The sequence below is a fragment of the Vitis vinifera genome, chromosome 7 (genome assembly GCF_030704535.1).
Source record: "Vitis vinifera cultivar Pinot Noir 40024 chromosome 7, ASM3070453v1".
NCBI classification, from domain to species: domain Eukaryota; kingdom Viridiplantae; phylum Streptophyta; class Magnoliopsida; order Vitales; family Vitaceae; genus Vitis; species Vitis vinifera.
The window spans coordinates 6,032,775-6,101,669 of NC_081811.1; the positions used below are offsets into that span (position 1 = coordinate 6,032,775).

Sequence of the window (68,895 nt, forward strand, 5' to 3'; positions counted from 1 at the left end):
GGAGTGAGACCAATTTGAGAGGTTGATGAGGCTGGTGCACGTGGCCCTTGATAATTCACATCAAATCTGTGATAACAAGAGAGGACCATGTGCCCAAACTTGCCACATAACTGACACTGTGGTCGGTTATTTGTCCGGGATCGATTATTGTTGAATCGGTTAGGGCGATATCCTTGAGGATATTGCTGCCGTGAATCTGGAAGAGTGTCAGGTCGTATGGTTGGCATGAACGATTGAGGTGGTTTCCCTTGAGAGGGTTTGTTGGACTGTGACCTTCGTGGTCTGTTATGAGTTGCAAAATTGGCAATGAGGAGGTCTTCTTCAGTAGCCGTGGTTTGAAGATGCAGCCTCTGTTCATGAGTCAAAAGGATACTATGTACTGCATGAAGCTAAATGTCATCATCTCTAGCAGTGAGAGAAGCCACAATGGGGTTGTATTCAGCTCCTAGTCCACTCAGTAATTGAAGGATTTGATCCTTTTCTGGCACTGGTTCTCCAATAGCTGCCAGACTATCAGAGATGTGTTTGAGTTTTTGGATGTATTCCATCATGGTGAGAGAGCCTTTTTTGGTTGTTTGAAAAGCAAGTCTCAACTGCATTGTTCTTGCTTTGGTGGAAGCAGAAAAGCTTCGTTGGAGGGCTGTCCATGCTTCATGGGATGTTTGTAGCCCAACAATTTGACCCATAACCTCTGGGGTGAGAGAGGAGTAGATCCAACTCAGGATCATACGGTCATATCTCCTCCAAACCAGAAAATCTGGGTTCACTTCACCGGTGGATATTGTTTTTGGAGGACATGGTCTCAGACCTTCAATATGGTCCTCAAATCCATTGGCATATATCACATTTTCCATTTGTGTATGCCAAAGGATATGATTATCTCTATCTAGTTTGATAGGAAGAGGATGATTCAGCATGCTCATGTTCAGGGTAGGGGTTACCTGAGAAGAGACAATCTCCGGCATGGTCTGTGTTGATGAAGCCATCAAAGTAGGTACAGAATGTTCTTGAAGTGAGTAAGCAAAGATCAGAAGAAAGTTGCAGCAGAAAGTGTTGCTGGAGATTTCTTAATTGTCTTGCTGGGAGAGAAATCAGAGAAAAAAAAAATTCAGGAGCCTATGGCTCTGATACCATGAAAGGGCTCAGGCACGGATTTAACAAGAATAAGGAGTTTATTCTATTCACTGCATGAATGTACAGTACATCAATAGCTATATATATATATATATTACAACATCTAACTAATCTAACCATCTAACTAATCTAACAACTTTCTAACTCAGCACAACAGCATCTGTTAGAGAAAACTCAGCATAACCGCATCTGTTATGGAGGAGAAGCATCAGCTACTGACGTGGGTGTTTGTCTATCAGTGACAGCCAAAACAAAGTTGAGAAATCTCATGATGATCTTGGTTGGGTTAAGCAAAGAGGAGATGATCAGCTAGAGCAATATTTTTGTGTGGCAATATGGAGATAGATGGAGGAGAACGATCACCAGTTATTTATATGCATGCAGCCAATGGCATGACCAGAGTTTTTGGTAGTTTGGCTTAATTGAAGAGTTTTTTTTACTCTTGACTAATAGAATTTTACTGTAGGAATTTAGAAATTGAATAGGTCATAAAGGAAGAAAATACCTAGAATTACCCAAATGGCTAGTTTTCTTGTGTAGTTAATTTAATTCCACATATGCGTGCATCTTAAATCAATTACAAAGAAAATATATGATATTTTCTCCAAGCTTTTTCAAAAATAGAGACGAGAAATTAATCAATTCTCATTACCTTTAACTAATAGTAAAGTATGTAATTTGGTTTGACTAAATATCCCCAGTTATCATTTCCGCAAGAAAGTTAGACAATTATCATTTTGGAGACCAAGTTCTACCATATAATTACATTTTTTTTCTCCAAATTAAGCAATGTTCGTAAAGCTTATTTGCATTATTGATTTGTAATTAACCTGTATTGGACAATGAAGAATGAAGAATCAATTTATGTGCTACTAGTGCAAGTGATATATATGGCCTTTCCTGTGGCATATTACTTGCATAAGGGGCTGCTAAAACTTATTTCATAAAAATTAATCATTTCAAAATTGTTAGCATTAATCTATAGCAAAGTATTTCAAATTTTCAGAGTTGTAAAGCACTTAGTAGGCAGGTATGGTCTACGAAGACTTTTGTCTTATATACAGTACCCTTTACTTCATCTAAAGGCACTAATTTTGAACAAAGAATAAATTAAGTTATGGTAGGAACACGTTTCCTTGAATTGGGGCGTGAATGTTTGGGGTTCGGATGACATACGCCTAGCAGATTCAAGTCATTGAACGTAACTCTACTAACACGCATCAGCTTTTCCACCCTCAAGAGCCATGATACAAAGACCCATTCTATGTATATGTCCATGCACACGTACCAACCCTCTTTATTATGACTTCACCCCATGTTGACATAGTTTAACACTTTTTTGAGCCCAAATTAGTAACTTAATTAAGATGATATTCACCATCTTGATCATTTAAGGGAGGTCACATTTGCAAGACCAAAATATTTGTCAATTACACTATTCTCATACCATTAATTGGAAGGTTCTTCTTATCCTCTGCCGAAAATATTTGGGATTTTTTATTTAAATAATAATGATATTATTATTTAAAAATATATATTAAAAAAACAGTATTTTGTAACACATTTGCAAAAATATGACATTTTTAAAAATTGTCTTTTTAAAAAACAATTTCTCTTTTCAAAAAATAAAAAAATAAAAAATAAAAAATAAAAAAGATTTTCTTGTTGATGGATATCTTGTATTTCATCTCTTTTCTTTTTTCTTATTTATGATAAAATCATTATTTAAAAATGGGACATTGATATGAATATAATTTATAAATTTATATCAAGATCATTTCAATGGGCAATTTTAATATTAGGAGTAATCTTTTAAATATATATATATATATAGTTATTTTCAAATCTATAATAAGAAGTTATCCTTTCAAGAAACAAGTATTAAGTTTTAAAATTATTTTTTTAAAAATAACTTTTAAGTTTAAAACTTACATTGAAATTATTGTTTCAAAAAATAAATTCCATAAATATAATAGAGTGAGATTGTTGCTTCAAGGTATAAAAGTGCAATTGGTATTTCATAAATTATCAAAGTTTCAAAATATTTTTTTCAATTGCTACCAATAAATATTTATCAAAGAGAGTAGTATAAATTATGAGTGACAAAGTTTGATATCTACAATTCTCAAACTTGGACATGATATATTTTTCACGGGATTATATTGAGTATAATCATATTATGATTTGATAAAATTCGCATCAATTTATAACTCATTTAATAAATAGATTCTTTTTTGGTTATTCCGCATAAGAAGAATTTGATCTGACTTAATCTGTTTAATAATTATATTGATTAATATGATTATAATCAAAATCGATTTGTATTTGATTCGTATTAAATTTAATGTTAAAATAAATTAATAAATCACTTTAGTTATAAACATAAGGAGAGTTGGGAGATATTCATTTTGATTTAATCAAGACCAAATTATTAAATGAATCATACAACGTGTTATTCATTCAACAATTACTTCATATTTGGGTTCATATTTTTAATAGGATTGCTTTTCGCGTTGTATTTAGGTTAACTTAATACGTCAAGTATTTGAATTTTGAAATAACATGAAGACACCACCAACACAAATTGCAAATATCAAAAATCATATTTATGATAATCTTACCCTATAAATCATATATAATTCACAAAATTTTGAAACTTCAATCCATTCTTTATATTTAATATAAATTGCTTCGTGATATATCAATTTCCAACATAGCAAGGACAGCACCAAAATCAATAATCTAACTTATTTAAAACAAAAGTGATGAAAAAATTATTCATACCATTTGCAACACTTGAAAATTATTTCAAGAATTATCATATTATATTTCATAAATCCTCTAAAAAAATAAAATAAAAAAAAAAAACATTTGTTCTTAGAGTGAAAGGTAGTCAGGAGACCAAATTTGAGTTGATGAAGTCATGAAGAGGATGAATCATTACCGACGACAAGGTTTTCAAAGTTCTGGCAAATGTCAAACCATATTACTTGAATGTTGATAACCTTAAAGCTTATACGTTCAAGCATTTGAATAGGGTCTGAACCAATTTCACAGTGTTCTATACGTTCAAACCATGCTTTTTTCCTTATTTAAATCGAGCAATGTTTTCCATAACAATGGAAAACAAAGAAAGTTTGTTGTTGATCTAGTAGTCAAACCAGCGTGCATGAGAGCAGATTCATGGGAAGCTGCCCAAAAATTAAGTATTCCAGAAGAATTTTTGTTCCTTTTCCACACTGTTGAGCCTCATTTTCTGTCTCATCAACTCTGGCAGGAATTGAAATTGATCAGAAAAATAGGTAATCTCTCTCTCTCTCTCTCTCTCTCTACAAAACATCTCTAGTAATTTTTGAGAAAAATTTTAATGATATTTCTTCATCTATCTTAGATCCTTCACTATAATTTTTTATATTGGAAGAGACTGAAAAGAAAATTGTATATAAACTCAAGTACTTTGCTAAATACACCTTTTTTTTTTTTTTTCCTTTTTGCTTCTTTGGTTCATAAGAAAATTTTCTCAAATTGTCAAATTCTTAAATGAATATTAAAACCATATTATTTGGTAAAAAAAATAATAAATGATAACATTTTAAGTACTTTAAAAATGGATTATAATATTTTTAAAATAATGTTTAATTTAATTTAAAATAGATATTAAAATATAAAAAAAAATAGACATAAAAGGAATGGATAATAATTTTTTAAATCAACGATGCAATGATAAATTTTCAAAATAGTTATATTGATAATAAAAAACACAAATCAAGTATTTAAAATAAAAATAATAATAATAATATTTTAATAGAAACTATAAATTTTATTTTGCTATTAAAATAAATAATAATATTTTACAAACTGATAATGGGTAGTAAATTCTTCATTTAAAATGAATTTTTTACAATTCATTTTTTTTAAATATGTACTTATTTTGAGTTTTAAACTATTTTTAAAAATTACTAGGTTTATTAATTGAAGAAAATAAAGGTAGTAGTTTTTTTCTTGATTTAGAATCTATTTTCCTTAAAAAAAAAATTATAATTATGTGCGAAGGAGAAATTAGCATACTCATTTTGGACTAGTTTTGGTCCAAAAAATTATGATATTAATTAGTTAGCTTAGTTTTTTCATTCTAGACTATTTTAAAAAATTATTAACTTGGTTAATGAATCAAATACATTAAGTTTTGCTTGAATTTGAGTTGGTTTACCTCAAGAAAACATTTTTAAAAATATTATTATATGGAGAAGAAAACCAAAATTGTCATTCTTGACTAATTTTGATATTAATTCACTCAAATTTTTATTTCCAACCCATTTTTAAAAGTTATTAGACATGTTGAACCTAAGCATTAATTAAGTATCGTTTGATTCGAAGTTTATTATCGATTCATGCATGAACAAAAAGTATATAATCCATACTTGTTTGCATTTACTCGTATCCAAATACAATTTTTGCACAAGAGTGGGTGATGTGAGGAAATATAAGCTTAATACAAATGCAATGCAATAATTTTAAATAAATAGAAAGTAGAAAAAGAGGGGGAAAAGGTACAAATAGTAATTTTATCATAATTTGATTGTCTCTTACATCCACTCCTAACTTTTTCCTTACCTTGAAAGTATTTCCATTAATTCAAAAGTCCCTTCAACAGAAGCTCTTCTACATCCTTATATACACTTAAGACTCAAGATTCTAGTAAACCATTACAACACACAAAGTGTTCTTCCAACATTGTAGATCACTCTCACTAGGAAATGAGGAAAGGACATATAGGTGATAAATTCAAGAGGTAACTATAATCAATTGAAGTGTAAAAATAAAATTGTTGAGTTCTAGTAGTGAAATCAATGAAGTATGCAAATAATGGAATAATTGCAGTTTGAAGTTAAAGCTCTCTCACAATAATTGCAAATGAATAAATAAAACTTAAAAACCATTTATATCATGTTTGGGTAAAAACTAAGGGCGTTACTAGGCGGATTCAACCCAACCCAACTTGATTTTAGGCAGGCTTGAGTGGCCTCTTTTGGAATTTGATTTCAGCTTGGGCGAGGACATCAAGCAACCCAAATCCAACTTCATCCTGAATTGAGTTTTTAATAGTTTTAATTAAATATTTATAACATATTGTATGATATTATATAGTGGTGAAAGGTACACCAAGGCGCTAGGTGACACAGGCTGGTGTGTGCCTTGCCTATAGTCAGGTGTAGCTCATTCACAAAGGTGAGGCTTAGGCGCAAAAGGTGCGCACCTCGAGCCAAACACAAGGCACTTCCAAGGTGTGCACCAACTTTTTTTTTTTTTTTTTTTTCTCCTTCTTTGGCCAAAAGGGCATCGTTCTGAACTAGTTTTAAAAAAATCAAGGCAAAACAACATTGTTTTGAGTCCATATTTTTCTTTTAAACAACCCAAAATGACATCAATTTAACGAGGCTTTAAAAAAATGCTCAAAATAAGTGCTTGATAGAGAGTAGAGACAAAGAAGAGGAGTGGCGTGTACCTAGTGCACTCACGATGTCTTTTAGACATTTAAATTTTTATTTTCATATTTTTATTCATTTATTATGATGATGAATTGTGAAAGATGAAAAATACTTATTTATATAATTAATTTTTTTTTACTTTTTAATTCATGATGAATTATATATATTTATGATAATGAATTATCTATTTATTTATGATAATCTATTTATTATGGTAATTAAGTGAATACATTAGTAAAAAAAATATTTATCTATTTATTGTGATATATTTATCTACCTATTATTATGATAACTAATTAATGACAATGAAGATAATAATTTTATAGATTTGGAGAGTGAGTGAGGATTGATATATTTATCTACCTATTATTAGCAACTAGGCAAATTTTATAAACAGATGTTTTTGAATTTTGGATTGTAAACAAACATTTGCATATTCACAATTTCATATATTTATATTATAATTTTTTGCGAAAACTAGGAATTTGGAAATAGACCATGAATTCTTAGTTCACATGATTGGAGGTTTTTTATGTTTTTTTGGTTGATTAAATAAAATTTTGGATAACATTTGATCATATGAACGTCTAGGACAAATTTTTTTTCCATGTTATAATTTATTATATTGTATATGTGATTTAAGATGCGCTTCACCAAGGCGCCTGCCTTGGGATATGCCTCGCGCCTAGGTCCTTAGAATGACTTCGTGCCTTAAATTTTATATTTTATTACATAATTTGTAATATTTAAACTTTAATTAATTGTATGAATTTAATTAATACTTAAAAAAATTTATCTTATATAAAAAAAGATAGATAAATTTCTTAAGTACTAGAATTAAGCAGTTTATTTATGGGCAAGCTTTCTTTTGGCTTACTAATATATTATACAATTTTTTGTATTTTTTATCTTAGTGTGACTTGACTAACCCACATCACCTGTCCAATCTGACCAACCTGAACTTGGGAAAAAGGTTTAAATTAAGATTAGGTTGGACAACTCAAGTTACAAATCAGGTTGAGTTGGGCTTCAAATAGATTTGATTTATTCTTAAGTTACAACCTAACTTGGCAAAGTTGCACCTATATCATAAACTAGCCATTAGGTAGCAACACTTAATGAATCAATTAAGTACCCGATTAACCACCAAACTAACCATTAGTATTAATGCATTTTATAGGTGACTGTTGCAAGCTAAACAACCTGACCAATCAGCCACCCGATCGACTAATCATTTGATTAGTCATTATCAAGAGAGCATTTTAGAGGCTTTAGGAAAATGGGTTATTAATTGACTCCCTAATCAATCGCTCAAGCAACTTTGATCAAAATATGACAAGCTTGAGTGTCCCAAGCAATTTGCATTTCTTGTACTTATGTGTAGCATTTTTAGAAAACCCTTAAGTTAAAATATATATATATATATATTTAGAGAAAGTTCTAGTTTTCAAAAATTTGTAAGATAGGCTTGGAGAAATATAGAATTTCATTAGCTTGCAAAAAATATTATACTTATTCATTCAACTCTTCATTTATATTTTTGAAAGATCAATGTCTAATAAGATAAAGTCAGAGGGTGAATGGGTGTGTTTATAAATTAATATAAAAAGTGAAATTTATTAACCCATTTTTAAACCTACGAGATATTAGGGATAATTGATATAACTAAAATACTTAAATGATCAAACAAATATGCAAAGGAAACAAGAATTTTTTTTAAGTGGAAAACTTCTACACTAACTGTGAAGATAAAAAATCACAAAGTCTAAGACTTCAAATCTAAATCTATTATATGAAATCAAGTCATACAAACTTATCTTATTGTTTTACCCTAAAGATTTACTCTTCAACACTTATAACTTGATCCGCATTCGCGACGTGACAATCTCTAATTATTCTAGTGAATTCATCTTAACCTCACTAAAAGGATACAAGTCTTCAAACAACCCAAGATTCAGCATTATGAATCTTTCTTAAAAGATTGGGAATGGTAAGACAAGTGAAGTTGAATCTCTGTTGGTGTGTTCCAAAAAAAACACATTTAGGTAGGGTCTATGTAGTAAAAAACATAATGGAATTGGAATCAAATTAAAAATCATATTTTATTATTCGAAAATATTTTTCTTTTTAAATTCTTAATTTAAAATTCATTCCAAATCATTTTAATTCAATTAAAACTTCCAATTCAACTCTACCTTATCAAAAAACTAACTTGTCTTTACTCAACCCTTTTTAAACTTTCCAATTGAATGAACAACAACCTTGAATTTTTAATGAAAAGCAAGTCACTATCTAAAAAGTTTTTTAAGCCAAAAAATAATTTAAACAAAATTGCCAACATGCAATGTAGACTCATTGTCCTTACAACTTTCATTAATGATTTTCTTTAAGCTCTTCCTTTTTCATTATGATCCATCTTACCTACACACTTAGTAAAAATCAGCAAATTCTAATCCTTTATTTTGTCAACATCAAAATTCAATTGGTTAATTTCAAAAAAAAAAAAAAAAAACTCTTGGGCTAATGACTAATGAGATTTTGAGTTTTAAAATTACTAGATCCAATATAAAATCCAACACATCAAGTTTGGTCTGATTTGTAATCCGTTTATCTAATTAGAAATTTTAATTAGGATTAAGGAAAACTTATTAGAATTTAGGTATGACCAATAAATGCACATAAGTAATAGAATTTAGGTTTGATCATGTTTGGTCTGATTTGTAATCCGTTCACCTAATCAAAAAATTTAAGGATTAAGAAAAACTTATTAGAATTTAGGAATGATCAGTAAATGTACATAAATATGTGTTATTTTTTGTTTATGTATGTACTAATGTAGACCCTCAATTTTGTCCTCCTAGCACATGTCCTATTAGGTGTTTGTTCGATACTTTACAGAAATTCTCTAGTGGCCCATTACTACTCATGTACTTATCTTTTCTGAGCCATCTCGGAAACTCTGGTTGAAGGATTTATCTAACCCCTTATTGTGACCCTTGGCAGCCCTAATTTAGACTTAGGCTTTTCCTTTCTTTTTAGGATAGCTTTTAGGTGCACTTTTAGGATAGCATACTTAGGCATGTTTAGGTCGCTTAGACAATTTCCCAATCACTTTAGGTCACTTAGGCACTATCCTAACCACTCTAAGTCCACTTAGGCACTCTTGGCTCATTAGGCACCAGCTTAGGCCCATCTAGGTTTACTTAGGCCCACTCAGACACACTTGGCCCAGTAGGCACCACCTTTAGGCCCATCTAGGTTCACTAAAGCCCACTTAGGCACACTTGACCCACCTAGGCCCACCTTAAGTACACTTGGGTCGCCCTGTAAGCATTCTTTGCCTAACTTGTATGGCTTACATAGTTCGCATGATTTGCATTTTTAACACTTGCATGTGCTTGATTTATTATTTATTTATCTATTTATTTATTTAATTATTTGTTTAGCTATTTGTTTACTTTTATCTATTTATTTATTTTCAAAAAATTGCATGTGATCAATTATCTTGTCTCTTTTTATGATTATTATTATTATTACTATTAAATGTTTTTAGTAAGTTATTTTTTATTTTTTATTTTTTATTTTTTATTTAATTGTGATGTATATAAAATAGAAAACCACTTTCCATGAAAATTAAAATACCACTTTCCAATAAAACAACACTTTCCGTTACAAAAGAAAAAGGACTTTGTATATAAAAATAACACGTTGCCATATTGAAGGGGTTCGGGTTACTCATAGCTGCATTGGGAAAATTCTCTCTAAGGAATCACATCCGAGAGCATATGAAAGAAATATTAAAGGGGATTTTGGAAGGGGGGCATCTGGGTGGATATGTGGACTGGATGTGATAACCCAACTCTTGGTAGCTTGGCATGTAAGGGTATCAACAAAATTTATACCTAACGTCCTTACACTAAAGTAGCAAAGCTACTATAGCATAGTGGCTCTAGGATCGAACACTGGGAAGGGTTTTTACTTTAACTGGTGAAGTTCGGAGGATGGAGTGAACTTTTCTTAATAAAAATTAGGTTAAGATGAAAACATAAAAAGATGAAGGTGTTGTAAACTAAACTAACATGAAAATAGGTTAAAAGATGGAAAAAGAAGTTTCTCAAAGCTTTGGATAGCCATGCTTAACTCACTGTGTAAAAATGGAGATTTTGGAACTTTTCACCTCGAGTTGGGGAAGCAACTAAGGTGATGCTTACTTCCCGAACCGGTATGTGTTTAACAACTGAGTTTTAGTCCTTCAAAACTTACAAAAAGGGTAGCTGAACCTCATAAATGCTCTTTTAATGATATAGGTCATCTCCTCGACTTGCAATACAATGGCTCGTAGGAGATAACTAATGAACGTCAGTGGATCTAACAATAAGAATCCACTGAGACCAAAAGGTTATCAAGTATTGGCCATTCAAAGCAAGTCAGAGGGATTAAAAGCTTTACTTTGAATGAAAACATTTATGATGCTCAGCTACTTACATTCATGGCTTGGAAATCTCCATCCTGACACGGGAGCTTCACATGGCATCCATTACTTCAAGAAACTAAAATGTTTTAGCCTCTCATCCTTGGGGATTTCATCCTCCAAGGATGTTTGGCTACTAAGAAAATAGAAAATAGTAGAGAGAAAAAGAAAGCAAAAGATACTCTGTATTTCACTAAGTGTAAACTTTACAAAAGTTGGTCCCTTGGAGAAAATTCCCCGACGGCCGACAAAATGAAAATTACAAAACAATATATAACAGGTTGTTTACCCCTGTATCCTTGCTTAACAACTAAGGAATCATCTAATTGGTGGATTACAAGGAGAGAATTGGGATTTAGACAACAAATATCTGAGGCAAAATAACAAAAAACGTTGGTCACAAATATCTGGAAGCACTCAGGAGAATTTCGCAGGCGCACAAAATGGCTGTGAAATTTCGCAGACGAACAAGATGGCTGCGAAAACATTTCGCAGCCAAAGGCTGATTTCGCAACCAAAGGCTGATTTCGCAGCCCTGCGAAATTGGCCTTCAACTTGGAGTGATCTGCTTCCATTGGCTCTAACTTCTTCATTTCAACTCTGATTTATGAACCGTTTGAAGCATTGGATTGTTGACTTCCCGATCTTCGAAACGACATAAAGTATGCATAAATTGGACTTCAGGAAGTACTCCAAAAGTGGCTGAAATGACTATCATCAAGAATGCTTCAAGGTGGATTCTCTCTTTACTTCTCCTCCTTGCAATCCGGATTGGTTATGGCAAAGGACTTTAAGGCTTCAAAGCTCTGATTCTTCATGTTCCTGAACTTTCCATTGCTTTACCATGGATTCCATATAACTCTCCTCCACCTTGGATTGCTTTGGTGATCAAATTACTAACAAAAACACCAAAACTTACACAAAATGATTAGAAGTGATTACAAAGGTCCTCAATATGTTAATTGGGTTAAAAGGCAATAACTACTACTCAAAATTGTTTAAAAGAGTTAATTACAAGCTATCAAATAGCCCTTTTTGAGTAGTAATCAAGATGCATTAGGAGAGCATCAGGCATCACCGAGGTTGCAGATTTTTTGGGATGGCTGCCACTCATGCAAAAAAAAGAAAAAAAAAATGTTTGATTCTTCAAGAGAGAGGATACACATGCGCATGGAGGATCACTTGCTACCATGAATATTAGTGGCTCATCCACAGCCTCACACACAGCCGCACATATTGGAGAAGAAATAGCAAGCTGCTACTTCAAGATTTACCATGGGCAGCCCGCGCACACCGTTTGGAGAAGATTTTTGGAAAGAGGATCACCAAGATTTTTTGACAAAGGAAAGTCTCTGCATTTGGGCTGCCATCTCTGGAAAGAAGATCATGCTCTAAGGAAGAAAATCCATAGGCTACCATATGGAGACACAAACGACCCTCTACATAAGGATGATTTGGCGGTGGATCTTGGACTTTAGGTGGGGTATCTTAAAAAAAGAAACGCACCGCAACAATTCTGGATTCTTATAATGGGTTTCTATGTGTAGTTGATTTCTTTTATGGGTTTTATTCCCTCAAGCCCCCTCAAGAAACTAATCCTTTGGAACCCATCTACCTGACAATGCAACCATATTCCATGCCTTAGTTTTGCTGGTTACCAAAATTGTATGTATAGCTTTTTCTATGATCTTGATAGTGATGACTACAAGATTGTAAGGATTTTCACCTTTCTTGGTATGGACAGAACCGGAATCAATATTTTCACGCTGAAAACTAACAAATGGAGAACAGTTGAGGAGACTTATTCAAGTGTAATTGGATATTGGTCCGTAACTTATTTTAACAGGAATCTCCATTGGCTAGCATTCAGGTATGGAGAAGATGAACATAGTTCAATGGTTGCTTTTTCGTCTCAGAAATGAGAATTTCCAGGAGATGGAATTGCCAAGTCAACGTGTTGTCTTTGGTTTGAGGGTTTTAAGAAGACGCCTCTACGTGAATGGTTCACATACTAATGAACGAGTGGGGTGATGGGGTTGAGATGCCTCTTGGTGTTTACAGTGATATATATCATCATGGTTTTGGTTATCCATATAGAACTTATCCCCCACCAGGTTCACCTGTTCCCACCATGGGACACGATGGTCAGTTGTATGGACTACAACATTACCAGTATTCTACTCCTTATTACCAACCTCAAGCTCCAAATGGTGGGCCTTATGCTCTCAACCAAGCCACTGCTTCCTAGGGGAACGTCTCTACTTCAGTTACAACCGACCAAGTTCCTTTATCTGTTGAAGCGGCTAAAAAGAGTACAAACAATCTAGTAAATGATGGGAATGTGAATGGAAATAATGGCGCAAAAGCACTTAGATCGAGCCACCAAAACTCATCTTTAAGTTCAAATGGTTCCTATGGAAGGGCATCGCTGCCAACAGGTGTTCCATCTTCAGGTTATCAGGATCCAAGGTTTGGGTTTGATGGAACTAGATCATTGATCCCTTTGGCATATATGTTTTTCGATGGTCAGTCCAAATATTTAGCGAGTGTGGGTTTCTTATCACCAATTTCTCATGCCAACAACTTTCCATCTGGAATGAATCAAAATTTTCGCCCTATTCCGCAATTGATGCATGCAAGGCCGGCATCTAGCTTGGGCCAGGCTTTTAGATTCATGAGTCGCATGTACCCAAACAAGAAGATGTATGACCAGTATAGGAATGCATTTCAGACAAGTTTTGGGTTTGGATCTAATAGCTATGATTCAAGAACAAGTGGGTGTGGTTGGTTGACCGTTGATAGAAAGTACAGAAACAAGAGTCGAGCCAATAGTGTCCTTGGCTATGGGAATAATTTATTTGGGAAAATACCCGATTTAATTAGGAACTGGACCAAACTTGACAAACTGTATCTTCAAGGCACATCAATGGAGGACAACCAGATTCACGCACAAACGAGATCCTATTCAAGGGGAGCACACATTGTAAAACGAAAAGGAGACACAACCACGTACTAAGGGAGACAACAGTCATGGTTATAGAGATTTCTTCAACTGGGTTTGTTGATAGCAAGCCTTGGCAATTGAATGGGCTGACTGGTTGAATCAAATCGGCTCAAATTAGGAAACAAATAGAGAAGACTTTATTTGGGTTCTGCTTATTTAGTACAATTTCTTTTGGATTTTCATGGTTATGACAACTTTAAATTATCAGTTCAATGGATCTAAATTAGGGACCGTCAATATTGCTTTATATAAGGAACTTTGGCATGCCTGTGCCGGCCTCTGGTTAATGTACCTCTTGAACAGGAACGTGTTTATTACTTTCCTCAAGGCCATATGAAACAGCTTGAAGCATCGATGCATCAACGGCTGGACCAAAAGATGCCTTCATTCAATCTACCATCTAAGATCCTATGCAGAGTAGTTAACATTCACATTCGGGTTGAACCTGAAACTGATGAAGTTTATGCACAAGTTATATTATTGTTTGAACAAGACCAAAGCGAGAAAACTTTTCCAGATCCTCCACTTCCTGAACCTCAAAGTTGCACTGTCCATTCATTTTGTTAGACACTTACTACTTCCAACACAAGCACTCATGGGGGATTCTGAAATGGCTACAAATGTGACTAAAAAATTTCTATCAGTGATCCAAAAAATGAATGAGGTGTGAAAAACTACAGTCATGAGATCTATACTCCATTTATAACAAAATATCCCTAATTCACTTTCAACCCGAGCTCCATAAAGAAAAATGATAAGGTGATAAAGGCGAACCTCTCAAAAATGGTGTGAATATGAAAACATGTCTTTCACCTTTTTGTAAAGAAAATATCGGGTTGAAAATATATATAAGCAAATCAACCAAAGAATGAAATACCGAGCCCATGATAGGTGAAGAATGTAAAGAAATTAGCTTAATCAATGAGCATATCCCAAAATGTCAAGCACGGTGACAATCAACCGAAAGAATGTGTCAACTAAAGAAAAAAAGACTATTTGAAACCATAGAGAGAAAGTGTGTTAGACTCAACGAGCAATAAGAATAAACCAAAAGCATACAACAAGGGGTAGTGCAACTGATACTCAAACTCGCACCGATATCTAAGCATTCTCGATCAGAGACCAAAAGATAGTGTATTGGATCCAAAGTGACTAAAGCGACCTTGAAGGCTCTTAGATGCACCCACATGTAGAAAGGGAAATCCTAATCAAAAGATCTAAGGCTCAACCTACAAGGTCAAGACGGCTCTAAAAAGAAAAATGAGTGGACTTTAAAGGATCTCTAGCAGAAGCGATCATATCCTCCGACGATCCGCAACCTCCTACACTCCTCCGAAGAGACGGGGCGCTTCCATGCAAGGTGGTCATCACCTCCAAACATGCACTACCTCAACATCCTAGAGGGTTTCCTATGGTGAAAGCTTTCACAACTCTCAGCACTCAGTTGTCAACTAAAGTGCATAGTGAGTGGTGTTGGTGCATTTGAAAATCCTATGAAGCTAAAGCAAAAAAAAAAAAAAAACACACTAGTCACACAAATATCCATGAAACCTAGCTCTGGGCTATATAAGTCTTCAAATATCGGACTCCAATCAGCATCAGTATGTCCACCTCCTCCAGAATGCTCCCAAACATTGATATAGCCCGTCGTTAGACCCTACTCCTAACCACTAGCTCGGTCAAAGAAACAAGTACACACAAAGCCTCACATTTGCAAATGTAAGAACCGAAAGGAATGAAATGACCAAAACCAGAGGGTTGGAGGTAAGGGAATAGATGTGTGACCCATATAGACAAACAACATCACATAGAAGAAGACCAATCATGCACCAAGCAATCATGCAAAGAAAAGGTATATCACTCATATCTACACACAAGCTAGGTAGAGATAAGATAAGCAAAATTGGTATATAGCATAATGGAAAATATGTTGAGACAAACAAAATAATATACAACAAAGATAATCAATCATGCCAAGATGAATGAGACATACAAAAATGAGAATATACATGTCAAGGAAAGCAAGATAATCATACAATAAGAAGAGTCTCTAAGCAAAAGCAGGTAAGAGAATCAATCGATATAATCAACATGTGAACATCTCTAAAGAACAATAATAACCAAACATACATCATAAAGAAGAAAATGGTAATCATGCAACACGCAGTTATACGAAACAGATACATACAAACATTAGCAAATATATACGAACACACATGATAACAAGATTCAATGTATAATAAGGCACATGTAATATATATACAAAATAATCATCATGTCAACACTCATATACCTTAAAACATGCAAATATACAATAAAGGCACAATGAGGGGGTATCCACTAATCGATTAATCAAATGCCACATTTTCCTCAACTCAAGTTCAAGTTTGACCCTCTAAAATTCCCCAGTGGAGTCGCCATTTTGTGGACCTGCATTTTTCAAGTGCGTTCTCACTCGACGGCGAGGCTCGTTTTTTATTTATTTGGTGAAAATTTGATTTTTTGAAAAAATATTAGGAGTCGCCGCTTATTTTTGTTTTATTTTTTTTAAGGGGAAAACAAAATAAGAAAAAAAAAACCCTAAGTCTGACTCCTTATTTGGAAAAGACAATCTATGGAAAACCAAAGTCGGGTATGGGGGTCAGGTTACCTATTGGGAATGTACGGTGGTGAGTCATAGCACCTCTCTAAGCCCGTATACGTACGGCATCTACTAAACGAATTAAATGAATTATGACAATTAATTAATTAATTATGGATACCAACAAAAATAATCAATGTACAAGTCATAGTGAAAATCAATATACACAAAAATAATGATGAAATCTAATTATCAGAATACACAAAATAAATAACAAAAGAATTGTGCAAAATGATTTATTGAATTAAAAAAAATATTGAAAAAAAAAAGTTTTCAAGAAATTTCATAGGATTTTATTAAAAAACATTTTGAATTAATGATTTTTATTTATTTATTTACAAAAAAAAGTCGATTTATTTTCTCAATTTCATTTGAATTTAATTTTCAAAAAAAGTTATTTACACATATCGTATCAAAAGAATTTATTACAAAATTTCAATTTAGGCATAAAAATTATTTTTTGTTGTTTTTGTAAGAAAATAATGAATTTTTATAATTTTATTTACAGAAGTATTTCAATTTGTTTTCATTTAAGAAAAGTGACTTATACAAATTATTAAAAATATATATATAACTTTATTTGCAAAAGAATTTTTAATTAAAAATTAATTTTTGGGACAATTTTATTTACAAAACAAATTTTGGACAATTTTTATTAAACAAAGAAATTTTTGGACAATTATTATTAAAAAAAATTCAAATTCTATTAAAAACAATTTTTTTTATTTTTCTAAAAGCATTTTTCTGAATTTTTATTAATAAAAAAATTCTTATATTAAGAAGAATATTTTAAAATTATTATTTTATTAAAACACATTTACTAAATTATTCATTTTATTAAACAAAATTTATGATTTATTCGATAGTCAATTCTGTACACACTCAATAAATATATACAAATAAATATTTACAAGAACTAATAAAAATAAAATCAAATAAAAGTGAGAAATAAAATGTGTACCCAAATAAGCTTACAACAAGCTCAATGTCTTCCTTCAACTTTTCGATTTCCACTTTCTTCCATGAAACTTCATGTACCACGTGTCATAAATTCATACTCAGCCAATAGATTTGCAGAATGGATCCATGCAAAAACAAAAATAACTCAAAGTATAAATATCCAAAAATATGTATATTCCAAAATAATTATTCAAGCCCAAATTCAAACTTCAAATTAGTCTTATAAATTTCACCAATTAAAAATTGGCTCAAATTAACAAATATAACCCAACAAAAATATCTCACATGTCATAGACTCTAATCTAAAATTTCCAAATTAATAACCAAAATATAAACTCAATTAATCAAACCCAAAACATGATAAATTAAAATAAATCTCATTAAGCCTAAATTTAATATCCCATAATCCAATGCCAATTTAATATGCAAACTTAAATCCACAACCAAAATCAACCCAATTTAATATGCAAACCCACATCCAAAATATATCACAATATTATATCATATTCAAATTAAATAATTCAAATGAACACCACCATATAAATTATCAACTAGTTTAACCCAAATTAACAAATTTCAAATTAATTCACCAACAATAAATTAGCTAAAAATTCATATTAATTCAACAATCCAAATTTCATAAACAACCATTACTATTAAAATCAAAACAAGAAAAAATAAAATAAATCAAAATGAATTTACACTTTTTTTTGGAGACCATGCGGGAAAATTGGGGTTGGCAATGGTTGGGAGACTATTAATTCATTAAAAATAAAGATAAAAATAAAATAAAATAAACAAAGACAATGAGAGAGGGGGTATGAAGGGTGTCGGAAATGGAGATGGCGTCGACAGGGGTAGCTTGTCGACGATGACTGGCCAGCTATGGGTATGAAGATGGGTTTCATAGGAAACCAAAAGAAATAGAAAAAGAAAAAGAAATGGGGAAGGAAATAAGAAGAAATGGAAGCAGGGAGGGTGTGTGGCAATGGGTGTGGCCGTGGAGGTTTTGTGGGGAGGAAGGAATGAGGGAAAGGGAGGAAGAGAGAAAAAGAAAAATGGGGTTGTCAGGGTAGGAGTTGTAAGTCTGGAAGTTGGAGATGTGGTGGAGTGGTTGTATTGTTGGAAGGAAGCCCAAAGAAGAAATGATGGAGGGAGGAGAGTAGAGAAAGTCTTCAAATTGATGAATGGTAGTTTTTCATTCATATTTTCATTCGTTCATGTACAGAGTATATATAGAGGGTAATCATCATTCTAAGAATGGGAAAGAATGATACAAGGAAAGAATAATATAAAGAAATAACAACTAATATCCTAATATCTCAACTTTCCTAATATCTCAATATTCTTAATATCTCAACATTTCTAATATCTCAACTTTTCTAATATCTAAACATTCCTAATATCCCAACACTGAATGACATAAGGAAAGAATGATATCATGTTGAGATATTAGGAATGCTTTCCTTATATCATTATTTCCTTATGTCATTCAGTGTTGGGATATTAGGAATGTTTAGATATTAGGAAAGTTGAGATATTAGGAATATTGAGATATTAAGAATATTGAGATATTAGGAAAGTTGAGACATTAGGATATTAGTTGTTATTTTCTTATATTATTCTTTCCTTATATCATTCTTTCCCATTCTTAGAATGGTGATTACCCTCTATATATACTCTGTACATGAACAAATGAAAGTATGAATGAAAAACTACCATTCATCAATTTGAAGATGGTATCAGAGCTTTTCTTTCTTCAGGATCATTTCCTGTAACTACCATGTCATCCACATATACGATGAGTGTCGTAATCTTACCATGTTGCTTTTTCAGGAACAAAGTGTGATCTAAATTACTTTGACGATAGCCAAAATCTCTTATTAACTTTGTGAACCTTCCAAACCATGCTCTCGGGGATTGCTTCAACCCATACAATGACTTCTTCAATTTGCACACCTTCTGACGTTGCTTTTCTGATACCATGCATCCTGGTGGAAGATCCATATATACTTCTTCAGATAACTCGCCATGCAGAAAGGCATTTTTTACATCGAACTGTTGTAATGGCCAATCTAGGTTTGCAGCTAAAGACAGTAATACTCGAACTGTGTTGATCTTACCTACAGGTGCAAATGTCTCTATGTAGTCAATTCCATAAGTTTGAGTGTACCCTTTTGCTACCAATCTTGCTTTAAATCGTTCAATACTACCATCTGCCTTGTATTTCACAGTATAGATCCAACGACACCCAACTGGCTTCTTTTCTGGTGGACATTCTACGAGTTCCCATGTTTCATTCTTCTGCAATGATTTCATCTCTTCATTCATGGCTGCTTTCCACCTTGGATCAACTAAGGCTTCCTACACACTGTTAGGAATAGCTACAGTAGATAATTGATTTACAAATGACTTATTTGATTCAGACAAACGATGGTTAGACACATAGTTGCTCATGGGATATTTGACTTTGGTAGACAATTCAGGTTCATATGTGAGTTTAGGAATACCTCTATTATGACGGTGTGGTAACCGTTTCATGAATGGATCGGGTTCCAAATTAAAAACACCCTCAACAGACAACGATTAGTTTGGTATTTCAGTGAAGACATCTTCGGACCCAAATTGTTGACCACTCATATCCAACTCACCCGCTTCCTGGTTCACTAATTCAGATTGTCCAGATTCCTCCTCCTCAGAGATATGATAATCATAATCGAGAGTCTGAATTTCCTTATGGTACTCCCCCTAAAGTTCAGACTCAGACGAAAAATACATCGAATCTTCATGAAACACCACATCCATTGTAATAAACATTCGTCGAGTTGGAGGATGGTAACATCGATATCCCTTTTTGTGCAATTCATATCCAACAAACACACATTGCAATGCATGGGAAGTTAACTTGGTGCGTTGGTGTTTGTGTAGATGTACAAATGCCATGCAACCAAAAACACGATGAGGTAGATTTGGGACGGTTGGGGCAACTATGGCATTAGTAAGAGCTTGGAAAGGTGTTTGGAAGTTAATTGAGTTGGAAGGTACCCGATTGATCAAGTATGCGGCAGATGTGATTGCTTCTCCCCAATAAGATATCGGTATTTTTGCTACTATCAAGGAAGCACGAACAACCTCTAACAAGTGTCGATTTTTCTGTTCAGCGATTCCATTTTGCTGGGGTGTATTGGAACAAGTAGTCTGATGAATCATGTCATGTCCTTCCAAATACTTTTGAAGATTAGAACTCTTATATTCTCCACCATTATCACTACGCATAACTCGAACCTTTGCATTGTACTGAGTTTCAATCATTTTATGAAATTTTTGAAACAACAAGTTCACTTCATCTTTGATCTTCATCAAGCATAACCATGTCATTCTGGTACAATCATCAATAAAAGTAACAAACCAACGCGAACCACTCAAAGTTGAGACTTTGGATGGGCCCCAAACATCAGAATGTATAACCATAAAAGGAGACGGACTTTTATTCAAAATTAATGGAAACGAAGCACGATGGCTTTTAGCCAATTCACAAATATCACAACGGAAACCAAAAATATCACTCTTTGCAAACAAACTAGGAAACAATTTTTTTTAAATAACCAAAGGAAGCATGTCCCAAACATCGATGCCACAACCAAATTTCAGACTTTTTCTTCTCCCCCTCAGATCCATCTGCCATCAAGACTTGTCGCAACTTATTTGAATCCTTTGACTGTAAGTCCAAATAATAGAGTTTTCCCCGCTTAACGCCACAACCAATCGTCTGTCTTGTTTGGATGTCCTTAAAACACAAAATTCAAGCCAAAAAATGACAATACAAGATAAGGCTGCAGTGATTTGAGAAACTGACAAAAGATTGTAATTTAAGGATAGAACAACTAAAATAGAATCCAAATTCAAAGTATCAGTAAGAGTTAAGGATCCTTCCCCAATGATTGGGGTTGTGTTACCATTGGCTGTGGAAACAATTTTTTGTGAGGAAGGTCTAAGGGGTGAGACTTGTCTAGAATCAAAAGTCATATGATCTGTAGCACCAAAATCAATTATCCATGCACTATTAATAACAGGTGTAGAAGTATTTAAAAACTTACCACCATAATCTATAGCGGCTACCAATGCAAAGGCTTTCTCATCAACATTAGCCTCTATTTTTATTTCGGCAACAGCTGCAGTGTTGTACCCCCTTCCAAGCTTTTATTTGATTTTTTTTTATCATCTTTCTATTGAGATATTAGGAATGCTTTCCTTATATCATTCTTTCCTTATGTCATTCAGTGTTGGGATATTAGGAATGTTTAAATATTAGGAAAGTTGAGATATTAGGAATATTGAGATATTAAGAATATTGAGATATTAGGAAAGTTGAGATATTAGGATATTAGTTGTTATTTCCTTATATTATTCTTTCCTTGTATCATTATTCCCCATTCTTAGAATGGTGATTACCCTCTATATATACTCTATACATGAACGAATGAAAGTATGAATGAAAAACTACCATTCATCAATTTGAAGACGGTATCAAAGCCATGAAACTGAAATCCTGGATATTTTGTCGGTAAGGCCAACCATCATCCCTCCTTTGCGAGAGAAAAAAAAATGAGTGAAAAAAATACTATTGTTTTTCAATCTAAAAGTACTTTCAATCCAAGACTTATTTTGACTGAATCAAACTATGACGTTTGGTCACAACTCGTAGAGATGCATATTGTCGAATGGGAAAAACTTTCCTACATTCCAGGTAAGAAAAATCTACCAAAAAAGTCAGAAGATGGATATGAAAAATGGTATGATGAGAATCAAAAGGTGAAGAGATGGTTGTTAATGTCCATGAGTCCAGAAATTATGAAGCGTTACTTACGCTTACCCACCGCTCAAGAAATTTGGAGTGCATTATCAAAGGCCTTCTATGATGGAAGTGATAAATTACAAGTTTTCACTTTGAATAAAAAAGCCTTTACTGCCAAACAAAACGGCAGGTTTCTTTCTAAATATTATGGAGAGTTAACTGAAATTTTTTGCGAATTGGATCATCGGGATAAGGTAGTTATGAAAGACCCTAAGGACATTGCAGCATACCGGAAATCCATTGAACGACAACTGGTGCACATCTTTCTTGCTGGATTGGGTGGTGACTTTGAGCAAGTTCGAGGAGAGATTCTACGCAAAGATCCTTTTCCTGATTTGGAAGAATGCTATGCACTGATTCGATGAGAGGCAATGCGTCATGCTTGTATGAAAGCAGAATCTGACAACCCTGACACCTTAGCTATGGTAGTCCGACAACAATCAACCCGAAAATGGCAGGACCAATCCAAGACCAACCATCCTAAGACAGACCCTAATATTGATAAATCAACCATCAAATGCACTCATTGCAATAAGACTGGTCATACCAAGAGGCTTAGATGTGTAAGAGAAAGAAATGGGTAAGGGGTCGATGGAGTGAGTAGGATGAGGAGAAAGATGAAGAAAGAAAAGAAAGGAGAGAGAAAACAAAAATAAATAAATAAAAATATAATATAATATAATAATAAGAATAAAAAATAAAAATAAAACAATTTAAAAAATAATAAAAACTAAGAATTAAAAAGTGTAAGTGGACCAAACAATTCAGATGTAATCAGGATTTAAATCTAAGGATAAAATTGAGCTCAATATCAGTGTAAAAATAAAATTATGACAAATTTTTAGGATCTGCAATAATATAATTATACACACTTTATATTCTTAAAATGATGTTTAAGTTTTTTTTTCGTTTTTTTCCCAATTAATATTTTATTTTAAGTAAATTTCCTTTTCCTTTACAATTTCCTTTTTTTTAACTTCTTATATTTCAAACTACTATATTATTTTTAGTCGCCAATGAACTAAATTCCCTCTTTTACGAGTTTTTTTTTCACTTCCTTTTATGCATCAATTTTATCATCTTCTATCTTCTTTTTGCTCCGTGGTATATCAATTTCCATTATTGCAAGGACAGCAATCTAACTCATCTAAAACAGAAGTGAAGAAAAAATTAATTATTCACACCATCTCCAACACTGAATATTATTTCAAGATTTATCATATTATATTTCATAAATCCTTTAGAAAAACATTTGTTTTCCTTTGAATAAAAGGTAGTAAAGAGACCAAAATTTAAGTTGAAGACAAGAGAATGAATCATTACTGACGATAAGGTTTTGAAAGTTCTGGCAAATGTCAAACCATACGATTTGAATCTTGATAACCAACCTCAAAGGTTAACGTTGAAGCATTTGAATTGGGTCTGAATCAACTTTTCAACCTTATAGAAGAAAAGTTTTCCATAACAATGGAAAACAGGGAATGTTTGTTGTTGAACTAGAAGTCAAACCAGTACGCATGAGAGCAGGTTCATGGGAAGCTGCCCAAAAATTATGTACTCCAGAAGAATATTTGTTCCTCTTCCACACTGTTGAACCTCATTTTCGGTCTTATTAACAGTGGGGTAATTGAAATTGATCAGAAAAATAGGCGAGGGAAGGAAAAATAAATTTAAACCTTAAATGACTCTCTCTCTCTCTCTCTCTCTCTCTCTCTCTAATTAACGTGCAAGTAAGTACATTATGGCTATCCTGGACAAATACAGGGAAAATAATTCAAAGGGTTGACTAGCAGGGAAAATAATTCAAAGGGTTGACTCTCTCTCTCTCTCTCTCTCTCTCTCTATAATATAGGAATTAATACATTTTTTTTTCCACAAAACATCTCTCATAATTTTTGAGAAATATATTAATGTACTGATATTTCTTCATTTTAGTTCCTTCACTGTTATTTTTTATATTCGAAGAGACTATGAAAAGAAAATTGTATCCTCTCCTTCAGATGCAATGGCCAATCTCAAAATCTTCCTACAAATTAAATTGAACATTAAATTTTTATTATATGACAAGCAACTGAAGAAATTAAATAGATATGCTAAATTAAGATGGTTGATGAGAATGGTAAAGCAGCAACTACCAGCAAAGATGACTTCCAACTTATTCATTTATTCTCAATTTGGCTTAGTGTAAAAACCTTCAGAAGGGTACGTACGTACCACATGTGAATAATAATCAAAATTACAGAATACGTACAATTGCCAGTATGTTCTTCATTATGTAAACAAGCACACAAACTTTATCACAAGAATGACAAGATACACGACCTAATGAAAAGAATTTCTGATTTTGGGGGCTCCCATGGTGGAGCTTCATCTATATATATGTTCACTGTCCAGTAGCCATGACGAACGGAGGGGGAGGCTTGGCATGGCCTGCAAACTTCATTCAGTTATGGCAAGGAGGGGCGCCCTTTTCCGGGATATGGCTGCATGAACTGCTTCCAGAAGGAGGCACAGGACCTGAACTCAGAGATTGTAAAGGAACAAATCTTATCTTGATCCACTCTTCTTTCTCTCCATCAAGAACCCTACCAGCACTGTGTGGTTGGACGCTCAGAACAAGAACAAGTGCGATGACAGCTAAAGCAATGTTGAGAAACCTCATGATCTTTGACGGGTTAAGCAAAGAGGAGATGATCAAAGCAATATTTTTGGATGGACAAATTAATATGCATATATGGAAGAGAACGACCATCTCGGTTATTTATATGCATATATGCTCCTAATAGTATGACTGGAGTTTTCGGTAGTTTGGCTTGTTTGAAGGGTTTCTTTGACTGTTGACGACGTACTAATAGCGTTTTGCTTTTGAAGATTGAAAATTGAAGAGGTCATAGAGAAGAAACTACGTCTGAAATTACTTGATTACTGTGCACATGAGCATGCATCTTATGACCTTTTTTAACATCAAAAATTATGTGGAAAAGAAAATGATTTTGATGTTAAGTTGAAGAGTTGACTTGGTTGTCCTTAATCATCATTTCCTTGAGGAGGGTTCACCATTAAACAAGCTGGCTAAACCGATTATGAGCCACTCATTAGTCGGCTTGTTTAATTTTCTCCCTATGGAATTAGGTGAACATACTATTTGGTTAGAGTCATTTAATTAAAAAAATTAAGAAATATTTACAAACGAGGTTAGCATTAAATAAGAGTATATTGCCTGATCTAGGCATTTTAGAGGTTCTTTCTTATACCTTGAACTTCCTATAGGGGGTATTAGTTTTGAAAAATGGATGCATGGAGTGTCTTCACTTAAATAGGAGCCTTCTCATAAATTTTGAAAGAAAATGTAAAGAAAAAAAAAAGAGAGAGAGAATAGAAAGAAAAGGAAATTAAAGTAAAAGGAAAATAAAAAATAAATTTAAAATTAATAAATTATTATTTTATGTTGTTTCAAATTCATTTGACTTATTTCAAATTTTTTATATCAATATTAAATAATAAAAAGAAACACATAAAATTCTAATCAATTTTAATTATACTAGATTTTTTTTTTTCATATTTTTCATATAAAAAAACTAAATATGAGAAAATTATTTTCTTTGCCATTTTCTTTCTATCCTTAATACTTTCCGGTAACCAAACATAATCTAAATGTTTGGGATTTGGGCTTAGTGCTTGTAAATGTAAAATTAGTTTTTATGCATATATAAATGTTTACTTGAGAACTCTTTCAGAAAATGTTCTAATCATTTTTGTTACATTTGAATAATGTTAACCTGGTAAGCAAATTTTTGACAAAGTGGGAACATCAATGAGAGGGCCACGCAGACCATTTAAGATTTTTTTTGAAAGATATTAGACTCTTAAATTCTTTTAAAATAATAGATTGTTTAAAAAATTAACCATCTAAATCTCATTTGATCCTTTAGACCATAACATCCTAGTACGAAATTTCAAATAGATTGATTGCAAATAGAGAGGATCTGTTTGAAAATAGAGAGCAGCTTATGTGCTACTTTTGAATCACTTGTATTTCTTAAAGTTGTAGGATGTTTTGGCTAGATTTAGACCCTTTGTTAGTTTTACGTGTTAATACACTGATAATAAGATCAAAGAGTAAAATTTCACTCGATTTTGAATATGTTTGCATTAGGAACGAATTTGGAAAATATAAATGGGTTCTCAATACTGTGTGAAGATAGTTGTAGATTCCCAAAATTTTAGGGTATATTATTTGGGTATGTTATAAGTTTATAAATTATTTTTAAATTTTACAAACTTATCATAGAATAAATCTTGAGAGTTTTGTAATTTTTAAAACTCATTTGGCTAATGTAAAAAAACTGAGAAAATAAGTTGCATTGTGGAATATTATATTTTTAGCAAATCTGGAACCAATTTAGGTTGAAGGTTGGTTGATGGTCTTTTGGTGACCATTTGACTTAGTTATTAATCTTCAAGGTATTTAGATTTTGTCAAGTTGAAGTCATTTCACATAAGAATGAGAGAAAAAGGGGAGGAGTTCCCTTATGTTATAAAAGTAGACCTCCACCCCCTATACTAATCATCCCAAAATAAAATTATAAATTTTTATATTTTTTTTTTCTTAACTGAGAGAGGTGTTGTAATTTTGTCTTCATAGTATATATTTTTTCGATCTTGCCTTATGGAGGTTTCCCTCATAATTAAGAGGGTTTTACCATGTAAGTAATTTTACTCATTGTTTTATTTATTGCTCTATTTTATTTATATTATTCTATTTTCAATTATTATTGCGCCTAGAATTAGTTTCAAAGAACAAGTCATTAGGTACCTAACTTCGTGTTTTTCCTTATTAGACCTATAGGATATGTATTTCATTTCCTTTATGTATTTTAGTTCTAATTTTGTCTTTAGGTATGTAGCTCATCTTGTTAACCTTTGCTTTCGGTCACTATTAATTTATTTTATTGTTGCTACTTTATCAACATTACTTAATAAAATGTATTTTTTAATACTAAATATTTGTCTGTTGAGACAAGAATTTCTTTTTAGATTTCGATTGGAGTGGACTCTGCCCTTTTTGGATAGGTCTTTACAAAATAAGTTCACGATGATATTACATAGTAATTAATTTTATCTTCATGAATTATATAGTAATTTTTTCTTAATGATGTAGACATGGTTTTCGGCTATGCGAATTTAGATCCAAAGCAAATAATATTTATACTAAAAAATAAGTTGTTTTGCTTTATTATCAAACTAATAAAAACACTACCATGAATATATCCATATTATCACAAATAATTAGCCTTGCCAATAGATTTTAGTTTGTTTCCTCTTCTCTAGGATATAAGTGCCATAAACTTGGATGCATGAGCAAAGTTTGGCAAAACACACGGATGAATGCCGAACAAAGATGATGAAAATGGAAGTACTGCAACAACCAGCAAGCATATATGAGTACATGCATCATTCAACTTGTTTTTTTTTTTTTTTTTGTTTCTATATATATCACAAAGTGTAGAAGTCCACCAGAGTACAAACTGTGAATGGAGAAAAAGAATACACGAATGACATATGTGTTATTATTATATTTTTTCTTAATTTATTTGTCAGAAGGAAAATATATAAAAACAAAAAACACAAAAAAGGCCCACATATTCAGTTTATTGCTTATGGTCTTATAAAAGTCCTAAAATATGTAGTTATGTGCCCAGGACTTGTAAGATTTTCTGATGTTGGTGATGAGCATGCATAGTGGAGGCTGGAGCTTCATTTATTTTCGGTAGCCATGACAACCGGAGTGCTGGCATGCGAACGTGCTCTAGGGGGAGGCATGGCATGACCCGCAAACTTCATTCCATTGGGACAAGGTGGGCCATTTTCGGGGATACGGGTGCATGAACTTGGTCCAGAGGGAGGCACAGGTCCAGCTCCAAGCATAGATTGCAAAGGAACAATCCTTATCTTCATCCACTCATCTTTCTCTCCATCAAGAACCCTACTAGCACTGCGGGGTTGGACACTCAGAATAAAAACAACTGCTGTGACAGCCAAAACAATGTTGAGAAATCTCATGATGATCTTGGTTGGGTTAAGCAAAGAGGAGATGATCAGCTAGAGCAATATTTTTGTGTGGGCAATATGGAGATAGATGGAGGAGAACGATCACCAGTTATTTATATGCATGCAGAACATGGCATGACCAGAGTTTTTGGTAGTTTGGCTTAATTGAAGGGTTTTTTGGACTCTTGACTAATAGAATAGAAATTTAGAAATTGAATAGGTCATAAGGGAAGAAAATACCTAGAATTTACCCAAATGGCTAGTTTTCTTGTGTAATTAATTTAATTCCAGATATGCGTGCATATTAAATCAATTACAAAGAAAATATATGATACTCTCTCCAAGCTTTTTCGAAAATAGATACGAGAAATTAATCCATTCCCATTAATTTTAACTAATAGTAAAATAGTAATTTCGCTTGATTAAATATTCTTAGTTATGATTTTAAAGAAAAAGTTAGATAATTATCGTTTTGGAGACCCGGTTCTACTATATAATCACATTGTTTTCACCAAATTATGCAATATTCGTAAAGCTTATTTACATTATTGATTTGTGATTAACCTGTATTGAACAATGAAGAATCAATTTATATGCTACAAGTGCAACTGATATATATGACCTTTCCTGTGGCATATCAATTGCTTAAGGGGCTGCTAAAACTTATTTCATAAAAATTAATCATTTCAAAATTGTTAGCGTTAATCTATAGCAAAGTATTTCAAATTTTCGGAGTTGTAAAGCACTTAGTAGGCAGGTATGGTCTACGAAGACTTTTGTCTTATATACATTACCCTCTACTTCATCTAGAGGGCACTAATTCTGAACAAAGAATAAATTAAGCTATGGTAGGAACACGTGTCCTTGAATTGGGCCGTGAATGTAGATTCAAGTCATTGAGCGTAACTCTACAAACACGCATCAGCTTTTCCACCCTCAAGAGCCATGAAACAAAGACCCATTCTATGTATACGTCCATGCACACGTACCAACCCTCTTTATTATGACTTCACCCATGTTGACATAGTTTAACACTTTTTTGGGCTCAAATTAGTAACTTAATTAAGATGATATTCACCATCTTGATCATTTAAGGGAGGTCACATTTGCAAGCCCAAAAACCCTCCACACAAGATAGAGTACTTTAGATCAAAGAGTAATTTGGCAATTACACTATTCTCATACCATTAATAGGAAGGCTCTTCGTATCCTTAGCCTAAAATATCTGGGATTTTTTATTTAAATAATAATGATATTATTATTTAAAAACATATATTAAAAAAAAAATTTTGTAACATATTTGCAAATATATGACATTTTTAAAAATCGTCTTTTTAAAAAACGATTTTACTTGCACCACCATCATTTAAAAAATAAAAATAAAAAATTAAAGAAAAATGATTTTCTTGTTGATGGATATCTTGTATTTCATCTCTTTTCTTTTTTCGTATTTCCGGTAAAATCATTATTTTAAAATGGGACATTGATATGAATATAATTTATAAATTTATATCAAGATCATTTCAATAGGCAATTTTAATATTAGGAGTAATCTTTTAACTATAAATAAATAAATAAATATATATATATATATATATAATTTTAAAATTATTTTTTTAATTACTTTTAAGTTTAAAACTTACATATTCAAATTATTGGTTCAAAAAATAAATTCCATAAATATAATTAGAGTGAGATTGTTACTTCAAGGTATAAAAGTGCAATTAGTATTTCATAAATTACCAAAGTTTCAAAATATTTTTTTCAATTGCTACCAATAAATATTTATCAAAGAGAGTAATATAAATTATGAGTGACAAAGTTTGATCTCTACAATTCTCAAACTTGGACATGCTATATTTTTCATGGGATTATATTGAGTATAATCATATTTGATCAAATTTGCATCAATTTATAACGCAATATTTAATAAATAGATTTTTTTTTTGTTATTCTGTATATTTAATAATTATATTGATTAATACGATTATAATCAAAATCAATTTGTATTTGATTCGTATAAAAGTTAATTTTAAAATAAATTAATAAATCACTTTAGTTATAAACATATGGAGAGTTGGGAGATATTCATTTTGATTTAATCAAGACCAAATTATTAAATGAATCATACATGTTACTCGTTTAACAATTATTTCATATTTGGGTTCATATTTTTAATAGGATTACTTTTCGTGTTGTATTTAAGTTAACTTAATACGTCGAGTATTTGAATTTTTAAATAACATGAACACACCCCACCAACACAAATTACAAATATCAAAAATCATATTTATGATAATCTTACCCCATAAATCATATATAATTCACAAAATTTTGAAACTTCAATCCATTCTTTATAATTAATATAAATTGCTTCGTGATATATCAATTTCCACCATAGCAAGGATAGCACCAAAATCAATAATCTAACTTATTTAAAACAAAAGTGAAGAAAAAATTATTCATACCATCTGCAACACTTGAATATTATTTCAAGAATTATCATATTATATTTCATAAATCCTTCAAAAAAAAAAAAAAAAACATTTGTTCTTAGAGTGAAAGGTAGTCAGGAGACCAAATTTGAGTTGATGAAGTCATGAAGAGGATGAATCATTACCGACGACAAGGTTTTCAAAGTTCTGGCAAATGTCAAACCATATTACTTGAATGTTGATAACCTTAAAGCTTATACGTTCAAGCATTTGAATAGGGTCTGAACCAATTTCACAGTGTTCTATACGTTCAAACCATGCTTTTTTCCTTATTTAAATCGAGCAATGTGTTCCATAACAATGGAAAACAGAGAAAGTTTGTTGTTGATCTAGTAGTCAAACCAGCGTGCATGAGAGCAGATTCATGGGAAGCTGCCCAAAAATTAAGTATTCCAGAAGAATTTTTGTTCCTTTTCCACACTGTTGAGCCTCATTTTCTGTCTCATCAACTGTGGCAGGAATTGAAATTGATCAGAAAAATAGGTAATCTCTCTCTCTCTCTCTACAAAACATCTCTAGTAATTTTTGAGAAAAATGTTAAAAGTGTTTGATAATTCTTCATCTATCTTAGATCCTTCACTATAATCTTTTATATTGGAAGAGACTGAAAAGAAAATTGTATATAAACTCAAGTACTTAACTAAATGCACCTTTTTTTTTTTTCTTTTTGCTTCTTTGGTTCATAAGAAAATTTTCTCAAATTGTCAAATTCTTAAATGAATATTAAAACCATATTATTTGGTAAAAAAAATAAATAAATGATAACATTTTAAGTACTTTAAAAATGGATTATAATATTTTTAAAATAATGTTTAGTTTAATTTAAAATAGATGTTAAAATATAAAAAATAAACATAATCATTGATATTAATAATTTTTTAAATCAACCACGCAATGATAAATTTTCAAAATAGTTATATTGATAATAAAAAACACAAATCAAGTATTTAAAATAATAATAATAATAATAATAATAATAATATTTTAATAGAAACTATAAATTTTATTTTGCTATTAAAATAAATAATAATATTTTACAAACCGATAATGGGTAGTAAATTCTTCATTTAAAATGAATTCTTTACGATTCATTTTTTTAAATATGTGAATAAATGGAGCTTTTTCATTCCAGATGGACATTTACTTTCTAACAACTAAAAATGTATTTTGCTCTATCTTCGTCTAGCTATCAATTATAGAGTTAATTATTGACCCAATTTTGAGTTTTAAACTATTTTTAAAAATTACTAGACTTATTAATTGAAGAAAATAAAGGTAGTAGTTTTTTTCTTGATTTAGAATCTATTTTCCTCAAAAAAAAATTATAATTATGTGTGAAGGAGAAATTAACATACTCATTTTGGACTAGTTTTGGTCCAAAAAATTATGATATTAATTAGTGGCTTAGTTTTTTCATTCTAGACTATTTTAAAAAATTATTAACTTGGTTAACGAATCAAATACATTAAGTTTTGCTTGAATTTGAGTTGGTTTACCTCAAGAAAACATTTTTAAAAATATTATTATATGGAGAAGAGAAACCAAATTTGTCATTCTTGACTAATTTTGGAATTAATTCACTCAAATTTTTATTTCCAACCCATTTTTAAAAGTTATTAGACATGTTGAACCTAAGCATTAATTATCATTTGATTTGAAGTTTATTATCGATTCATGCATGAACAAAAAGTATATAATACATACTTGTTTGCATTTACTCATATCCAAATACAATTTTTGCCCTTGCTCATATCCAAATACAATTTTTGCACAAGAGTGGGTGATCTGATGAAATAAAAGCTTATTAATACAAATGCAATGTAATAATTTTAAATAAATAGAAAGTAGAAAAAGAGGGAAAAAAAACTACAAAATAGTAATTTTATCATAATTTGACAGTCGCTTACATCCACTCCTAACTTCTTCCTTACCTTGAAATTATTTCCATTAATTCAAAAGTCCCTTCATAAGCTCTTCTAATAAACCATTACAACACACAAAGTGTTCTTCCAACATTGTAGATCACTCTCACTAGGAAATGAGGAAAGGACATATAATCAATTGAAGCGTAAAAATAAAATTGTTAAGTTCTAGTAGTGCAATCAATGAAGTTAAAGCTCTCTCACAATAATTACAAATGAATAAATAAAACTTAAAAACCATTTATATCATGTTTGGGTAAAAACTAAGGGCGTTACTTGGGCGGATTCAACCCAACCCAACTTGATTATAGGCAGGCTTGGGTGGGCTCTTCTGGAATTTGATTTCAGCTTGGGCGAGGACATCAAGCAACCCAAATCCAACTTCAACCTGAATTGAGTTTTTAATAGTTTTAATTAAATAGTTATATTATATTGTATGATATTATACCGTGGTGAAAGGTACACCAAGGCGCGAGGTGACTCAGGCTAGTCAGGCGTTATAATTTGTGATATTTTATATTTTATTATGTAATTTGTGATATTTAAACTTTAATTAATTGTATGAATTTAATTAATACTTAAAAAATTTATCTTATATAAAAACAGAGATTAATTTCTTAAGTATTAGAATTAAGCAGTTTATTTATGGGCAAGCTTTCTTTTGGCTTACTAATATATTATACAATTTTTTTTGTATTTTTTCCTTAGTGTGACTTAACTAACCCACGTCACCTGTCCAATCTGACAAACCCGAACTTGCGAAAAAGGTTTAAGTTAAGATTAGGTTGGACAACTCAAGTTACAAATCAGGTTGAGTTGGACTTGAAATAGATGTGATTTATTCTTAAGTTACGACCTAACTTGCCAAAGTTGCACCTGTATCATAAACTAGCCATTATGGAGCAACATTTAATGAATCAAACAAGTACCCGATTAACCACCAAACTAACCATTAGTATTTAATGCATTTTATTGGTGATTATTGCAAGCTAAACAACCTGACCAATCAGCCACCCGATGGACTAATCATTTGACTAGTCATTATCAAGAGAGCATTTTAGAGGCTTTAGAAAAATGGGTTATCGATTGACTCCCCAATCAATCGCTCAAGCAACTTTGATCAAAATATGACATGCTTGAGTGTCCCAAGCAAGTTGCATTTCCTGTTCTTATGTGTAGCATTTTTAGAAAACCCTTGAGTTAAAATATATATAAATATATATATATATATATATATATATTAAGAAATTCCTGGTTCTCAAAAATTTGTAAGATAGGGTTGGAAAAATATAGAATTTCATTAGCTTGCAAAAAATATTATACTTCTTCATTCAATTCTTCATTTATGCTTACGAACAATCAATGTCCAGAACAATCAATGTCCAATCAATGTCCAATAGGACAACAGCCAGGGTGAATGGGTGTATTTAGAAATTATAATATAAAGAATAAAATTTATTAACCCAATTTTAAACCTACTAGATATCAGGGATAATCGACATAATTAAAATACTTAAATAATCAAACAAGTATGCAAGGGACACAAGAATTTTTTACGTGGAAAACTTCTACACTAATTGTGGAAATAAAAAAATCACGAGTTCTAAAACCTCAAATCTAAATCTACTATATGAAGTCAAGTCATACAGATTTATCTAATAGCTTTACCTTAAAGATTTACTCTCCAACACTTACAATTTGATCTATATTTGCGACGCAACAATCTTCAATTATTCTAGTAAATACATCTTAACCTCACTAAAAGGATACAAGTCTTCAAACAACCTAAGATTCAACACTATGAATCTTTCTTAAGAGATTGGGAATGGTAGGACAATTTATGTTGAATCTCTCTCAATGTGTTAAAAAAAGAAAAGCACATTTAGGTAGGGTTTATATAATAAAAAACCTAGTGAAATTGGAATCAATTTAAAAATCATATTTTATTATTCGAAAATAATATGTGTTACCTTTTGTTTGTGTATGTACTAACCCTATTCAAGAATATACTATGTCTTATTCACTACATCAACTATTAAGGAAATATTTTCCATTCCTTTAATAAGCTTACTAATTCCTTCAAATTTTTTAATTAGGTAAACAAACTTCAAATCAAATAATCCTTAATTAATACACCAAATTAGTTAATTGAGTCTAGTGATTTCTAAAAATAAGTTGGAACTAAAAAAATTAAGTTAATACCAAAATTTCCCAAATCAAAATTAGTCTAAAATCATAATATAGGTTTCTCTTTTCTATGTTTTTTAAAATTGTATCACTAATTAGAAAACCAACTAAGCAAAACTTAATGCATATGAGTCTAATAATTTTTAAAAGTAATTTACAACTAAAAAAATTGAGTTAATTAATATTAAATTTTCCTAGACTAAAACTAGTATAAAACAATAATGTCAATTTTTTCTTTGTACACAGTTATATTTTTCTAAATTTTTTTAGTAAGAAAAATAACTCCAAAACAAACAAACTTGATGTATTGGATTCTTTAACCAACCCAATAATTTTTAAAAATAATTTGAAACTCAAAGTTAAGTCAATTGATATTATAATTTGCTAAATTAGATAGATCATAATACATTTTCAGTTATTATGAAGTAATTGTCTAGTATATTAATGGAAAAAAAACATAATTATTTATATATTTAAAAAATTAATTGTACTTGTTTTTATAATTTATTTTAAAATAAAATATGATTAAGAATTATTATTTTTAAAATATTATTATTTATTTTTAACAAAAATATAATTTATTGTTTTATTAAATATTAATGATCTTATTTTATAATTTTTATTAAAATATTATTGTTCCTTCTAAAAAAATCGTGTTGGTGAGTTTATAAAAGTAGATGAGAAGGGTATTAAGGGCAAGTCATTGTATATGAATATGTAGGAGCGAGTATTTGCCATTGTGAAATGTGCAACTGCATTTATTCAATATTTTAAATAAAATAAAATAAAAAATAAAAAGGCTTGAAAACATATTTTTCTAATTTATTCACGTCAAGTCAAAGAATTTGAAAAGTCTTTTTCCCTTTCTGGTCTCACTTTTGTAGAGCTAAAGTCCATATCACCATGTACATCACATTTTTAATTTGTTGTTAAAAAAATCTATATACCATTAATGCAAAATTTCACAAACAAATCTTCCAATCTAATTTAATTAATTTTCTCTTTTCTAGCATAAAAGTAAATCAAGTGACATAAACTTGATGAAATACATGAGTAAAGTGTCTCAAATTTCTATTAATAATATACTTCTTTTTCTAAAAGGAATATTACATAGGACATTTTCTAACTTGATATGTGATTATAATTAGATTCCTTATAAAATAAGAAAAACTAGTGAGAATCTCTCTATAAATATTCTAAATTATGAGAGGAAAAAGTCATAAAAGTGAAATATGTGAGGAATAGTAAGATACACGTAGTGAAGTAAGGAGGTTCATCAAGGTGTAAATATAAGGAAGAGTGAGAAACGCCTAGTGGAGTAAAAGGGTTCATGGTACATGATGGAGATACAAAGGGATCTAGTAATTATATCTATTTTTTTCATTTATAATATTTTCTATCGTATAATAGAATGTTTTCTCTCATTCATGGAGGTAGGTATGATTGGTTGAACCAAGATTAAAATCTCGTGTACCTTTTGTGTGGTTTGTTTTATTTTTTATGTTATTCCTTTAATATGTTTACATTGACACTTCTAGTGACATGGCAAGTGGTATCAAAGTATTAGTTGAAAGATATCTAAGAGAGCCTTGGTTGAAGATGCCTCAAACCTTATTTGAAGATTTTGGGATGAACAAAGAGATTAGAGCACAAAAAAAATTACAAAAATAATTTTAGTTGAAGGTGAAGGAAGAATGAGAAATACCAGTAGAGAAAAATAACTCATGGTACATGTCACGACCTCACTCTTTACTCGATATTATCTGATTCAAGGCTATAGTGGCGCACACACGACCCTCTAGTTGGCCCTGGCTTTGTTTCTTTATTATGCTTACACCCTTAAGAAAAAGTCTCAATAATGTGTTGTAAAAGCCTTTCATGTATGGCTCTTTCTCATTCACTCCATGGGCGATGTGGGACACTACAGTCCCTCCCTCCTCCGGAATGCCCAATGTCCTCGTCGGCACACTTCCAATTGGAGATCAACCTCTAATACCATTCTATCATGACCTCACTTTCCACCCAATATTGTCTGGTTCAAGGTTGCAATGGCGCACACACGGTCCACCAGTCTACCCCAATTTTGCTTCTTTATTAGGCTTACGCCCTCAAGAAAAGGCATCGATAATGTGTTGTGAAAGCATTCTATATATAACTCTTCTGCATTCACTCCCTCAGTGATGTGAGACGCTACAATAAAATTTTTTGACCATTTTTCAATTTGTGCATGTCATCCTTGCGTAGGGACTTCTCTGTATCGTTCCAATTTTATCGGATATTCTTTATGTCCTTGAGTTCTAAGGAGACAGAAATCAAAGCTTGGTGGATGAATAGAGATTGTATGATCAGAGCATGATTAACAACTTGATTATCTGAGGGTTTGTTTAACCTTGTAAGGGGTGTCTATTTGTTTGGGCCCACTATCCTATGCAACACAACGAGCATGTTGTGTCTACATGGTGGATGTTTGTGATATCTCACATCGGATATGAGCAAAAGTTTTTAGCACTATATAAGTATAAGTTCCTCTTAACCCTATAAACATGTTTTAAAATCATAAGGGTTTCTTTAAGCCCAAAGCGAATAATATCTACATGATTGGATACAGGTAGTTACAAATGGTATCAAAGCTAATCTTCGACCCTAGTGTGAGGGTTTGTTTAGTCCCATGAAGGGTGTTTGTCTGTTTGGTCCTACTATCCCGTGAGATATAACGAGGATGTACTTGTCTGCATAGGAAGGTGTTTGTGATATTCCACATCAAATAAGAGAGAGTTTCTGGTGCTATATAAGTATGAGCTCTTCTTAACCTTGTAGATGTGTTTTAAAGTTGTGAGGGTCATTTTGGGCCTAGAGCGAATAATATCTATACGATTGGGTGTGAATCGTTACAATACAAAGTAAAAATATAAAGGGATTCAATAGTTGTATCTTTTTTTTTTTTTTTTTGGTAATATTATCTATCATATAATGAAATATTCTCTCTCGTCTGTAGAGGTATGCATAATTGGTCGAATCATGTTAAATTCTCATATACCTTTTGTGTGGTTTGCTTTATTTTTTGTATTCTTCCTTTAATATGTTTACATTAACACTTCCATTGGCACAGCAAGTGGTATCAGAGCTTCAATATACTCAACACTTGTGTAAGGCTAAAGTCCATATTAGCATGTACATCACATTTTTTGTTGTCTAATAAAAAATCGATATACCATTAATGCAAAATATCACAAACAAAATCTTACCGGTCAAATTTAATTAATCTTCTCTTTTCTAGCATAAAAGTAAATCAAGTGACATAAACTTGGATGAAATACATGAGCAAAAGTCTGGTAAAACACACCCATGAATGCAAAAGAAGGATGTGATGAGGACGGCAAATTAAGCAGCAAACAACCAGCAAATATGATACTAGTTTTTCTTTTTATTGTCATGGATCATAACACGTACAAACTTCATTAAGGTACAAAATGTGAGTAGTGGAAAACTATACACAAAATACCTACAAGTAATTCATGTAATCATACTATAATTTTTTCCACTCACTGTGGAACAGTGGAAACAAACACACAAACTTTATACAACTACAAAAGCGAAAAATGCATGGTCTGGATATTCAGTTTATTCCTAAGGTCTTAAAAAAGAAACTTGTACATACATAATTCTGGGTTAATGACTTGTAAGACTTTTGAGGTTGGTGGTGGTCATGCATGGTGAGTTACTTCACCAAACGTTTAGTACTCAGTAGCCATGACAACCGGAGGTCTGGGACTGTGGTGTGCACTAGGGGGAGGCATGGCATGACCTGCAAGCTTCCTTCCATTGGAGCAAGGTGGAGCATTTTCGGGGATATAGCTGCATGAACTTGGTCCCGAAGAAGGGACAGGACCTGAAAGCATATATTGCAAAGGAACAATCCTCATCTTCGTCCACTCTTCTTTCTCTCCATCAAGAACCCTAATAGCACTATGTGGTTTGACACTCAGAACAAAGACGAGGGCTGTGACAGCTAAAACAACGTTGAGAAACCTCATGATCGATCTTGGTTGGGTTAAGCTACCAAAGAGGGGATGAGACCAACAATTAAGTTGATCGGATAATAAGCATATGAGAGGAGAACTATCGTAGGTTATATATATTTATATGTGTGCTAGCTAGCTAGCTAGCTAGGTTTGAAGGGTGTTTTTGGCTCTTGGACATTAGGGTTTCGCTATAGGAAACTAGAAATTGAATGGGTCTAAAGGAAGAAACTACTTAGAATTAATTGAATGGGAAAATTATATTTCTAAGCAAGTAAAGTACCAAGTCATTTTTCTCATGTTCCCCACCAAGTTCATGCACAACAGCCGCCGAGATTCATTTTCAAAACACCCTTTCTACACGAAATTCATTTTCAAACCTTGTTAACACGAAAAATTCACAAGCCGCAATCTACTTCATATTTTGTAAGTCTAATATTGTTAGGTAGATTGACCAAATCTCCTCATTTGTGGGCCTTGATGTTAGGTTACATACGAAGTAGGAAAGCGTTTACTAGGGGGTCAATGTTAGGGGTCTTGGAGATTCTCAAGCTTTTACGAGACACGCTGAGAAAAAGAATTCAAATCTTGAGTCACATGCCTAACCCTTTAAATTTCCCATGGAGACAGAGACAAAGGGACTGGGTCCAAGTGGGGTATGCATGCAGACAAGTATGTGTGTGAAGCCATTTTCTTGGTTGATTCACGTGAACAACATACATAGACAACAAAGGAGGATTAGAATTTAGGTCTACTCGAAAATCATCCCCCATCCTAAATCAAAGTCCTTTTTGATGAGTAAAGTTTGAAACCAACGTTAAAAAGAAAGAAGAAAAAAGCAAAACAAAATAAATTTGAAACACCGGAAAAAGAAGACTTTTTCTTAATTTGCTTTGAGTAACATATGATCAACATAGTTTTTTTGTTCTTTTTTTTTTATTATAAATCATTATGGTTGTCAAATGTAAGACATGTATGCTAAATTGGAATGATAAATTCAATGGTATCGAGTTGGTATCTAACAAAGATGCAATACGGGTTATTAAAACAGTATACATGCAAATAAATTTAATTAAGATATAAATAAATGGGATTAAATATAAACAAATGAAATTAAAGTATAAAAAATAAAAACTCAGATATATATGCAGTGATATAAAATATGATATGTAAAATGTATAATTACTTTACATTTTTATATAATTATTTTTTAAAATAATCATCAAAAAGTAAAAATAATAGAAAATAATTAAAATATATTCTTTTAAAATACTCTATTTTATGTTTTTAAAAACAGAAAATAAAAAATAGTTTTTAATTATCAAATATGTTTTCCTTTTTTCTTATTTTAAGAAATAAAAAATTATTTTCGAAAACACTTGCCAACGAGTTTTAATTTTATGAAATGACATCTAAATTAATATTATGAAATATATTATTCAAAAGACTTGTTTACACGTTGAAAAAACAAGAATTAAAGCCAATAGGAGTTTGCATACCTGCTTAAAGTTTAGAGGTTGATGTGATTCACATGGAAGCCGCCACAAAAAGTTCTTCCCAACCCGCGTGACTCATCAAGATGTTAATATGAAAGCCATAAGGGATGCTTCCCATTAAAGTCATGTTTGGCGTCTTGTGGTGAAAATCACATCGTGTTATGGTTTTGCTTTAAATAATTTCTTTTTTTTTCTTTTTTCTTTTTTTGGCTTCACCAAAAAGCTGAAATTAGAGTCAAAGTAATTATTTCAGAAAAGACAATATCAATATGATGCGTGTTTATTTAAATCTAATATAAATCAACTTCTTATGGATTGTAACTTGTAACTTGTAAGCCAACAAAAATTCCACAAAAAAAAATATTATTTTAACTTTCATGTTATACTTTTAAATTAATTTCTCTTAAAAAAATATAAAGTAATATTAATTTTTACATGTAAAAAAATAAAGTGATTGTATGGAATTATTTATATTTTTAAATAGATTTAAAAATCATTATATATTTTTTAATACCTTAATTTTTTTAAACAATTTTTAGAAATTATTATCTCTTTAAAATAAGTTTTAAAAAAAATTGTATCTTATATAATACTTACTATTTTTTTTTTTTTTTAAATTTGAAAACAAAAATTGTGTCCAAACTACACCTTAACATTTTTAATATTAATATCAATATTATTTTATTAAAATTATATCTTTTAATACAACCCATGGCCAAAGCCAAAAATAATAATTATTACAAATGTGGCATAAATTTCAAATCTAACTTATTTTACTTTAAAAATACTTTAATATATATGAAATTATCTATATAATCATACACCATTTAAGTAATTAGAAAAATGTTTAGAAGATAAATTTTATACTAAATTCAAAAAGAATATACAACTCAATGATAAAAGGATTGCATTTGATTAAGAAAACATTTAGAGGGTATTCATTTTGTTTAATTTTTACTAAAAGTAATTTATTTTTAGATTTTAAGTTGTTTATTTTTCTACTTTTTTATAACTTATTATAAAATTTTTATTGAATAAAAAAAACTAAAATATTTAGTTTTTTCTTTACTTTTTAATATTAAATAATATAAAATATTTTTAAAACAAATAATTTAATACTTAACACTATTAAACATTATTTAATTTTAAGTTCCAATTAGAATTAAGTAAAAAAAAAAACATTATCTTAAAAAATATTTGTTTTTTTTGTTGAATAAAAAAATAAAAAGTAAAATTTTAATTTTTCTATTCACTTAAAAATAACATGTTAACATGAATTAGGACAATACACGATAATAAGTTCATTTTAATTATATTGATAACCAACGATAAATTATTTTTAACTTAATATAAAAATAAAAAAAAGTCAAATTTAATACTACAAAAATTTAATTAATACCATATTAGACCTCTACCTTTAGTTTTGGCCAACAAAGAGACCTTTGTTAGCTTCTTACAAGAAGATGATATATTTATTGGAAATGCATATATAAAATTATATAGGTTGTTTACTTTTGTTTGTAATAATAAATATGAAATATGAAATATAAAATATTTTTTCACGACATATAAAACAAGATACATTAATGATTACTTGCCTGATGAAGAAAGGGCGGTGCCCATCTACATAAAGTATAAATTTTGTACTATATTATTATTGTAAAATTATATTTTAATTAATACTTAGATACACCGCCTCACATGCAATTTGTTCTCAGATGTGAATTAAAAAATTAAAAGATAATTGAATATCACAAAGTATGATACCATATCGACTTTGTTTATTCCACAATTTTAAATTGAAGAAGAATAAATGTCGTGATATTGTTAGCATTTTGGACCACCACGGTAGAATAAGTACCTGATTTTTGTCTCAAGTTGCAGACTCTCGTTCTCTCTCTCCTGACATCTGAGCAGTGAGCTGGAAACTTAGAAGCGTGTGGAGTTAGCATACCAAGAAAGGTATAACCTTGAGCCTCAAAGCCCTCTCTCCTCTTTTAATATTGTGTTTTGTGGAGTTATGGATACAATGTAACAGATAGGAGAGAAGGAAAGGGAGAAGAAAAGTAAAGTAGAGCAATTTGTAGCAGTGGGGGCAGTGCAGAGAATATCAGAGGAAGGATGCAGCAACACCTTATGCAGATGCAGCCTATGATGGCAGGAAGCCATAACCTCAGCAACATCACTACTGATCACATCCAACAGGTCTCTCTCTCTCTCTCCCCACATTTGTCTGTTTACTAGCCACTGTACCGCTTCCGTGTTCATGGGTATTTGTTTTTTCCATCTTTCTTGATTTTACTTGCATGGGTTTTATATTTAATTTCATTTGTTTGGAATTTTTTGCTTGATTCATTCATGGGTCTGCTCTCGGCTGCTTCTTTATCCATTCGGTGATTGGATTGAAGAGGAAATATTTGGTCTTGTGGGTGGTTTGGTGGTCCAGGCTATTTCCATTGCTTATTAAACATGAGTTCATGGGTTTTATTTTTTTAGTTACTGTTCTTTGCTTCAGAGTTTGATGCTTCCCATATTCACTTTTTAATACTTGGTTTTCAACCTGTCCTCTTTTTTTTTTTTTCCTACATCAATTTGAAGAGGTATATGTAGCTTTAGCATAGTTTTGCTTGTTCTTGTAGTTCCTTTATGTGCTTTCTTTTAGGGATTTTGCTTGTCTATGTTCTGTATTGTAGTTTCTCGGACCCTAATGGAATGATCAATATCAATAAGCCAGAAGGGATCTATAATGGGGGTTGTTTTTGTATGTGTGTAAGTGTTTCTCTTAATACCAGAATGTCTTATCAATTACTCAACAAAGACAGAATCGTTTTAAAAATTGAAGTGAAGGAGAGATCATATTCATGGACCTGGACCTAATTAGTTTCTAGGGCTTCATCAAACATGAAAGTAATTGATTACATCCCAACTCTAAAATGAAAATGAAAAATATGTATTAAATAAAAATTAGGAGACGTTTGATTGCATGAAATTTGGAGCCTGGAATGGGAATTCTAGTTCCCAAATCCACTCCTTGGGTTCTGTATTATCAGTGGGTTAGGAGCTGAATCTAAATTCCATAAACCCCAAATCAACAAGACATTTCCACACTGAAAGCAAGATTGTTTTGAATCCCACATATAGTTTGCTTGTTAAATGCTGATCACAACAACTGGACCTACTGTTCTCCTTTCCAGTTTTTCAAATCTTTCCTCATATTGCAATGATAGATTCCACAACAGATCTAATTGCTCTGGTAAGGAAGCCTGTCAAAGCCATCTTATCATTTGTTTGTCTAAGGAAGAGGGTGGCTAGGGATTAGACATCTTATATAATGAATCAAACTCTTTTAGGCAAGTTAGTTTGGAGATTGCTATTTGATCGAGATGATAAAGAGTTGATTTGATAATGTGTTATTCATGGAATGTGCACTATTTTAAGCTTGCACTAACTTGAAGTTACTGGTCAATGGCAGATCGTTCACCAACATAAGGGTTGCTTCCCCTTCTACTCATGTCTTAATAATGTGACTAAAAATCTGCCCCCTGTCTATGGTTTTGAGTTTGAAACATTCATGAGCCTTAGATTGTGTTAATTATTATTATTTTTTTTTTTATAGGTCTTAGATTGTGTTAATTATTGAACACTTGGTATTTTAATTAATAAAATTCATTTGCAAGTGTTGGTACAAAGTAATATCTGCAGCAGCATCCAAGGCCCTATAGATAATCCGGTTATGTGTGACTTCATGTTTTTTAATTGATGCCTGATGGCAAGACAGACAACAGCTTTAAAAGTATCTTTGAGCATATGGAGAATTTCCTTTATGATTTCTTACTCTTAGAGCCTGATATACGTTATGGGATTGGAGCCCAAATCCTAACAGGTTTAGCTTTGAGGAAATTGGTTGTCCAACATGGCATCTGAGATTTAACCGTCGCAGTTTATTGTGAAGAAAGAACATGGAAGCCCTTTGTATGTTCTTGTTCCAAAGCCCTTCATCCATGCATTTTGGATTTCAGGGATGCTTCCCTTGCTCTAATATATTGAACATGATATATGTATATACTGAACCAATTGCTATGCTGTAGATTAATTTTTATATTGTTATTGATTACCTTTTATATTATTGATTGTATAGGCTTATTCTTGTTGTATGCTGGTTTTGTATGTGCAGTACCTAGATGAGAACAAGTCATTGATTTTGAAAATTCTTGAGAGCCAAAATTCAGGGAAACTCAGTGAATGTGCGGAGTAAGTGTCCCTTCATTTATTTTAATAGCTATAAGTTGCTCTTGGAATGTATATCTTTACCCATGAAGATGATGCTTCTCATTCAGCTGACACTGACTTTCTTTCCTTCTGTTTCTACTTCACATGGAAGAACATGATTGATTATGAGAATTCTCCTGCAATTTGTCTCCATCTGTCCTTTTTTTGAATTTTTTTCCATTGAAATACAAAAATTCAAGCTTTGCATTTCTTTTGTCATGCCTTATTTATGTGTTAAGGAAGTTCTTTTGTGATGGGTTTAGTTTATCTTCATGTATATCGTGATACATCTACTTCTCAAATTCCTTGTGTTGAAGTCTAATCAGCTGCACATCAGTTCATGAGCAGACATCCTAATCACTGCTAGTGTACATTTAGTCTGGAAGGTATCATCCTGGGATCCACAAAAATGTAGTCTATGTGGTTTCCATCTCTATCACTTCAACTATCACAAACCTTGTTCCTAATGCACTTACCATCTGAACTTTACTAATTATGACAGAACAACACTTGAATCTAGGGCCTAAAATTTTGATATTGTGTGATAACTAACATAAAAGCATTGTATTAGTAATTCAGATTGAATTCATTAGTTAATATTGAACTTATTGAAAAACCTAGGTTCAGTAGGGTAACACCCAGAGGGGGATGAATGAGTGGATTTAAAAAAATTCTTAAATGGGTGTATTGAACTTATTGATTTTGCAGATGTTTGTTGGAAATTCCTTTTTGATTGAAATTAGTGTGTGATGCTGAAAATTCAATCCTCCTACGTCATCATTGTTGTTATTCATTATCCTTCTTTTGCAACAGAGGAATACTTAACTGAATTCCACATTACATGTAGGGGAGTGGCTTTTGCTTCCTATTTGGATGCGCTTTATTCCTAGTTTTTTCATGATAATGTAGTGCTCAGCATTTGCTGCTGAAATGTTGTATGTCAGAAAATAAAATAAATTTTGGAAACTTAAAACTGTCAAACCACCCAAAATGGTTGCAAGATTCCAAGGTTTCTTTTCTTTCCTTCAATCTTCTCAGCAGTCCAATGAAAATATTCTTTCTTCCATTCAATGTCCAATCAAATATTTTGAGTAAATTTGTTTCCGCAATGTGGATGGAGAAACATGTTTCATTCTTTGAAAACCAGGAGAAGAGGAAAGAACAAAATCCTCTGGATGTTCTGAGTTCAACAGATGCAATTATATAGCTAAATGACACCCCATGTGGTTTAATTTCTGCTGCAATAGTTTACACAACTTTGCATGTGATTAGAATAGTATTGTCTCTCCAAAGAAATTCATTTCAAAGGAGTCCCTTAATTCTTATCTAATTTGGTAGGAACCAAGCAAGACTTCAGCGAAACCTTATGTACCTTGCTGCAATTGCTGATTGCCAACCACAACCGCCATCCCTGCAGGCTCAGGTAAAGTTGCTCATTTGCCAAATTTGTCTGTGCACTCTACATATAAGATATTAGTTTCATTTGTTTTGGTGGGTATCTTGGCCCTCCCAATGTTAGATTCCTCTCGTTGTATTGGAGGAATAGGCCTTTGTCATGTTGAGACAAATTTGTCGTTCTTTTCCTGAGTTCATATACAGAGGAAAATTAGGGGTATATATAAGCACCAAAGAACAGAAAGTGTATATATTACTTTTCACATAAGCAAAACTACCAAGTAGAGATACAAAAGTCACCCTTCACATGATTGGGCGATACTTGCCAGTGCAACTCCCCTACCCCCACAATCCAACCAATAAGAACCCCGATATGGTGAATTGGTGTGTGTGTGGGGGGGGGGGGTGTGGTGGCAGCTGGTTTGTCCTCCTTCTTTGGTGTACAAAAGAAGTTCATTAATAGGCTCAAATGCAGGACCTTGATTGAGTTTGGTTAAATAACCCTACTAAACATGGGAATTTTCTGGTGATGTCACCCTCTAATGTTTGTAAATACAGAGGGAGCAAAGTGGGGGAAGTCCGTGTGGGCTCACCAATGAACTAGTGCACCCTCCCCCACCATATATTAATAATACTGGTACTAAAAAGAGATTGGTTTCAATATTCAGAAACTGGAGAAATAAGAAATATCCATATTTAAGGGCATTGCAGTAACTCTGCAGAACTGGTTGTTTAATTTCACCAGTAGGTGGTTGGTTATGACAATTACTTGTCTTTGGTGCGTGAGATTTAGCATTAAGCCTTATTAGGAGTACAGGAAGTATTTCATTTGTTCATTGAAGTTTCTAATTCTGAATTGAGATGATTTGGGAAAGTAGGCTTCAATATACTACCCTAACTATGCCTGCAGGGGGGCAATTACTCTCTATTGTCACTACAAAATTCTTAAAAGTGTTTGTTTCTTTTGCCACAAGAATTCAATTATTTTCATTATGATTCCTAAAAGGCCTTACTGATGCTTAAGGTTGATCTTCTCTTAGCTTAGCTCTTGTATTCTTTTTTCTTTTTTGACAAGTCTCCTAGCTCTTGTATTCTTCCACTCCTTATCTTCTATTCTTTACAAGTCTGTTCCTTGTCTTTACCCAACACTTGCAATACAATCTTACTCTTGTAATCCAGCCTTTACACAACACTGAAATCCAATCTTATTCTTCTAACCTGGAGCATACTCTACTTTCAGCTCACAGTAGTTCAATTATATACAGCCCATTTTTTATGGTAAGACTTATCCTACATCAGGTAAATTGCTAATAGGTGAGTCTCTGCTGGCATAATGATTATGTCTCTCTAATGGATGGAACAGAAACACAACAAAAAGGGAAACAAGGAAAATATGGTGGCAGTTAGGTTTTCTCAGCGTATTGATTACTTTTGAGATTTTGTTCTGCAGTTTTCCCCCAATATGGTCATGCAACCAGGAGTCAACTACATGCAGCACCAACAATCCCAACAGATGATGCCACAGTCACTAATGGCAGCCCGAGCACCCATGTTGTATGCTCAGCAGCATCCATATTTGGCATTGCAGCAACAACAAGCTCTACAAAGCCAGCTTGGCATGAGCTCCACTGGAATGGGTGGAATCCACATGCTACAAAGTGAACCTAATGTTGGAGGGAATGGGACTGGAGCCTTTTCCGATCTTGGTCGCAGCATGACTGGGGAGGGCTTGTCGGCTGTGAGCAGGGGACTGGGTAGTGCAAGCAAGCAAGATGTGGGGAGTGTAGGCTCTGCGGAAGGTCGACGTGGCTACTTGGGAGGGCAAGGTGCAGATAAAGGAGAAGCTCTTTACTTTAAAAGTGCTGAAGAGAGGGACTGAGAGGTCAAAAAAATGCTCTGGTGTTTGGCCCCTTGTGGTTCTGAGAGGTTTTGGTAATGACACACAAATCTAGTTAGCTAATGGAATTTTTGTCCTCATGACTAACGCCAATAGCGAATCTGAGGCCCTTTGGTCCCATAATGTATTAAGACATCTTGAAGACGACGGTATGTTGAGGGAATGATACGCTTAAAACTCTTCTTTTCTGCATAGTTCTGAAATCACTTTCCATTTCCTGCTGCAAAGTAGAATTAAATTGTTGAAACCATTTACACACTGGGCCTTGATGTAAAGGAGAGAAAAAAATCAGTAAAACTGATTTTCATGTCATAAAACTGTCAATTCTCTGTGGGTCATAGCTGATACAAGATGTACCCCACTACAACCAATAATTTACTATCAACCTGTACACTGGCATTTACAAACATGATAACAGAACCAAGTAGCTGAATGCGGTAAAAATTACAGATGAATTGACTAACTATAGGGAAGAATAACTGCAGTGCACACATAAGAGATGAGTATGAATCCAAGTCTATAAACAAATGGTGCTCGTAACTGCAGTTTTGAAATCTATGGGGTAATGGAAGGGTGACCTGGTGACTAGGGTTCTCCATGTCTTCTTCTTTGGGTGGTAGATTTGCATGAACATCGTTGCTGCTCTCTTATGCTGTCTTGACCTTCGGGTCTCTGTTAAATCGATTCCGGTCATATGGGTAATCACATATAGCTCCCCATCCAAGACAACAAAACCAAATGACATGTCCTGAGAAGCCTTTCTTGGTACACATGATTCCTTCAACCACCGATTTGATGTCATGCAGTATCTGTGGTGTTTTACATATGATTAAGTAAGAATCCCCATTCAATGACCGCCAAAAGATGGAATATGTATTTGAATGTTGAATTGCAATTGGCGAAAAACATGAGAGCAAATTAAAACCAAAAGCAGTTGGTAGGCCCAAAAGGTTGCAGTCTTCCTACTTATTTCCCTCTTTACCCAATCCCTCTCAACAAGTTTGTTAGTATGATTTTAAGAAACAGTAACAAATAAAAATCTGCAAATGATCTATGAAGGCACAGACCTAGAAGGCTAGACCAAGTGGCTCAGCGAACTAGCTGCCCCAGAGGAGGGATTCCAGGCTCAAGTCTAAATGCACTAGCAGCACCAACAGTGGCGAGGATGCCTAAATGCTCACTGACTAGTACACAGACCTGTAAGCCAGGGTTACTTTCCTAAACCATTGGCTGCAAGCAAGCCTTGAACACACTGGACTCCCAACAGGAAGGGGTCTAAAGCACTAAGCTAAGAATAGGTTAATTGTATGCATTGGCCCCCAAAAAAAATCCTTCACACATCTAAAACAAACCAGCTATTGTTAGTTGAAGTTAACTAAAAGGAAAGGAAAGGGTATCTTTACAACACTTTCAAAAATAATTCTTAGAAAATAGTTTTTTATAACAATTTTCTTAAAAGCATTTTTCAATTGTTTTCAAGTTCAAAATTATGTTTGAGAATTCAAATATGAAAAACAATTTTCTTAACGTATTCGCCATGAAGTTATTATACACTTGTGTATAATGCATAAGTTTTCAAAATATTTTTAATCTTTTCAATTGTTGCTCGGAACACTCTAAAAAAAACAATAAAAAACACTTGAAATTTGTTTTCTAAAATAATCTATTTTGAGAACAAATTTTGAAAAAATTATGTTCTGCCAAAATCTACCAAACATGTTTCCAAAGTTCGGAATCTGTCTGCTTGGAACGTTTTCAAAAACAATTCTTAAAATTTGTTTTCCATAACAAAATTCCATTTGAAACCTCAAATATGAAAAACAATTGTCTTAATTCATTCTCTCCAAGTGATGCTCAAAACTTCAATACAAAAAATAACTGAAAAACACCTAAAATTTGTTCTAAAAAATAAATTGTTGTTTATCTTCTGTCAAAAGTTGGAGAGAGAGTTTTCACTTTTGAAGAACTACTAAAGGAAGGCCGCTAAATAACCAACCCCGATGATCCAAGGGCATGTTTGGACATATCATGGAAATTGAATTGCTTTAATCATCAGCAATTTTACACATAAATCCATTGCCATAGCTTAGTCAGTACAGAAAGTCGTCAACCTGATCATTTAAAATCAGAAGTGAACAGCATAAAATTAAAAAGCTACATAAAACGAGCCATTCGAGATACAGAAGAACATCAAGCATGCTCTGAGTAACTTGTTAGAGCTAAAGTTCATGGGAGATAGAACAAGCACAAACATTCAAATGGGAATAAATCCAAAATCAAAATTGAAAGATTCACCTGAAAATCTCACTCCCATCAAGCATGAAAATTGCAGGCGCTCCCCCGACTTCATCATCCACAACCACAATTTTCCCAAGCCGCATCCTCTCCCCTGCCTCCCACATATCTCCAAGCTCCCTCCACTTCCCACCCTTCTTCAACTCCATCACTACAGCATCCCTATAATACTCATCCACCGGAAAAACACCTGAAACAGTCCGCGACTCCCCATACCCCCCCATCACCCAAAACTCCTTCTCCTCTCCATTCCCAATCAAGAACCCAACACACCCTGCTCGGAACCGCGGCAACCCATCCAACGACACCCACTCATCCTTCTCCACATCGTACCTCTCCACTGAACTCATCCTACTCCCGGCTGCCCCGAACATCGTGTGCCGCGAACCGCCACCGGCGACTATGATTTGATCGGAATTTGGGAGTGCTACACACGCAAAGCTACCGCGCGGCGAGAGCATAGGTGAGAGGAGTTCCCATGAATAAGTGAGAAAGTTGAAGCGGAAAACTGAGGACGACGGCGACGGGCGGTCGAGAGGGAAGGAGCGGGTGTCAAAAAGAGAGCCACCAAGAACGTAGAGGTTGGGGCCGAGGGAAATGGAGGTGAAGTTGCAGAGGCCGTAGACATAGGGATTGATGGGAAGTGGTGGAAGCGGGCACCAAGCTAGGGTTTTGGGGTCAAACAGGAAGGGATTAGCGATAGCGGGGTCTTGAGGGAAGAGGCAGAGGAGTTGGGATTGGTGGTTGTTTTGGCGGAGGGAGATTAGGGTCTTAGAGGACAGGAATAGTTTCCATGATTTGCTGATGGATTTGAGGCGAGCAAGGCATGAGTATGGAATCATGGAGAGGATCAGAGCCGACACATCGTTCGGAAGCCCTGGAATTAAGGTTAGATTTAGGGTCAAAGTTAGGGTTAGGGCTAGGGTTTCATCAATGGGTGGTGATGAAGATGAAGATACAGATGAAGTTGACGAAGAGGAAGATGAAGAGGAAGACATCCCTCTCAAAAACCCACCAATCTGATCAGTTTCCACTCTGTAAGCGACTGAAACCTCAATCAATTCTCACTCTCAAACTGTGATCATCTGATTTTAGATGTTTTTGGTAACAATTTCTTTCCCGCTCAGTGAAACTGTGGATCAATTCGGCGTGTGAATTTTCTCTCTCAAAATCTCTGAGTATCTGAATCAATTCTCTTTTACTCCAATACCAAGTATGGATTTCCAGTGCTTTGATTCTCAGATAACACACTTTCTCTCGTTTTCTTCCTCGCCAAGATATTACCCCTTTTCCAGGAAATTGTGAGGAAAAGAAAAAGAGTTGAAACAGCCTTTTGTTTGGCCTCAAAGAATACATTTTTTCTACACGTGGCATCATACGGAGGCGTGTCTGTACTGATGTCTTACCCGAAGAAAATTGCAAAAAGAGAATATAATTCAAAATAAAAATTATAAAATAATAATAATAATAACACAATAAAGAGATATTACTTTTGTCCACTTTTTACAACTTTTTTTGGGAAAATAGTATAAATTATTAAATATATTATTATAAATTTTATAATTTGGTAGTTATGAACTTATGGGTGACAGCTAAATGTTAAAAGGAAGGAAAGCTTCAAATAATGTAGAATATGATTTTTTTTTAAATAAAAAGAAATTCAGTTATTTTTAAATATAATTCAACTTTTTATTTTATATTTTAAATTTAAATTATAAAAAATAAGGAAATTCATAATAGGTCAATATATATAAATATTGACCATTTGGTAACTATTTACGCTTAATGAATTTTATATTTTGAAGAGAATTAATTTGATGAAATAATTCTCATATTTATGAATTTAAAGTTTGTTTGATAGTAATTTTAGGAAATATTTTTAATTTAAAAAATGTTTTTTTAAAATAAAAATTAGGGGTTTGGAAAATTTTAGGAAATGCTTTTAAAATTCTAAAAAAAAAAATCACTTGTAATATTATTGAAAAATCATGTATAGTATTTTTTGAAAAAATACTTGATAATTGATTATTCTAAAAACACTTTTAGGAAAAACATTTCCAACTAAAAATACTTTGAATGAAAATACTATCAAATACACTGTTAAAATATGTTGATAGTGTTTTTAAGAAGCGTTTCTAATTTTTTTAACACTTAAAAATTATTATCAAACACACTTTTAATCTTTTTTCATGTTTTTGTTTGAAAAGTAATTCATTTTTTGACATAAATATCTTTAATTATTTCAAGTATTTACATATAAATAAAAAAATGATTATTTTTATAAAAATAAATAATAATAATAAAGACATTTTTGTTCAAATATGGCCACAAAAAATTAAGGATTAAATTTCCAAAATTAAGTTTCAAATTACCATTTTACTCGAATAACCCTTTTGAATATAAAGTATTTTGTATATATGGCATATATAAAGAGGTTTTGATTTACTAATTTGAAAAAATATAGAAAAAAAACTTCAATTTTTCTAAATCAATTTTATCTTCATCCATTTAAAAATATTTTTAAATGCATGCACTTTTTTAAAAGTCAAATTTTTATTTCTTGAAATAACATTTTTGAGAAAATAAAAGTTATGCTTAATTAAAAAAAACACCCAAAAAGGGGGTGAATTGGATTTTTAAAAATCTTTTCAATCACAACAAGTTCAAACACAATATAAACAAAATAAAGAGATAGAGTTAGAGAATTCAAACTCGGGTTTTATAGTGGTTTGACACTTCCTTGCCTACGTTCACTCTCCTCAATCTCCTAACCGAGTGAGGGTTCCACTAACTTGAGGCTTCAACCAAGTTTCCAATCTTCTTACACTTAGATTCCAACTCCAATGGGTTCTTACACAATCTCTTCAAGATTCAAACCTCTTGAAGGCTTTAACACTCGGATTTTACAAGAAAGAATCCCTCAACCTAGCTTAAGGATAGCTCAAATAATAAACAAAGTTAGGATGACACACAAGAGTGCACTAAAGGATATGCAAGTGATGATTTAATGCACTAAGAAAGAAATGAAAGCTTTTTAGTCAAGAACAGGTAGGTAGACAATTGATTACAAATATTCTTTTTTCACTCAAGTTATAGGTTTCTAAGCTCGGGAGTCAAAAACAACAAAAGGTAACCTCGACTGGTCGAGCTAGGGGTCGACCGGTTTACTAGCCATTGGAGCATTTAATGCTTGACAGGTTACCGTTGCCTCGACCGGACCTTGACCAGGAAGAGAATCACTTCGACCGAGAAGAGTAGGCCACTGGGAGAGAGAGAAAGTTTTGTGCATCCCTCAATCGGTCCTCGATCGGACAAGGGCAACCGGTCGACCGGTTCCTCAACTAGTTGAGCCGATTGGCCATAACCTCGACTGGTTGAGCCTTTTGGCCCCAAAAACCTATCTTTTTCAATTCCTTTCTTTTCTAACACTTAGGCAAGGTTTTTAGGTGAATTATTATGTCAATTTTAAAACATTTTGCCTAAGGTATATTTGTTAAAACTCGGGTTTTAATGAAATCAAAGTTTTAAATATTAAATCGAGTTTTCTAAGTTGCATGAAATGGTATGAAAATCCTAAGTGCACTCATGCATTCATCTTACATTAGTTTCCTATGATCACAAGTCTTCCAAACGTCTCGATCTTGTATCCATTTGGTCTTTTGATAAATTTTTGAGTTTATGCCTGAGATTCTTAACCATTAAACCAATTAGTCATTTAACCATGGTTTGTTATCATCAAAACCCGATTAGGAGAACCCTTGGGCTAACAATCTCCCCCTTTTGTATGATGACAAACCTTGGTTATCTAGGAGAGAATAAAATCTTTCCCTCAAACCAATCATGGATCAATCAATCAATTTTCAATAGAAAACAATGTAAAGCATGAAAATTTGAATATGAAATAATGGATCATGAAAATATCATATCATATATATATGGTAACCTCACATGTACACGAAAACATAACATATATGCTAATCAAGATAGATATGACAATGATATGCATGAGGGTCTCCTAGATATTTCTCCCCCTTTGGCAACATAAAAAAGAAATGGATGGGGAACTCTAGATAAACTCAAGGTTGAGGGGATGGAGGAGGAAACACGGAGCAAAGGTAAGCCATCATCTCCCCATGCTGACTCGCTTGGCGACTCTCAATGCGCTCAATACTCTGCTAGAGATGCTCGACTGTAGCCTGTTGCTGATCCATACGCTCCTTTATATGCTCAAATCTCTGCTGGAAGTGCTCAAATCGAGAAGTGAAGTCAGTCTGATACTAATCTATGCGCTTCTCCATAGAGTAGAAACGAGTATCATGGACTAAAGCAAGCTCCTCTATACGAGTCCCAAGAGAGCTTACCTGAGCTGATACATCCATCCAAAGCGCATGATCAGGAGCGTGAGGTGCCTGAGATGGTATCTCTGTGTGAGGAAGCTTGGTGAATGATGGCTAAGATGATGGTCCCGCTGTGTAAGACGACTCAGTCATCATAGGCTATGAGAAAGTGGCCTCAACATGAATACTCTCTGACTGAAGTGGAGGAGGAATGTCAAGCTCGGGCCCTCTCTGCTCAAAATCCCTTTGAGGGTCTAATCCATCCTCCATATCTCTGATCTCGGCCTCCTCTTCTACTCCAGGATACATCTGTCCTTGTCCCCAAGCTTGTGCTGGAGATCGCTCAACTCTCCCAATCCAAGAGCCATCGGATGCCTTTTCGAACTTCATTCACCCCAAGGACTACTCATCGTAAGTGTCATAGCTAGTAGGGGCCTTGAAGTCCATCTCTCTGCTCAAGTTAACCTCGGCATCCTTGAATACTCGAGTAAGGAAGCGGCTGTAGGGGAGTACTCGGGTCATGCTCTCAATGTAGGATATCATATGCATCATCATCAAATACCCCACATGAATCCGTCTCCTTATCAGAATCGAGTCCACAATGAATGCCTCAAAGTAGGAGACCTCATCTCGATGTCCACCTCGTGGCAATAAGATGGAGCAGATTATGTGATGAAGAACTCGGCTGGACATGGTCAGGCTGTGTACTGATGGTTTGCCCATCCCCTAGGCATTTGCAAGTCCGCACAACCTTTGAATAGCCTCTCTAGGCTCGATTCCTAGCAGAGTGGGTCATACCTTGGACTCATACACCCGGAGTCCAACTGAAGGAATGTCGAGAATGCGGCAAATACTCTCCGGGCTCAATTTGATCTCAACTTCTCTAACCGTGGACAAGATGGGTCCTCCAAGTCCATAGGTCACCCGTGAATAAAATGCCCGCACCAGAGTAGGAAAGATCGGCTCAAAAATCGTCACAACTGGCAACCATCCCATCCGACTGAAGAGTCCCTCAAACCCAAAGTGTTGAAATTGGGAGAAATTGATACTTTTCCCTGGAATGACTTTCCTCTGGGCGAATTTTTGTTTGTATCGTTGATAATCTTCGACGGAACTGAAGAGAGTCATGTCATACCTCGCCTTTCAGCGAGCCTCCGTCTGCTCAGGCTGAAATGGCTCAGTAGGGCACTTGGCTCGAGCCTTAGAAGTGCCCGTCTCTCTCCTATGCGCCATCCAAAGAACGGAAAAAAGAGAAAATGAGGTTTGAAGAGAGAACAAACCCAAACGAGAGAAGATGAAGTCCAACCAGAAGCCCTGAACGCATGAAGATGAAGCTGAATCCTAGCCTGAGGCGCGTGGTCAGAGAGAAATCGCTCCCAAAACTGAAAACCCTAGGTTTCAGATTGAAACCCTAACCTCAAAAGCGTCCTAAAATCAACTCCAAGGCCTTCAATCAGTCTAAAATCCAACCAACAATGGTCTCTAGAAATAGGTATGTGAAGAGTTTTCAAAGAATGGAGGAGAACAGTGAAAAAAATAACTCGTGGGGGGCCCTTTAAATTCCTAGCCCCGACGAACCGGTCGATCGGTTCATGAACTTGTCAACCGGTTCATGAACTAGTCAACTGCTTGGTCAACGGTCAACGGTTAACGGTCAACGGTCAATGTTCAACGCTCCAATTTTTGGCATTTTCTTGTCTTATAATCCTCCCTCTGCCCTTTTCGATTGAAATCCCCAATTTTTTATATCAAATGCCAAGGGAATTTTGATTTTTGGTCAAAATTTGACATTTTTCCTAAGATTATTTCTATATGATGCATATGATATGAAATTCACGCAATCATAAGGTATATTCAATCAAGAATTCATCAAGCAATCATTTGATCATAAAGAAATCACCTCTAGTTCTCTTCTAATATCAACAAATTGCTCTTCACTTAGAGGTTTTGTAAAAATATCAGCAAGTTGATCTTTTGTACTTACAAATTCAAGTGTAATGTCACCATTTTGTGCATGGTCTCTAAGAAAATCGTGTCTAATCTCTATATGTTTAGTCCTAGAATGTTGCACCGGATTTTTTGAAATGTTTATGGCACTAGTGTTATCACATTTAATAGGAACATGTTCAAAAAACAAATTGAAATCACTAAGTGTTTGTTTCATTCAAAGGATTTGTGCACAACATAAACCGGCTACAATGTATTCGGCTTCCGCCATTGACAAAGCTACCAAATTTTGTTTCTTACTATGTCATGAAACAAGTGAGTGTCATAGGAAATGACAAGTGCCACTAGTGCTTTTCCTTTCAATTTTACAACCGGCAAAGTCGGCATCCGAGAATCCAATTAATTCAAAGTTATCACGCTTAGGATACCATAGGCCTATGTCCATTGTCCTTTTTAAATATCTAAGAATTTGTTTTACGACACTTAAATGAGATTCTTTAGGACAAGATTGAAATATAGCACACAAGCATACACTATACATGATGTCGGGTCTACTAGCAGTCAAATATAGAAAAGAACCTATCATGCCTCTATACATAGTTGAGTTGACGGACTTACCTTTTTCATCCTTATCAAGCTTGATGGATGAACTCATTGGAGTTTTCATTGTTTTGGTTTCCTCCATATTGAACCTTTTGAGGAGATCTCTATATATACTTTGCTTGATTGATAAAGGTTTCTTCCTTTAGGTGCTTGATTTGAAGTCTAAGGAAGAAGTTAAGTTCTCCCATCATGCTCATTTCGAACTCACTATGCATGCATTTAGAAAATTCTTCACAAAGAGAGACATTAGTAGCTCCAAAAATAATATCATCAACGTAAATTTGCACTAAGAGCATGTCATTTTCTTTGGTTTTTATGAAAAAAGTTGTGTCAATTTTTCCCATTTTAAAACCCTTTTTCAAAAGTAATTTACTCAATCTTTCATACCATGCTCTAGGTGCTTGTTTCAAACCATAAAGTGCCTTTTTAAGTTTAAAAACATGATTAGGAAATTTAAAATTTTGAAAATCGGGTGGTTGTTCAACATATACCTCTTCATCTATAAAGCCATTTAAGAAAGCATTTTTCACATCCATTTGATATAAAACAAAGTTTTTAAAACATACAAAGGCAAGTAGCATCCTAATGGCTTCCAATCTAGCTACGGGAGCAAAGGTTTCTTCATAATCTATCTCTTCTTCTTGATTAAAACCTTGGGCTACCAATCTTGCTTTATTCCTTATAATTATGTCATTTTCATCTATTTTATTTCTAAGGACCCATCTAGTTCCAATAACACTTTGATTTTGAGGTCTTGGCACTAATTCCCATACTTCACTTTTTTCAAATTGGTTTAACTTTTTTTGCATAGCAATCATCCAATTTTCGTCAACTAGAGCATCTTTTATATTTCTAGGTTCAATTTGAGAGATAAAATCAAGATTATTGCAAATATTTCTAAGAGATGATCTAGTTCTTACCCACTAGGTGGATTACCTATAATTTGATCTTATGGGTGGTTGATGACAAACTTCCAATCTTTAGGAAGGTCTTGGCTTGATTCACTTTGCACTTGTTGAGGAGGAGGTAGTGCCAAAGGTGATTCTTCTTTCTTGGGATCTTCTACAATTTCTTCTTGTTGCCTTCTATCTTCAATTTGTAATTTTCCCATGGAGGTCTCCAAGCCTAAATCATCATCAAAGTTCTCTCTTTCTTGGAGAGAATTGTTAGATTCATCAAAAATAACATGGATGGACTCTTCAACAACCATGGTTCTTTTGTTAAAAACTCTAAAGGCTTTACTTGAAGTTGAGTAACCAAGAAAAATTCCAACATCTGATTTTGCATCAAATTTTCCAAGATTGTCTTTGGTGTTTAATATAAAGCATTTGCACCCAAAGACTTTGAAATAGCTAATGTTGGGTTTCTTGTTTTTCCAAAGCTCATAGGGAGTTTTTTTTTAAGAATAAGCCTCAATAAAATTCTATTTAAAACATAACAAGAAGTGTTAACTGCTTCGGCCCAAAAGTATTTTGGTAAATTATTTTCATTTAGCATGGTTCCAGCCATTTCTTGAAGAGTTCTATTTTTCCTTTCAACTACCCCATTTTGTTGAGGAGTTCTAGAAGCCGAAAAATTGTGGTTAATACCATGCTTATTACAATAGTCTTCAAAATCAATATTTTCAAACTCTCTCCCATGATCACTTCTTATACAAGTAATTGTAAAACTTTTTTCATTTTGAACCTTGTTGCAAAACTTTGAAAACTCATAAAAGGCTTCATTCTTTTGACTTAAAAATAAGATCCAAGTGTATCTAGAGAATTCATCCACAATAACAAATGCATAAAATTTTCCTCCAAGGCTTGGTGTCCTAGAGGGACCAAATAAATCCATATGCAATAATTCAAGAGGCTTAGTTGTTGAAATGAAATTTTTGTTTTTCAAAGAGTTTTTGATTTGCTTTCCCATTTGACAAGCTTCACAAACTTGTCTTTTTGAAAGTTTATTTTGGGAAGGCCTCTAGCAAGTTCAGCTTTGTTGAGTTGGGAAATGAGGTCCATTTTAGCATGTCCCAACCTCCTATGCCACAACCAACTTTGATCATGCATGCTTGAAAAGCATCTATCATGGCCATCATATTTTGAAATATTTATAGCATTAACATTATCACATCTATGGCCCATGAAAATGTTTTTATCATTTTGAATATCTTTGATGATGCAATAAGATACTTCAAAAATCACTTTAAAACCTTTGTCACAAAGTTGAATTATGCTCAAAAGATTATGTTTTAAACCATCCACTAATAAAACACTTTCAATAAGAGAGGATGTGTCATTACCAATGTTGTCTTGACAAATGATCCTCCCTTTTGCATTGTCTCCAAAGGTAACGTATCCTCACTTTCTCTTTGTAAGGAAGGCAAACTTGAATTCATCCCCGGTCATGTGTCTTGAGCATCCACTATCCAAGAACCACTTATCCTTCTTGAAACTCTACAAAATAAAATTTAAGTTGATTTAGGTACCCATATCTTTTTGGGTCCTTGAGGGTTAGTGACCTTGGATTTCTCAACTCAAACCTTTTTAGCTTTAGCATTTGAATTATTTTGAGAACCATTTCTTAAGGGACATGTACTACTAATGTGTCCTCCTCTTCTACAAAAGTTGCAAGTGGTAAAAATACTTGCACTTGCAGATTCTTTTACAAAGTAGTTTTTAAAGTACTTTTGATTTTTTGAAGATTTGAATCCTAACCCTTGTTTGTCAAAAACACATTTTTGGCTAGCTAAGATCATTTCAAAAGATTTTTGTCCACAAGAGAAAATTGAAAGAGATGAGGTCAACCATTCATTTTTCTTTTTCAAAATCTCATTTTCACTTTTCAAAATCTCATTTTCTTTTTCAAGATGAGTTTTAGATATTTCAACAATTGAAAATTTTTCTTTTACTTCTTCAAGTTCTTGAATTTTCTTTTTAAGAGAATTATTTTTCAAACTAAGTTTTTCAAAATCCTCATATAATTCTTCAAAAACATCATGCATATCTTCATCACTAAAGTTAGAGCTTACCTCATCAAGATCATCTATTGCCATGAAGCACATGTTTGCCACTTCTTTCTCTTTTTCTTCTTCAGAGGATTCTTCACTTTCACTCCAAGTGGTCATCATTGTCTTCTTCATTCTTCTCTTGGCTTCACTCTTGTAGAGAGAACAATCATATTTAATGTATCTCGGTTTTTTGCATTTGAAGCATATCAAATCTCTTTTCTCTTCTCATTTCTCCTTGTCACCATGGGATGAAGATTCCTTTTTAGAAGGATCTCTTCTAGAGTTGAACTTTCTTCCTCTAAACCTTTCACATCTCATGTATTTGTTGAGCTTTCTTGTAATGAGGGCTAAATCATCATCTTCATCACTTGGTTTTTCTTTTTCAACATCTTCTTCTTTTTGTTTTCACCCTCTTGTAGCTTCTTTGTCAAATTGATCTCATATGTCATTAATGACCCTATGAGCTCTTCCATTGGTAGCTTAGTCAAGTCTTTTGCTTCTTGAATTGCGGTGACCTTGGTATGCCACTTTGATGGGAGAAACCTCAATATCTTCATCACCTTCTCGGATTCCTTGTAAGGTTTTCCCAAAGCTTCAAGACCATTGACAATGTCGGTAAACCTAGTAATCATCTCAACAATAGTCTCATTTTCTTTTATTGAAAACAATTCATAGTTATGAACAAGTAAATTAATTTTTGACTCTTTCACTTGATTAGTTCCTTCATGAGTTATTTCAAGCAACCTCCAAATTTCTTTAGTCGATTTGCAATGACATATTCTATTGTATTCATTTCTATCCATAAAACATTGCAAAGTAAAAATGACTTTGGCATTTAATTGAAAGTTTCTTCTATCAAGCTCATTTCATTCTTGCTTAGGTGGAACCAAAACTCCATCAACTAGTTTAGTGGGAAAAGTTGGGTCATCTTCAATGACGTCCCATACATCTAAATCAGTAGATTGCAAGTACCAAGTCATTCTAGTTTTCCAATAGGGATAGTCGGTTCCCGTAAAGAATGGAGCTCTATGTTTTGAAAAAATTTCAGTTTGGGATGAGCTTGATGGAATAGTCATTTCCTCTTAGACGATTAAGTCTTTAAAAAAGAGGTCAAGCTTTGATACCAAATGAGAAAATAAAGGTTATGCTTAATTAAGAAAAACACCCAAAAAGGGGGGCGAATTGGGTTTTTTAAAATATTTTCAATCACAACAAGTTCAAGCACAATATAAACAAAATAAAGAGATAGAGTTAGAGAATTCAAACTCGAGTTTTATAGTGGTTCGACACTTTCTTGCCTACATCTGATTGGAGCCAAAATATGTGCTCTAATGGCACATATTCGATATGATTTGTGCACCAAAGGACATTCAAATCACCCAACTTGACCTAAATCAATGCTAAGGCCCTAACCATGAGTTTAATTTGTACTTTGGAGACTTATCTCAGGTTCAAGGGAAGAAAATGGTGCAAATTGAATAACTTTAAAATTTGAAAGATCAAGAAAGGGCTAAATGAGAAAATAAGTGAGTTAAGACTCATTAAATGTAAGGAAAGGCAAGACGAGGATATCATGAGTTTGGAAGATGAGAAATGACCATTATGGAGTAAGAAAGAAGGCAAAAAAGCATGGGAAATGAGGCATGAAGCAAGATTCAGCTGCATGGAAATTTAGAACTCAAAAATCTGATAGCATTATATACTCTGACTTTGAGGGCAAATTTGGAGTGGAGTCCATTATATACATACTATATATCGTTTCGAAGCTCGGGAAGTCAGGAGTCCAACACTTCAAATGGTTTGCAAATCAGAGCTGAAATGAAGAATTTATGGCCATTTGAAGACAACTGCACCAAGTTGGAGGGTCATTTCGAAATGATTTCGAAATTCAACTTATGATTTCGAAATTCAACTTATGAATTCGAAATCCACTTCGAAATGACACCAATTTCGAATTCACCCACTGCCACTTTGATGTTTCACCTCCTTTACCTCGAGAATTGCATCTAAAGCACTCCATCCACCCTAAGTAGACCCCACACGACTAGAAATCACCATTTTATTATTTTTTTAATCATTTTTAGGAAATTATTTTGTAATAAGTGGCCAATGAGAGTGTGCCACATGTTAGGTTATTAAGGATATTATATAAACTCTCTCAATTCTAGGTTTTGGGGATTTTGGATTTTTTTTTGGAGAGTTTGACATTGAAGGTGGAAGAAGACGAGAACTTTGGTTTGTTTTCTTTTTCTTCTTTATTGAATATATTGTTTTTAGTTTCTTTTTATTCAAATTATGGATTTTTACCCTATTATGGATTGTGAATGTGACATCACCCCCATGAGAGGCTAAGAGCCAACTTGGGGCTTGAAGCATGAAAACCTAAGGGCTAGGAAACCTATAGGGACAATGGGTAAATTATTATAACAATGAGATTAATTATTGGTTGGGTGACAATTTATCATTTTTTTTTATCCTATCCTTGTGAGTTCGTTTAGGGAATGATACGGTAGGTTATTACTTGATACTAGTAATTCTTGATCATTAGTTATCCTCGTCTTACCTACCATTATTTGCCCCTAAACAAAGCTATAAGGAGTAGGAAGGGTTAAAAAGCCAAATCTTAAATTGATAATCAATCTCATTCATTTGATGGTTTTAGGAATCTGTTTTAAAAAGGAAAAATTAGGTTTCAGATGCAATTTTGATTTATAGAACTCAACTTGATCGCGAGTGGCTAAAGATCCCAAACCCCTAAGATCATATTACTTAAAATACCCTTGTTTTCTCTAATTTCTATACCCTAGGTTGGATTGTGGAAAACCCCAAACTTGAATCAATTGAATTTAAAATCAATATTCATTTTTTTTCTTATTAATTTAATTTCTTTTACTTAGTTTCACATTATTCACATATTGTTTTTCACATAAGGATTTAAACAAAAACAATTCATTTATTCTAGTATTGACAATTTTCATAAGCCAATCCTTGAGAACGATACTTGGAATACTACAAAAGTCGTAGTGACTCTTTCTCTAGTTTTTCTTTACCAGAGTTACTACGTAAAAAGGCTAAGTATTTTGGTACAATAGAGAATTTCGGTCAACATCTACTCTCCTCAATCTCTTAACCGAGTGAGGGTTCCACTAACTTGAAACTTCAACCAAGCTTCCAATTTTCTTACACTTGGATTCCAACTCCAATGGGCTCTTACACAATCTCTTCAAGATTCAAACCTCTTAAAGGCTTTAACACTCAGATTTTACAAGGAAGAATCCCTCAACCTAGCTTAAAGATAACTCAAATATAAGACAAAACTAGGATGACACACAAGAGTATGCAAGTGATGATTTAATGCACTAAGAAAGAAATGAAAGCTTTTTGGTCAAGAACAGGTAGGTAGACAATTGATTGCAAGTATTCTCTTTTCAATAAATGAAATGGAGCTCTCAATTTATAGATTTCTAAGCTCAGGAGTCAAAAACAGCAAAAAGTAACTTTGACCGGTCGAGCTAAAGGTCGACCGGTTCACTAGCCGTTGGAGCGTTTAATGCTTGACAGGTTACCATTGCCTCGACCGCACCTTGATTGGGAAGAGAATGCCATTGGGAAAGAGAGAAAGTTTTGCGCATCTCTCGACCGGTTGAGCCTTTTGGCCCCGAAAACCTATATTTTTCAATTCCTTTTTTTTTTTTAACACTTAGACAAGGTTTTTAGGTGAATTATTATATCAATTTTAAAACATTTTGCCTAAGGTATATTTGTTAAAACTCGAGTTTTAACGAAATCGAAGTTTTAAAGATTAAATAGAGTTTTCTAAGTTGCATGAATCGATATGAAAATCCTAAGTGCACTCATGCATTTATCTTACATTAGTTTCCTATGATCACAAGTCTTCCAAACGTCTCGATCCTGTATCCATTTGATCATTTGATGAATTTTCGAGTTTATGCCTGAGATTCTTAACCATTAAACCAATTAGTCATTTAACCATGGTTTGTTATCATCAAAACCCGATTAGGAGAACCCTTGGGCTAACACTTTCATTTGTCAGGTTAATACCACCAACTGATAAAATAAAATAAAAATTAGCCTGAGAACATATCAAAATAAGAAAATTTTAAAATTAAAAATACAATTAAAAAAAAGTTTTAAACTAAAAATATAAAAACAAAATATTAACTTTCACTTTGCTAAATATTACTAGTAGAAAATATAGATATTGAAAAAAAGTTGGAAATACAATGAATGTCAATATTTTATTTTTTTTAATTTTTTGTTTTAATTGTATTTAATTTTTAAGTATTTTAGTTTTAATTGTATTTTTAATTTTTTTTATTTTATTGTTGATGTCAACTAACAAAATTTTTATTTAATTTTATTAAAAAAAATTAAGAAGATGAGTGAAAATATATGATACAATATATAAAATCATTATTAATTAGGAAATTTGAAAGATTTTATTTATATTTTGAAAAAAAAAATCATAATGATATGTATTTCATATCATGCAATAAAAAAATAATAATATATTTAGTTGTAAGATATTTTTATTAAATTAAAATGATAAATTAATTTTTTTAATAATTTTATTTTATATTATTAAGTAAAAAGGTTTTTCAAAAAATAATTATTTGACTTATGAGAAAAAAAAGTTAAAATAAGGAAATTGTGAGGGGAAAGAAAAATAGTTAAAACAACCTTTTTTGGAATAAAAGAATACAATTTTTCTACACGTGGCATCATACGGAGGTGTGTTTGTACTGAAGTCTTACCCGAAAGAAAATTGCAAAAGGAGAATATAATTCAAAATAAAAATTATAAAATAATAATAATAATAACACAATAATGAGATATTACATTTGTCCACTTTTTACAACTTTTTTTGGGAAAATAGTATAAATTATTAAATATATTACTATAAATTGGTAGTGTGGACCCCGCATTTCGGCTCATGCGCTTTCCACTCAATGGCGAGCTCGATTTTTATTTAAAATGATTTTTTTTATTATTAAAAATGACTTGAAGTCGCCACTTATTTTTGTCTTATTTTTAAAAGGGTAAACAAAATAAAAAAGAAAACTATAAGTGTGACTCCTTATTTTGGAAAATGTGGTCTATGAAAGATCGGATCGGACTTGGGGGTCTTGTTACGTATGAGGAAAGTATGGTAAAGACCGTAGCACCCTTCTAAATCCCTAAAGTCGGGTCTCTACTAATAAAATGAAGTTGATGTGGTAATCAATAGGAAAATCAATGGATACTCAAATATCATGCACATATTAGAATTAAAACATGCATAGAGAATGACCAGAATGGGAATAGACGCCTACCAGGGCCACGAAGGAGCAATGCGCTATCATAAAAATGGGGTCAGTGTACAATAAAGAGCACAAAACACATCACATGCATGAACAAACAGAAATTAAAACTGTTCGAGGGAAAACTGGATTTTTGAAATTTATTTGAAAATTGGATTTTTAGAAATTTAATGTAAGAATGAGAATTTTAGAAATTAAATTTGAAAGAAATTGGAATTTTAAAAATTATTTGAGAGTTTTGGATTTTTAAAAAATTAAATTACGAAGATTGGGACTTTGGAAATTAAATTTTGAAGGAAGCCAAAATTGAAAATTATTTGAGAAGTAGAAACTATGAAAATTGAATTATAGAAATTGAAAATCTTGGAAATCATTCGAAGGTAGAATTTTTAGAAATAAATGAATAAAATGATAATAATAATGATAATAATAAATAAGTAACGGAATAAATGCGAGAATTGGAGTATTGGAAACTGAAAATTAAGTTCGGAAATTAGAAAATTGGAATTTCAGATAACTAAATTTGGAAATCAGAATTTTGAAGAATTATTTAAAGACAGAATTTTAAATAAATGAATAAGTGAATAAATAAATGAATGGAATAATAATGACGAAATAATAAAGATTGGATAAATAATTCCGGAAAATAGGATTTCGGAAATTGGAAATTTAATGAATTACTTAGGGATGGAATTTTAAATAAACGAACAAGCGAATAAATAAATGGATAAAATAACGAAAATAATAATGATTGGATAAATAATTACGAAGATGAGAATTTTGGAAATTGGAAATTGAATTTAGAGATTTGAAAATTTGAAGAATTATTTAGAGAGGGGATTTTAAATAAGTGGATAAGTGAATAAGTAAATAAATGGAATAATAGCGATGACGAAATAATAAAGATTAGATAAATGATTGCAAAAAATAGAATTTTAGAGATTGGAGATTAAATTTAGAGATTGAAAATTTAAGAAATTATTTAGAGATGAGATTTTTAATATATGAATAAGTGAATAAACAAATTCGATGGGATAATATTAATAACGAAAATAATCATTAAACAACTGAATGTGAATAGTGAAGTTTTTTATATTGGAAATTAAATTTGGAAGTCAAATTTTTGAATAATTGAACTTTAATTATTGGAATTTTTAAAAGAAATAAATAAATATAAAATAATAATAATGATAACAAAAATGATATTTAAATGGATAAAAGTAGATGGTGGAATTTTTGAGACTGAAAGTTAAATTTGGAAGTTAGGTTTTGAAGAATTGAACTTTAATGATTGAAATAAATAAATAAATATGGAATAATAATGCTAATTAACGAAAATAATATTTAAAAGAATAAAAGTGAATAGTGGAATTTTTGGGATTGAAAATTAAATTTGGACATCGGATTTTTGAAGAATTGGACTTTAATGATTGAAATTTTTTTAAAAATAAATAAATAAGTATGGAATAATAATACTAATTAACGAAAATAATATTTAAACAAATGAAAGTGAATAGTGAAATTTTTGGGATTGAAAATTAAATTTGGACGTCGGATTTTTGAAGAATTGGACTTTAATGAGTGAAATTTTTAAAAGAAAATAAATAAATAAATAAATATGAAATAATAATAATAATTAACAAACATAATGTTTAAACGAAGGAAATTGAATAGTGGAAACTTTGAGATTGAAAATTAAATTTAGACGTCGGATTTTTGAAGAATTGGACTTTAATGATTGAAATTTTTAAAAGAAAAAAATAAATAAGTATGGAATAATAATAATAATTAACGAAATAATATTTAAACGAATAAAAGTGAATAGTGGTATTTTTGAGGTTGAAAGCTAAATTTGGAAGTCGGATTTTGAAGAATTGAACTTGAGTGATTGAAATTGTTAAATAAATAGGGAATAATAATACTAATTAACAAACAAAATATTTAAACGAACGAAAGCGAATAGTGGGAATTTTGAGATTGAAAATTAAATTTGGACGTCGGATTTTTGAAGAATTAGATTTTAATGATTGAAATTTTTATATAAATATGGAATAATAATACTAATTAACAAACATAATATTTAAACGAATAAAAGTGAATAGTGGTATGTATTTTTTTTTAGATTGAAAATTAAAAATTTGGACCTCGGAGAACCAGACCTAGAATTAGAACCTTAGAAAATCATTCCATGAATGGAAACTTTGGAAAATCGAATTTTTAAAAAAGGAACGAAGTTTAGGTAATTGAATTTTCGAGAATCAAAATTTTGTAAACCGAATTTAAAATTAAAATTTAGAAAATTATTTCGAAAATAATATTTTGTATAATCAAATTTAAAATCTTTATAAAAAAAATTATTTGTATCATTAGAAAAAGGACTTAAAAGAGCCAAATACTTGGCCCAATCTTGGAGAATGGGGCTTAAGGCCCACATGAACTAATCTAAGCCCATAACTTAAGGCTTTGGGAGCCCACCAGCAAAATGTCTACCATGAAGATCCAGGGAGTGTTGCCACCTCATTTTAAAAAAACCAAAGGAATGGCCAACGGGTAGCAGGCTAGCGGTGAGGAATAGGGCTGTCGATGACGGTTGCGATGAAATGAAGGAATGGAGGTGGGGGCTGCCGCTGCCATTGCCGGCGCTGTGGTCTCGCCGTTGTCTCTGCCGCTGGACGAAGATCTTGATGAAGAGGAAGGTGACGACAACGACGATTGGCGGGCTCCATCTCCGGCAGCGGCGGTTTGATGGGCAAAGTGGCAATCGTGGGCGGTAGCCTGGTGCAAGAGATTGGGGTCCCCAACCTGAATCACCTTGAATAGACCATGCTCGTGACTCACTCCACAGCCCAACCTCTGACCCATTTCTCCCTCTCTCTATCTATTCATTGAGTGGCATTTAAACCCTCTTCTCTTTCACCTTTAACATGCGCCAACCTCCCGAGAGGTGGCGGTGGTGGTGCTGCAACTGTTGGTGGCGCCAAAGACCTTGTGAACGATGGCGAACTTGTGGGGGTTGTCCAAGGAAAGGTAGAGGGGTAAAGATGCAGTCCTTGGCACGTCGGCGGCGGAGAAGCTCGTAGGGGGTTCAAGGTGGATTTCCACCCATTGAAGAAGG

General features: G+C 32.6%; 2 protein-coding genes and 1 non-coding gene across 6 annotated transcripts; 1 reads left to right on the top strand and 2 right to left on the bottom strand.

Annotated features, from left to right (window-relative positions):
• Positions 1 to 37,407: 37,407 nt before the first annotated feature.
• LOC132254124 (U6 spliceosomal RNA) lies at positions 37,408 to 37,505 on the bottom strand. Its single transcript, XR_009466293.1, has one exon. It is a non-coding gene; the product is annotated as a U6 spliceosomal RNA (small nuclear RNA).
• A 4,929-nt stretch (positions 37,506 to 42,434) lies between these two features.
• On the top strand, positions 42,435 to 48,477 carry LOC100244659 (GRF1-interacting factor 1). Of its 3 annotated transcripts, none has more exons than XM_010654053.3 (5): positions 42,435 to 42,686; positions 42,763 to 42,929; positions 44,899 to 44,975; positions 46,332 to 46,416; positions 47,839 to 48,477. In XM_010654053.3, the coding sequence occupies exons 2-5, from the start codon at positions 42,846 to 42,848 to the stop codon at positions 48,265 to 48,267; spliced, it is 675 nt and encodes a 224-aa protein (XP_010652355.1). In that variant the 5' UTR covers positions 42,435 to 42,686; positions 42,763 to 42,845; the 3' UTR covers positions 48,268 to 48,477. The 3 variants fall into 3 exon arrangements, with proteins under 3 accessions (XP_010652355.1, XP_019076813.1, XP_059593942.1); XM_019221268.2 differs by having other exon boundaries at positions 42,513 to 42,686; positions 42,775 to 42,929; XM_059737959.1 differs by lacking the exon at positions 42,435 to 42,686 and having other exon boundaries at positions 42,699 to 42,929.
• Positions 46,161 to 51,897, bottom strand: LOC100258338 (F-box/kelch-repeat protein OR23). Of its 2 annotated transcripts, none has more exons than XM_019221267.2 (2): positions 50,581 to 51,895; positions 46,161 to 46,576 (listed from the first exon to the last, which is right to left on the bottom strand). In XM_019221267.2, the coding sequence occupies exons 1-2, from the start codon at positions 51,576 to 51,578 to the stop codon at positions 46,453 to 46,455; spliced, it is 1,122 nt and encodes a 373-aa protein (XP_019076812.1). In that variant the 5' UTR covers positions 51,579 to 51,895; the 3' UTR covers positions 46,161 to 46,452. The 2 variants fall into 2 exon arrangements, with proteins under 2 accessions (XP_019076812.1, XP_002263239.1); XM_002263203.4 differs by lacking the exon at positions 46,161 to 46,576 and adding an exon at positions 48,557 to 49,094 and having other exon boundaries at positions 50,581 to 51,897.
• Positions 51,898 to 68,895: the final 16,998 nt, after the last annotated feature.

What these genes read in the sequence shown, in the direction of transcription:
- LOC100244659 (XM_010654053.3), top strand. Translation starts at nt 42,846, where the DNA reads ATGCAGCAACACCTTATGCAGATGCAGCCTATGATGGCAGGAAGCCAT. An exon ending in AAACTCAGTGAATGTGCGGA is followed by an intron (nt 44,976 to 46,331) that starts GTAAGTGTCCCT and finishes CTAATTTGGTAG; the next exon opens with GAACCAAGCAAGACTTCAGC. An exon ending in CGCCATCCCTGCAGGCTCAG is followed by an intron (nt 46,417 to 47,838) that starts GTAAAGTTGCTC and finishes TTTGTTCTGCAG; the next exon opens with TTTTCCCCCAATATGGTCAT.
- LOC100258338 (XM_002263203.4), bottom strand. Translation starts at nt 51,578, where the DNA reads ATGTCTTCCTCTTCATCTTCCTCTTCGTCAACTTCATCTGTATCTTCA. An exon ending in GATGGGAGTGAGATTTTCAG is followed by an intron (nt 49,095 to 50,580) that starts GTGAATCTTTCA and finishes AAAACACCACAG; the next exon opens with ATACTGCATGACATCAAATC.